We start from the raw sequence: 72,089 nt of genomic DNA on the forward strand, positions 1-72,089 counted from the left end.
CGTTAAAAAAATCACCGTCAATTGCTGAAGTTTTATTTAATATTGTATAGTTTATAGTTATACGATGCCGTCCAAAGAGCCCGAGAGTAACATGAAAAACCTATAAGAGTAGCGCTAACATAATAACTGTATTGCATATAACCAATGGTTTATGCGTCAATGTACTTTATAGACGAGCGCTGGATCCAGTACCACACAATCTGTTAATGTGAGTGTGTTTAATTTGGCACGTGTCTGCTGTAGTGATTTGTTATAACTGCAACCAATCACGGCCTGAAGTAGAGGTCACTGATAATTAATGCAGATTCAAAGCAACTGTCAGAAAGTTCAAGTACAATGTAAATGTCTAAGCGTATCCAAAGGTGAAGTGTGACAATTTGAGTGTTTACAAACATAATACGTTAATAAAAAGCGAATCAGATAAAAGAAACAGTCAAAGTAAACATGTATCATTTTATTCGAATACCAAAATGATCCATTTCATGGCGTTTGCTACTTTGATCAGGGTCAGATAAGGAGAAGCCAAATTAACCATGGACTACTTATTTGTTTTTCAAGATTTATATATTTTGTTTTAGTCTACTTTTTCTATTTGGCGAGTGTCAAAACAAGTTTTAAATTACATATTGCATCTACATGTTCTTATTATATGACTTTTTTTCTGTCACCACCACCATCCATTTTTTTAATTTATTGGATTTGCGGCAAAATTTAAACTTCGATATGCCGTTGATACAGGTGAATGAGCTCGAGAAAAGATGTAATAAAAAGGCCATGCTATGCTTACCTGGTACCCTGGCTTTGTATACGTCACAATTGAATGTGGTCTCTCGCTTCTTTCCAGTTCGGGAACGGAGCTTGAAATTACACGTTGGAGGTCACATATATATATATATATGTTCTTCAAGGTCAGTGTGATAGAACTATGCACCAGCGCATTTGAGCAGTTTCTCGAATCTGATTGGTTGGAAAAAGATATAAAAATACTTTATCTTTTTATTTCATTAAATATAGAATTGTATTGCAGTTAATTCGAAATATATTTCAAAAGGTGATGTGTTTCAGGAAGATTAGATCGAATTGTGGGTACAATCCGGTGGTAACAATTATAATACTAATTATAGATATGGCATTTTTCAAGAAAAGTGGTCAGGCAACAATTGCTGGTTACTGGTAAAACACACTTTAATGCACATAACGTTGTTTTGCTTGACTTTTTCAAATGCTCCCTGGTGATTGTTTGTTTTTCTCTCTAATCGGCGTTCATTCAAATAACGTCTTGAAATCGATTGCGTTTTTATCAGAATTGAAGTTACTTGATGCCTTGTCTTTTTTACAGCATGTATGAAGATGCTGTACTGCATTCACTTGAACAACTTTGTACGGCGTTTGGGTGACCATGCCTGTATTCAATAAACAGTGACTGTACCTGGTGCGTGTGGGTCATCTCGCCGTCCCAGGCAATGATGGCTCTGTAACCGACACGAATGATGGTATCCTTTCGCCTATCAATCCAAAAAAGAGGCACACTAACACAAACATTTAATGCTAAGGTGGAAATGGCATAGCAAAGACAATGCTCGATAAAACAGCATTTCGCGTAATGTGTACCGATAAATTTGTGTCTCTCTTTAACCCTTTGAACCCGGCTCGGACAACAATGTCCACATGATGTCATAGGGTACCAGGGGGTCAGGGTGCAAAGGGTTAAAGCATCGCATTCGGCCATTAGTTCACTATTTGTGGAATGATCACGCCAATGTTTAGTAAAGTGTAACTCATACATTATGGAAAAGGGATAGAACACAGCAATAGTGACCACACTTTCAGGTCGGAAATATCAGAGATTGGAAATGGGAACAGAGCGAACCCATTTGCCAGGTTCCTCCCTACTGCCCCTGTAAGTTAATTTTTGCTGGTATGTACATCGACCTATAAATGGACGAAACATAATTGCCTTTCTGAATGTTCCAAACTTTGGTGTATTACCAGTGCTATATCATAGGATTGTGCAAAAGCACATTGTAGATCATTCTTAATTTCAAAATGTATGTGTATTGTGTGACCACAGCAAGGACTGTACGGTTTTGCTCTACCACGTTCAAGACATTCGATCCCTCCGTGTAAACATTTTAAAGAATGTGTGATTAAGATCAAGTTAGATATAACTGAACAAAAGTGGTAAAAAAAGGGGAACAAGTAAACCGAATAAACAAGTACACAAAAGTTATTATAAATTTTATGCTAAAGCGTGGTACGGGATGTTTTGCACGGTAAAATATTTTTAAAATTCTTCACACGTTTTCAATAAAAAGTAAAATTTAATAACTGTATATTTCAACCACTGTTCGTCATATTTCAAGATTTGCTTTCAACAAATTATTTAGTGTGACAATTGCTGTCATCTTTAGTAATATATTCATTTCTGCCATGCAAACAATCACACCTTTTTCGTTTTACTTTTCAATTATAAAGCACAGTAGAATATGAGAGTTCGGGCATATGCCACAAAAGGGAATTATAGCTGAATTCTTGATATCGAGAAAATGATTCAAATCGCCCAACATCACATTGCAAAACCGATATGTAGGTATCATCTTGGTTCCATTCCTCATTGCCCAACTTTACCTTGGCTTTTCCAATAGCCTTTTCGTCCTGATGTTTCACACATTTGCACTTTATGTGCATTAATAGTTGGAAAAGTGACGTGACCAGTCTTATAAATTTACTCTGTACACTAAGATAGCTGCTAGTGTATACACCTTTTGCAAGGTCATTTGGGATATAGTGCCTGTTTATAACCTTGACGGGACGTGCGTTACAAGAAAAACGTTACTATTCTGTAAGGCCGTTGGCCGAGGGGTATAGCGATGTGTTTTGTAACGCACGACCACAAATGAAAGCCAGGTCATAGTAATTTCAGGTGCAGCCAACGGAGCTATTCATCGAAAAAGCTATTCCGGAAGCATTGTTGAGGGCAGAGGAAATTTTAATCTTACTAGGGCAGGGGACATATTTTTAGGTGGCAGGGGAGCAAATTTTAGGGTTTTTTGTCGGCAGGACACATATTGGTTTATTGTCCTGGGGACAGCACTTGGCGAAAAATGAGGAGAAAGGAAGCTACTTTTAAAACGGGGACAGGAGAATTTCAGCAATGGTTTTTTTGGGATGGGGACACAGGGCAAGTACTTTTTAAAGGTTACCCAGACTGCTTAGCCTATCGATTGCCCCAAATCTCACTCTTTGTACTACGAGATGGAAACCAAATAGAAGGCAACTGCAGTGTGTTTCTGTATGGGAATGTTAATTTTCAGGGGAATTTTTTTTCTCATGGCAGGGAAAAATCGACAGTTTTTTTTTCATCACAGGGTAGGGTAGCTTCATGTCTGCAGGGGAAATGGAAAGACAAAATTTCGAGGGGAACTTTCTCTAGGGCAGGGGAACCGGCAAGTTTGTTTTTTTATTTCGCAACAGGGCACTCAGGGGAGCTTCAAACATTCACAGTGTGGAGGGGAAACAGGCAAAAATATGAGGGGAGCGGTAGAAATGAAGTTTGAGTGCGGCAGGTTAAGTCGAAAAATTTCCAGTGGGAGGGCAAATTATGAACAGCTAATTAATTACCATCTTGACTTAAAATTAGTCAGTTCACATATATCTTATCATAGTAAGGACCCCTTTAAAAGTGCATTGTTCATTGGCTGCACCTGTAGTTTAGGGTAACAGGACTACCACATTTTTAATCTCTACAACAATATTCCAAACACAGCTAGCTACGTCCAAAGTTGCACTTGAATCTTTATCGTCGATGACCTCTTCCAATATCTTCGCTATTTCAATGTTAAATCTTAAGCTTGCGGTTTTATTCACAAGCTCATCGCTCACCAGGGCGCACCTCAAGTTTTGGTCAACCGCAGCTCTCTCAAAACTGCAGACGGCACTACGTGTATCATCACATGACAGCGCGCTTGTTTTCAAAGAGTATTTCCCATGGAATATTCTTTCAAAAATAATCTCTTACGTCACTTGTGTTGATTCAGACGTATCTGTTTTCTCGTCATTTGACGAGTTATAGAAGATTCCATCATGGAAAGACCACGTTGCGTATTATACGTCTAACTAAGTCGTAGGCCATAGCATTGATATTAATAAAAGTACGAAGATTGATTTGAATTGTCATATACATTTGAATTGCGATTATTTACTTTTCTAGATTCGATTTTTTAAACTTCCCCTTTGCGGGATATGAATCTTAACAGTACATTTTTTGACGTTTGCGTGACAGTGATACGTCTCGTTGTTGAACACGGCGCCAGTATTTGATCGAAGTTTGATTTAGACATCCAAAGAGTAAAATAATATAAGGTTATTCACAAAATACAGAGATTTATGTCCGAGTACATCGTGCAGCGGAGGTATTGTCCGAGACGCGACAATACCGAAGCGTACGATGTATGAGGACATAAATCCTGGTATTTTGTGAAAAAACCTTATTATTATTTACCTTTTTGGTCCAATTTTACTGCGAAAAAGTCAAAATTAAAGCGTTTTGGGGATGCCCGTGCTGCACTGCACTGAGCGATCGCGAGCAAACTGAGAACGCGTTCAGTGCGTCCGCTAAGCGCACAGAACGAAATTTCAAACCCGCGCAGCGCAGTGTACGTGATAGACATTGTTGGTCGGCAGCATAATTTCAACCGAATTCACAGGTTTTTGATTGACCACTACTAACGTTGTGAAGTGCTGAATGTTTAGAAGTATATTTTTTGTTAAAAACGTGAAACCATCTGTCCTATTTCCTGGCGCTTACACAAAGTTTTTTTAGGTCAAAGGTCAAAAAGCGTCCAATAACACCAAAAGTTATTGTACTCCGCGTCAAAGTTATTGGACTCCATGTCCTGTGATATTGAAATTTACTGTACGACAAAACTCCATAGGTTACAGACGCAGGTGTATAATAATCAGTATCATTCAAGGTAAAAATGTTGATTACCAGACCTAAGAAACAAAATAAAAGATTGATAGTCCGAATATTTGCCGCCAGTTCTATCTTCATTGGATATAGACACAATTTTGTGCCTATGACCAGAATAATGATGTTCTTTCAGTTTTGTTGTACAGTCTAGAGTAAGAGTGTTTATCTTAACAATCTGTGAATCTACATGAGTGTATTTCCAAGAGCACGGATGCTCCCGCACATTTGTATTTAGGAAGACCACTTTCTATTTATAAATATTTTCGATGAATATGTAATGAAGGGTGGACAAACCGATATTTGAAACAAATTTAGTAAAAGTTTGATACAAAGCACACAATTGCAGTAACAAATTAAACGTGAAAGTTTCAAAAATGGTGGATGCCAATAATAGTAATGCAATTAGCCACGTTTACACGACATTCGAGAATGATGGAACAATTGTTGGTGTCAAGTAAATGCGTGGTGGTTATCCTTGACTTGAAACGCCACAAGGGCCATTCTAGATGTTAAAATGTTGGTAAAATCTCCTAGCTAAAGATTAAAACAGACAACTACTGTAAAATTTGGTAATCAGTAATGTATTCCATGACAAACGTATGGGTGTTTTTTGGTAAAACATAGTATACTTTAAACATATCTCTCTCTGCGAATAAATGCAATGTCCGTATTTACAAGTTACTGCTTGTCAGGAATAAATTCGTTCATGGACAATTATAACGATGGACCTTACTGCCGTAAAGACTATTTGAATTACAGTGGAAGACAACGAATTGTCGTGTTTTTGCATGACAACTTTGCCGATGCGAACATTTACACTAATTAACGCCTGTTCAACTGAATCATTTGCGAAAAGCGCCACATGTATGCATGGCGAAGTGTAAAGGAAATCGGCTTGCCCTCAGTATCTTGTAATGAGGGCATTATGAATTTTTCTAGCCATCATTATGGCAATGCAGTCCATGATATCTTCACCCTCAATCCCTCACTACACGGACTGTGGTTGACCCGTACATCCATAGGTTGACCATAGTCTCTTGCTGGGCGGACGGACTGTCATAGTGAAAAGAGCAATACCAGTTTTGGCCCTGCTATGCAAGAACATTTGCACTTGGCATGTGATTGCGATTGCGACAAGATTGCGATTGTATTTTTGACTGATTGAACTAACGATTCTCGTCATCAAACAGTAGTACATGAGAAAATTGAAAGGGCATATTTCCATGAGCTTTTCAAATTTTTTGAAATCATATTGCACTGCACTTATATCAGGAGTGCATATTTTCTCACCTTGAAATAACAGCAATACCAAACCGAGTTTTCATCTCAGTGACGTGTGCATGGGCGCAATTTTTACTGTTGATGAACAGTGCTGATGGCCTTGTTCTGCTTTCAATGCTAAAACACTTCCTTGAGAGTTGCATCAATGACTTGAAAAGGGAGAAGTAACATCCACAGAAAATTGCTTTCTGACATCGGGATGCTGCATACCCTGTGCTTTTAAAGACTTTACCATCTGTCTGCTATCAATGGTCAATGCCTACAGTATATCATAGTTTTGACTTCTGCGTAGGTTACAGTTATTGCACGATTCGGTGCACGATGTCGCTTACGCAATGACAGATTTTTGCAACATGTTTCGAGTGTGTGCAAGTGATGAGGCAAAGCTTGTTCTGCTGTCCACCATATCTCTGCCCACTAAACAACTGATAGATAGATAGATAGATAGATAGATAGATAGATAGATAGATAGATAGATAGATAGATAGATAGTTTTTACCAACATTTTACTATTGGGAATCTCCTTCGCGGCGCGTCCGGTTTTTTTAAGTCATGGATAACCACCACACATTTACTTGAAACCGCAATTATTCCATGGTTCTCCAAAGTCATGTAAACGTGGCTAATTGCATTACTATTGTTGGCATCTACCAGTTTTGCAACTGTCGCCTTTGAATTATTACTGCGAATTGTGTGCTTTCTATAGAAAGTTTACTCAATTAGATTCAAATTACTTTTTTTCACCCTTCATTACGTATTCATAGAAAGTGGTGTTCATGCGGTCCTGAGCATTTTGACTCTGGGAACAACACTAACGTTAATGTAGGAAGTGTAAAAATAAATTATAAATAAAATCTTCTGCCCTCAGAATCTACAACAAGGGGTCTCACAATAGACTCTCTCCTCAATGTCAACGAAAGTTTCCTTGCGCATGCGTAATTATATGGGCGTCGCCGGTTTGACCTATTCCGCTGCAGTCAAAGTCAACCCCATGGAACGTTTGTCGATTCTTTCTGTAGAGTTAGTGTGTGGAAACTCTGCTCTTCTATTTACGGGTGATTTTTGCCGTTTCATAGAAAAATCCCTCTGCGGCGTGAAAGTCATCACACTAATTATGTAATTTGTCTGTGGTATTAACTTGCAAAAATGTTGTCGATCCCGATGTCATATCCACCATAGTTGTCAATGCCAGTCCAGCTTACTCAAAGGCCGAATGGAGTGCAAAGTTTGCTTGAGTCCATTACGGGCTGGGAGGGGGTGCATTATTGCTATATATTTTATAGCTTTTTGCAATGCCAGTAATTTTTAGTTGTGGAAAACACTTAGGAAATTTAATCTGAGTTTGAAGCAGTGAGCGTCGTCCGACATGATCGGCCCTGACTCTGTATACTGTATACATTTACATGCACTCCACACTGCGCCGCACCTAACACGGACGCGTTCAACACAAAAATATGAGCAGCACTTTCACGGTTCAATTTGGAATTAAAAACTGATGTATTTTGAAGGAAATGAAAGGAACTGCAGGCCTACCGTCTATGTCGAACTTGAAAAGTCATCTTTAAATATCATGCCATTCAAAAAGCCGACACGGTGAAATGCCAGATATGAAGAAAACGGAATGTTCATGCATCGACATCAGCATGCATGATAAGCGAGCTGCATGGTATCAGCTGATCAATACGATCATTATTATGTCGCTAGTAGTACAGCATTCATTGCAAACGATATCAACAGAGTTCAACATTGTTATTCAAATGTTTACATTTCGTTAATGATTGTGTCTATAAATTTTATTTTCGATGTCTTCTTGAGAAGAGTTATTTTATTTCGGCGAACGAGAAAACTTGACGTAAACGGGTGCTTGAAAGGTACAGATGAAAAACATACCGGAGGGTTTCCGTCGCGATATCGAAAACAAGGCAAGGAGGAAAAACGATGAATTAAAGTTGTCTCCGATTGCAATCAGTGCATCAGAATTAGGAGGCCGAGGTGTTAGATCTACGGAGAGTCCACGCACGGTCGTCATCTTGGACCGAGACTTTCCGTCGTAATTTCCGTACACGTCCAATCAAGGTTGATGACAGCTAGCAGCTATAGCTGCCGTTGTTGGCCCGTTTACGGCTGGTTCGAGTAGCCTTTCACGCTTGCATCGTTTACATGGCCACTGACATACATAATATGCCATGTGTCAAACCCAGTATCGTCTAGGAGTTTGCAAACGTACTGAGCGGCAATGAAGCGAACCATCTTGTAAACAAACGTAGGTAGCCTACAACCAGCGTATCGGACGTGGACTGCATGCTTAGTTCGAGCAAGACAGACGACAAGTGCATGCGGGTGGACTCAAAAATGTGACAAATCGTAGAGTAAGACATTATTATCAATATTGTGCACCATTGTCAAGATTTATCGTTTTGTGTATTACATGGTTTATCCGATACCTTCCCTCCTTTTAAATGCGCAGCCCTTTTTTCGTTTTCTAAAAATACTTGTATTGTTATGCTCGCTGTGGGGCCGCAATGCTGAATAAAGGAAAACATTACCAGTAATAATGTGTGGATATGACGTCAAAAAATTCACTGGTATTGACAAAGCTATAATATAATTCAGGATACTGCTGGATTCTCTAATTTATAAAAAATCAAGGGACAAGTACTTTTCCCTTGTTTGATTACACAATAATGAGAAGGACAGTTGCCGATTATATTCATACTTATGCTTAACCAATTTTTGCATATCGAACACTGGCTTCCAGGGCATTCGGGGTCCTCATATGGCAGTATTGTTTTGTAGCTTTTGTGTCATGTATTAATGCTAATCCACAAATCAAATAAACAATATATATATATATATATATATATATATATATATATATATATATATATATATATATATATAATATATATATTGTTGACCATAGGCAATATATAGTGAGGCTTTCTGTGGTCAATTATGCGTTATAACACGATACGCCACAGCACCGTTATATTCACAGCTAGGTCGCACCCGTTGAGCTACAATGTCGAAGTCTATCGCCGCGCCAGTAGTCAAGTACACACAGGTAAGCCAAGAGAGAACAAAATATTATTTTCCGGATATATGGGCAAAGCAAAGGCAGCGACCGAAACCAGCAAAATCTCGCCCTCTCATTCCATTGTTATTGATGACTTGGCGTGTACATTTTACAAACTGTCAAAAATTATAGAGGCATTGCATAAACAGTCAGTGTTAACAGAAAAAATCTGATCATTCCACATGCTCTAAGAAGAATACTCAAAACAATGTGAATAAAAGCACAGACAAATATAGTCGGACTGGCTTGCCTTTTGTTCCATGGTCGTCTCGGTAGACTATTGCCTTTTCATATTAAAATGAGCTTCGAAGGTGTTAAACGTTTTGGAGATTTTGTTTGTGGTTGATAATTGCTCGAGATTATGCGAAAAATACGACGAGATGGCATCGTGCTGCCAGTCGAGTAGCAACCATAGTTACTTTGTGAGCTCTCAGGGCAGAAACACTGCTTCACGCCAATCAAAACATAACACGCCAGCAGTTTCATAAACATGTCCTTCCTTGACGAACGTGTAAAAGACGGTATGACTGACCGTAAACCATATTGTATAACTAGACAGTATCAATAAAAGACTTTCAAATTTGGTTCAGACGCACTCATTATATATTCAAAAAGTATGAGAGGAATTTAAAATGGTAAAACTCACTTTCCTGAAGCTCAAAACACTCCCGTTTTCGTCAGCACGCCAATTCCGCTAAGCACCACACGACAACAACAGCACAAACTTTGCCGAACAAACTTTCGCTTAACCATTGGCGAAAGTCCGCAAATTACCGAAGGATGCATGGTCGGCACTCTTCGGAAAAGAGAGGCGAGAGCAACCTAAGGCGAGGCGAACATGGATGGGGTACGTAACCGCTTCACGCCTTGAACAATACCCGTTACAAGTCTGTCTATATTTGTCTGTGATAAAAGGCAAGAAAAAGTTTTTATTAAGTTAAACAATCGCACTATAGACTTTTTAATGTCTTCTAGGTGTTCGCTCTTTTATTTTTCGTTCACCCTATCGTTGAATACCTTCATACGCTGAGGTAATTATTGTACCTTTTTTTGGCAACAGAAAATCGAGTTGTATTACTTCCGCTGTGCCTTTTGTTTTAAAGCGCCAAAATTGTAATGAACGTACGTGAAAAGTGACTTGCGGATATTTCCGCCGTTTTCTTTTAATAGAGTAATATGGTTGGTATACCGAATTTATTGACCGATTAAGGACTGAACAAGTGAATAACACTGTCATAAGTGCTGAAAGTGGCAAGTAAATTCAAACATTTTAAAATCAATGTAGATTTCCCGCCGTTTTCAAAACTAATCATGAGAAAGAAAAAATAAGATTACATTGTGCCAAGAAAATGTTGGCCATCGTGTGTTGTGCATTCAAGTATATGGCATTATTATACATGTACCGTCGAAAACGCTATGATTTTGCATGAGTTAAAAAGCCGTATGGAACGTCCGTTCCGTAACACGTACTGTTTCAAGGCACCCCATCCCCTGCGGCTGTATCTGTGCTTTCGCTGTTGAACGGTTTCAAGGGACTCGTTGGACGAGTGCCAGAACATGTCTCGCGCTGACTCTGTACGTACGTGTGTAGTGCACACACACTATCTTGAATTTGCAGATGCGCGTCCAAGATAGCGTTCCCCACTTACGCTATAAATCGAAGGAAAAATTTTTGACATTGCAAGAAAACGGTCATTGCACGAAAACGGACAATTTGATGCCCCAGTCACGAATATAAGGTGTATGATAATAAAGTTATTACGAAAACACCGCAAAGGATGGACTCGGATATTGGCGCCGCATTGCCCTCCGCTTCGCGTTGGACGATGCGCTGCGCCAATGTCCTCGTGCAGCCTTTTTGGTATTTTCGTAATAACCTCATAGTATGCATGTTTCTTGAATAATCATGACGTGTATGTGCAAGAAATACTGCATTTTTTGTACTTTTTTCTAGTGTGCTAACGTATGAGTCCGACACCCTTTTATTATTATACCTGTTAAAACGCGTAGCAAATCAGCGAGCACTGATACTTCTATACATGTCCCTCAGTTAAAACATTTACACGAACCAACTTTGGTTTGACAATAAAATCATGAAAATAATGTATAAAATTCGCAGCTATTGTGGCTTAACTTGAATAAATTGGTAAAATGGCCTGCAAATTTGCAACATTATATACCAACATTACGGAAAACGTTAAAATATTGTAATTTAAGGAGTTAAATCACACGCAAATCACATGCATAACGTCAACTTGGATGTTACTTGATGTTTATCCATATCAAGCTGTGTCACAGAGAAACCAGTGGCGTTTCCGGATGGAGAGAGTATGGTAAGACAATAATCCGCTCAACCTTTGGAGGGACCGTGTTTGATATAACGCTGAACCTGACAACTGAGAGAATTACTAAATCAATTAAAGTCTTTATCGATTATTTAGAATATTTCTTGTGTTGTAACTCTAGTCACAAGGAAAAGTACGAGTTTCAGACGATCCTTTGATGATATCTCAGGTATGTTGGAGGTTCTGTATCGGTACTCTGTGGATCGAACGTACCTAGGTCGATACAGAACCTCTCACATAACTCGATATCTGTGACATTTCCAATGAAGACATGTTGACCAACTCATATAATCCGCTGATAAGACCCATAGCTTGAGGTAGACTATTAGGCAATGTTAATCGACTAACTGCTGTGACGTTGATGTCAAGTGTAAATCTAGGAAATATAGCTTATTGTATTCATTAGTGGTAACGGTTGTCAAGGCTTTTAGTCATCTACCTTACTTGCTTTGGTTCTAAAGCTATGAAAGAAAGACATTTGTCCGAAAAGACCGTATACCTAAAATGAGCAGTGTGCATATCATTGATATTACTGATTAACATCCATGATTAAACTTTAAAAATCCTAAATTAATGTTCGACCATTGATGAATGTAGTTAAAAGTTTTGGACTTGAAGAATATTTTTTTTGACATTTGCGAGCCCAAACTGCAAAAATGAATCGTAAATGTGTTTCATTACATTAACAACCATGACCAAGCAGTAACTAAAAAAGAGATTCGTTCATTTCACGTACATGTCGCATTTTTGTTTTGATTACTAACATTAAGGGATACGTACTAATAAAGGAAGAGGATATTGCCCCTGCGAACGTCTACCGTAAAAAAGGAAAAGGCGAAAACGGCTGTCAATGCAATCATCGTAGCCGAAAAAAATATCGAAACATTCTCGCCACGACACCTTTGTTTCTAAAAGTTTCTGCGTTTTACATATTCTGTACTTAAAGCACGATGCTTCGAGGATTTCCAGGCTTTTAGAATTTAAGTATCAGAATCGCAGACCATCGTGAAGAAGAGGTCAACTCGAAACAACGCCATTCGTCAATGAAACATGTTCTTCAAGTAGAAGACAATACTCATTACTGTAAAAATTGTACTTATATTTTTCCCTTGAAATTTTGCAAATATTCCCGAATCATTTGCTTGGTTTATAACCGATATTGGTGAGCTCAGTACGTTCGTGATTGGGATTCGCAATCAACCAAACGACAATCGTTTTCTACTTACATATCGTCGAACCGCGTAGGTATGTATCACCTCCACGGTCAATCCATGTAGCTGAAAAATATATTCTTTCTTCAGTTCCGTGGTAAAACACTGTCCTTTACACGAGGCAGGATTCTACGTTGTGTAACTTGTGGCAAAGACTAGCCGAAAACGTAGTAAGAATTCTAGAACTCGGGGCTACAAGATCAGTTCTACACTTGGTTCAAGTCTTTGTGAATGTTTGAGTGGGGTGAACAGAATGATTTGTGTTCTGTTTTCTGTTGAGTGGGGTAAACGCTGTACAGGGGAGTTTCTCATTCAACTTGCAGCCTTGCTCCTTCAGTAGAGAAATATGCGGAGATTTTAATCAGTACAATTTTGTCCGAAGCGATGAAAATCAGAACAATGTGGGGTGACTTCGCACGTCAGTGATTGCTTGGTACGCAGACGAATACATGTTTTCACTGAATATAACTCTCGACAACTTTTTTCTGGTAATGTCCCATGATTTACGATGGTCAACCGATCAGTTTTAAAACGCGGTCGATGTGCAAACTTAATGCCATATTTTCTATGCGTGTAACGTACTCGTACTCGATATGCGTTTTCTTTTCAGCCAGAATAATCGGGGGAGGGCTGTCAATCAGTTTGTATTGGCTTTACGCACGGTCCCCTTCTGTAGAGGGACTGTGCTTTACGTCACTGTGTACACGGTCCGTCTAGCAAGTACTGTGCAAGAAGTCCAAATCGGTGAATCCGACAGACACTAACTCATTACTGCGCAGACTCAAAGGTCACGCGTTTTATCACTGGGAACACCTGGCCTGGGCTGCCAAATTGCAAATAGGTGAATAAGAAATAGGAGGGACACAAGAGAAACTATTACAAATGGTTTTATTCTTTAAAAATTCACCGACTTGAACCCAGTCTAATTTCAGGGGCGCTCTTAGCCAAATCTGTTAGGAGCTCAAGACATCCTCAGAGCCTCCGATCATAGCGCCATGCTCTGATATAAACTCCAAGTTATCGGCATGGCGAAATATAAGTACCACTCAAATCAAAATTATATTTTCGCTAGAAAGGGAGATGTACTGTATATTTTGGTCTTTTGAGTCACCTGTGAAAGTTTTACTGTATTGGCCAACAAAATGCTGAGGATTGGGCAACAGCCAGCGGTATATCCGATCGAGAAAACCTTATTCTTGCAAATAACAAATAAATTGTAGCATTACGTAAAGTCCATCCGGACCACAATCAACTTTGATATATGCAATTCAATGCTTACAATGTGAAGGAATTTCCCCAGTCGCCTTTGTTTTGACACAATTAGCCGTAAACATTTACCCGTTGTCCAATGACTAAAAATTGTAAAGGACTATTTTTGTCTGTCTTTGTTTTCACACGATCAGCCACAAAATTGAAAACTGTAGAAATTCATGAATATATCAATGGCTTTGTTGACCATAGGCAATATATAGTTAGGCTTTCTGTGGTCAATTATGCGTTATAACACGATACGCCACAGCACCGTTATATTCACAGCTAGGTCGCACCCGTTGAGCTACAATGTCAAAGTCTATCGCCGCGCCAGTAGTCAAGTACACACAGGTAAGCCAAGAGAGAACAAAATATTATTGTCCGGATATTTGGGCAAAGCAAAGGCAGCGACCGAAACTTTTATTTATTTTACCAACCAGCAATATCTCGCCCTCTCATTCCATTGTTATTGATGACTTGGCGAAAATTATAGAGACATTTCATATACAGTCAGTGTTAACAGAACAAATTTGAGCATTCCACATGCTCTAGGAAAAAAAAAATCAAAACAATATTCAATAAAAGGCCAAAAATTTTTTTATGAAGTTAAACAATCGCACTTTTGGCTTTTTAATGTCTTCTAGGTGTTCGCTCTTTTTATTTTTCGTTCACCTTATCGTTGAATACCTTCATACCATCGAGGTAATTATATATTTTACCTACAAGTTCACACACAGCCGGAGAAAACAAATTGCACATGACAAAGTCAATGAATAATTCCTGTAGAAGGACAACTCAAACCGAGCTTTTACGGAACCATGCGTAATATTCAACGTGATACCATTTCTTGTGAAACCGACGAACTTTTAAGCAGCAGAAAATATAATGTACTGTACATACTGGTCTTGTGAGTCATCTGTGAAATTTTTACTGTGTACACTGGGTGAAAACCCTATAATACAGGACAATACAGGCACATATTTTAGACTGTATTTAGGGTAAATACATGTAAATAAACGGCAATACAGAGTAATACAGGAAACACAAATGCAGGCCCTGTATTTTTGCCTGTATCAGATGATGCCTATACTGACAACAACTTTATTCCGATGTTGACTGGCCTCTAGCCGATGTCCGCCCCTCTAGCAATCAATCAATCAATCAGCAAAAGTTTGTATAGCGCCAAAGTCCAAAACAGAAGTTTTGCTCTGTGACGCTCAATGGTTAAGCCAGACTGTATGCTCTGGTGAACATGTGAGTTTTCAGCTTTCTTTTGAAAGTTTCTAAGTTTTTAGACTCTCTGATGTCAAGTGGTAGTGCATTCCATAGTTTAGGGCCAGCGTGAGAGAAGGCACGGCCACCATAGGTTATGTTTATGTAGGTTGTGCAAGTTAAAAGTTTCTTGGTAGATGAGCGCAGTGTGCGTGTGGGAATATAAGGCAGGGGTAGATCACTGATGTATGCAGGCGTTTGGTTGTAGGTAGCTTTGAACGTTAACAACAAAATCTTGAAGTCAATCCTGAGACAAACTAACCAATTGGAGTGATTGGTGTGAATTTCCTGGTACGTGTGATTATCCTGGCTGCAACATTTTGTGCTCTTTGTAGTAAAGAAATAGTGTTGCAGTAGTCGAATTTGGCTGATAAAGTTGCATGTATGATAATTTGACATGTCTCGTTACTGAGATAGCGTCGTATAGAACCAATCCGGCGGAGGTGACTGTAGATTGATTTGCAAGTTTGCCTGGTGTGCTGACTGAACATGTGTTTATTGTCGAAGATCATACCAATGTTGCGCGCAGATGAGACAGCTGTAATGGAAATACAACCAATGTTCACAGTGTTAACAGGATCACGTGAGCAGTTGAACTTTGAACGAATCAGCAGGGCCTCGGTTTTACTACACTCTAGGCGTAATAAGAGAGAGAGAGAGAGAGAGAGAGAGAGAGAGAGAGAGAGAGAGAGAGAGAGAGAGAGATTTTACGCTTCCACGAACCGATCATGTTCTTTCGGAAATCGCCGTCGGGTTGCACGATAACGCCGTACGAATACGAAAATGTACGGATACTTTCCTGAAATTTGACTGACATATAGAAGTATACTTACAATTTTCTTGAAAACAATAATGCTTTCTCTGATAATATATGAATAATATCTCTGACACATTGAAATTGGTGGGATTCAAGATTTATGACCTTGCCATTTGGCACAGAGTATAAATGTGATAACACAGCAAAAGAGTTGAAGTCTTCTGATCTAGGTTTCGCAAGTCTACAAACTTAGAATACTCACAGGAAAATGGTCGCCATGGTCTTTTCAGATTGTTAAAATATTCTTCAACATCTCGTTTCTTACGATAAATGATGCCAATTATAATTATTTGATCGACGTAGATAATGCACTACACGTCTCGATCATATAACCTGCCTGCCACAAGTTACCATTTATTTTCTATTTACTATTTATTTTCAAAGGCCGAGACAACTTACGTGACGTCCACCGATTGGCCGGTCGCGATGTGTCTTGAAACAGCGGCCACTTTGATTTTGACATGCCCCTACATCCAATTTGTTTTTGTTTGTGACGTAGAGCATAGAACTACTGAATGACGACCATTTGTCGATGTCGGGGTACCAAAAAATCCACCCATTCTTGAAGCAATCTCGATATAAAAACATGTTTCATGTGAAATTTCACAATCGTCTCGTTATTAATTCGACCATTTATCTCGGCAGTGTTAGTTTATTCTTAAATTTGATCCGACGATTTAAAATCATGATCATTTTTGTGCTCGAATTACATGGGTTTTTACGGTGATATTAAGATCCCGTACACATTGACAACGCTGGGTTTTTACCCGCAATTTGGCAATTAAGTGAACAACTGAATTGCAGCCAGCACATGCCGAATTTTCAGTCTTGAGACAGGAAGCTGAACAAGCGTACGGTCCGACAAACAAAACTGGCATGAAATGGCTATGCATGTCGCTTCGAAACCTGCCTTTATCATGACTCGACACTCCCTGCGGACTAACCGCCGTGTGCTAACAAAATCGAAACCACAATATGTATACTGCGTTGATTTGGGTCACCTTTGCCTATACAGAGGACGGTGTGAGGGTGAAAGCACCAAACTCATGACATGTGACATTTTTGCCAGGGCGTTATTAAAAGTTGGGTTGGTCACTGTTGTCTATGCTGTGGGGTTGGTGTTGACCTGGTTGGTTAGGCAAAAACATGAATTCTGCTATTCCGTTGACATGGTTTTGAAAAATAGGGTATCTAGGTCGGCAGGAATTTTTTTCCAAAACATTTTTAATTTTCAATATGCATTTTTCAGGGGTTCAGGGCGGTCAAACACTGGCCACACATCCAGAAAAATGTATCATACATACATGGAGGTAGTTTCTGCTACCTCCATGATACATATAAAAGGAAAAACGAAACATAAAATCATCTTTGTTCAAGCAAGAATCAAATGTAAAGTTACGAATGCGTGATTTTATGGATTTTTTCCTTCTTTTTTTTACTTCCGTATTTACGTAGCTTTAAAAAGTTTCGGGTCGGCAGTTAAAATAGGGTAGGTTGGGCTATCGGAGCAGCACAATTTTTTTTATTCGGCCTCACCCACTGACAAATTTTGTTAGTCCCAGGGCCTATACGGAGGCTGCGAGCTTGTCAAACACTTACTAGTGTCAACAGATTAGTCAATTAGCCAGCGTTATCTTTTAACAGATACCTGTTGAATAAAAACAATACATTGATTATTATAGGAAGAATGGTAAATTTGGTGGCAAGGTGGTTTTCCCACAGAGCACAGATCCGTGATGGAGGGACTCTACACACAGTGCAGACTACATTTCCAGAGGTACATCAAAATACGGTCTGACACAGTGTAAAACACATTACAGGAATAGAATATAAATCTGTGTTTAGAAATGTGTATTTTCTCTCCAATACAGTCTTAAAACATTTCTGGTCAGCGTGTTTACTTTTTTACCTCCATACACACGGGACCGTGACGTACACTCAGTGTATCGTGCCTGGTTGAACAATTTCCCAAAGCTGCCAGTGAATCCCTGTCCTGCCAAACAAATTCTCTTCGGTTTCTTAATGAAAAATTCTTCCAGTACATGTCCGTGCGTCCGTAGGTGGAGAGACTGTGGCTTGGTACATTGGTATGGGACAAGGTGACAAAGTCAAAGTCATCTCGACCACAAGTATCTCTTTTTTTTACATCCATTATCAAGTCAACCCTCATTTTACGTCTATGATCAGATCTCCAATTACTGAACAGATTTTCTTCTACTCCTTCCATGTGTAAATATACCTCATTCTGCCGATCTATGCCCCAAATTCCAAGACGGATTGGCTCAAAAATATAATGTGATGAACAATGCAAGCTATGAGTCTCCGTTGTGAAAATGACGGCTGGCATGCATCCGGTCGTGAACAATACAAGCTATGAGTCTCCATTGTGAAAAATGACGGCTGGCATGCATCCAGACGTGAACAATACAAGCTATGAGTCTCCGTTGTGAAAAAAATGACGGCTGGCATGCATCTGGACGTGAACAATTCAAGCTGTGAGTCTCCATTGTGAAAAATGACGACTGGCATGTATCTGGACGTACCCCCAAACAGTGCTAACGAGTGAAGCCAATTTACGGCTTATGTATTGCAGTTGAGCTACACCATGGAGGTCTGCCCATACTTTGATGGCTACATCAAGCCTGAGAAAAGTGAATAAAAATTTTACATTTTACAAAAACGACAACGTTCAAATAACATATAAAACATATTGTACAATTACTGTACATGAAACAATCACTGCCTTGCATAACACAGATCGATCTGCATACCAGCAGCACACTAGCATGGTTGCCGCTGCTGTTTAAAATGTGATAATATTCAGGCAAAGATCACTGATAACAACATTTTGATAGTTTACTGACGACTGTAACTAAGGAACGATTAGTATAAAAAAATCAAAGTCATTACTCCCGTGACAGAACACAATAATCGATGGTTACCATGGCAGAAAACACAAACCGTCAACTTCCGATCTATTGTGATCTATTAAAATCAAACTAAATAAAATGCTATATATCTAAAACAAACTTTATTGTTCTCGACAAATTTCAAAGATTAAATCACTCAATACAATCGTACTTAAGCTTATTATAATTTCTTTTGGCAACCCTCCGTCCACGAGAGCAGTTCATTTTTCTTCCAGCTATTTTCATATTACAACCTGGCAGTTATCTGAAATTAACTCCATTTATCTGAAACCAGTTCCATTCCTAAAATGACAGATTGTGTTTCGCTTTCAGTAGTTTGACAATTTTTTATTATAATTACTATTAGTTCTTTAATTGGGGGAATGTTTTTTGTCATTTACTCGCCTTGGCCTGCCGAGAGGTACTAGGAGATCTTCAGTGTATTGATCAACGTTATCTTTAAGGCGTGGCTTTGATCATACGACAGACATGAATTAAAAATAAAATGATACATCCAATCATAACATCAGTGTCACAATTAATATTCAAACTTCACTGTGACACGTTGCAAAACCCATCACGTGAAATTATCATATTCTTTTATTATTCTTAATATAATTCAAATATATTCCAGTTTTCATCCAGACTTCCGTGGACATCCTCGTCAAACGTAATAAGCGTTATTGTGCGTTTGTCTCAAATATGCATATCGACTTATTATTGAGATCTTGTTGTTTAATTAACTATTTTAATGGTGTCGATGACCGCTAGATTCATTAACCTTTGTCTGAGATAAAATATCTCAGTAACACTCTCCGTCTTTCAAGTTATTCGTCCCGCATTGTTATCCATAAACTAGTTACATTTTAAAGTGTAAAGAAAGTTAGAAGTCGTACATTTACAATAAGTTGTAAAGTCTTTAAAAAAAGCGAAAAATTACATATTAAATTCCTTCTTTACATCGAGTTTTAAACGGCATAAAGATGGACATCCTCGCAATTCTGAAGAAAATAAGTGCACTATTGTTTCATTTCCCGTAATGTGGGAAGTCGGGAGAAAATGAACTATACATTCATGATTTATGCAATCTCCATCATCGGGGCACAGCCTCGCCTTCACATACAGAACTAAGCCAGGAATTCTTGACCACTTGACGTAGGATTCAATAGAGAAACTAGAAAATGAAATTTCTTGCGCCGCTGTTGGACTCAGTCGCGATGTCTTTAAGTTTTTGAATGAACAATTTTACGTAGCACCCCTAAGTTTATATTTTTGATTCGATGTATGACTCTACGGTACACTGTCGGATGAACCGATATATCAGACGTATTATATGTTCTCAAAACAAATATAAATTCAAAACACTTTTGAGAAAAAAATATTTTGTTTAAGGTAAAGTTAAGTTTATATTTTAAAAGTTAATTTTTTTTGTTCAAAGTTTTTAAAACATTTTATTACAATATAAAAATTCTCTTACAAAATCGAAAGTTCGGGGTGGAGGAATAAAATCTTTAACAAATATTAAAGATGTTGTCGAGAAAAATAAGAGTTTAAATTCAAAAGTGATAAAGTTCCGTGGCATGCAGGGGCCACCGTAGGAGCCAGTACCTCCATGCTATACGGCAAGCATTGAGGAATATCTTGGTCATTGCATGCTCACTGTGTTTCGAATGTCATTACAAACAGCTTTGGTAGGTCTGCATAGATTTCCCTGTTTGATGAAAGTTAGTGTTGTAATTGTAGGGAAATTCGTGAAACAAACAAATTTGTCTCGCTTTATTCGGAATTGCAACTGTCTTAGAATGAGCATGGTGCTAAATCCATGCAAAGAGTAATCTCAATTCGCTGCCCACTTGTGGGGGTTGTAAACCTGATGTAATAGCTATTCCCAAGATTTCTATCGATAAAGTGTGTGTGTAAACAAGAAAAGTAAACTCATGAATTTTAATAGACGTGGTGGGTATGGCCGATTTGGGCCAAGTAGGCCATAGCCACTACGTCTAAATCTGTGTGGGGAAAAGCTGCAATGTAAATTAAACGGAAATTCGGCTTTTATAGAGGAACTTATCACTTGCTTTAGTTCAAAAGCTACGAAACGAGACATCTGTCTGAAAATACCGTAGACCTAAAATGTGCAGTTTGCATATTGTTGACACTTCTGATTAACACCCATAATCAAACTTTAAAAATCCTCAGTTAAACCCTCGGCTCGAAAAGGCCCAGGATCGGGATCAACGAGGCGTTGGGAAGATTATATGGCGTTATTTCTGTCTTTTACCCTAAGGTTCTTTTAAAATTTCAATCATTATAGAAATATGTTACTTATTTTTTGGATTAAGTCCGGATGGGGTTTAATGTTCGATTATTGATGAATATAGTTAAATGTTTCGATGTGAGCAAATGTTTTAGACATTTGTGGGCCCAAAATGAAAAAAATAAGCCCTTAATGTGTTTATTGTACAACAACCGTAACCCAGCAAAAACAAGAAAAGCGAATCGTTCATTTCACGTTTATGTAGCAGCAAATAAAATTGTTTGTTTTATAAGACTCTCTTCGATACAAAAATATCTTGCAACTTTGCATAAATAACACGGAATTGCTTTTAATCGGTAGAATAAAATATTTCTGAGGACAGTCACACCTTATCTTCTAATATTAAACATATTTTGTTTATAACACCAAAGACTTGAAATTGTGAAAATGTTCCCAAATGATCTGTATAAATTAGTGATTTTTAACTGTCTTTCTCACGGGCATGTTCGTGATTTGGATTCGCAACAAGCCTAAGGCTAATAGTTTGTAACCTGAATTTCGTCGAACTGCGTAGGTATGTATCACCTGCCCGATCATACCATGTAGGTGAAAAAGATATTCTCTCTCCAGTGCTGTAGTCAATCACTGACTCAACGATGAAGGGGTTTATGTTCTGAAACGTGTATCAAAGACTGGCGTTTACGACTGCAAAATAAGCATGAATTCAGCAAGTCGAGGCTACAAGATCAGTTCATGCACTAAACTGCTTGGACTCTTCTATTTTCTGAAGTTTGTGTGAACAAAATCAACATACCTTGTCATATGTGGCCATTAATATCCTTTGAGTTCATTTGCACTTTTTCTTATGTCTCTCATTGTAAATGTATTATGAATGCCTTTCAGTTTAAAATGGATATTTTAAAAAACGAAATATCTAATCAAATTGTTGTTAACATTCCGCCTCTACACATGAAAATATCACAAACTTACTTTATTAGTGTCTGGCATCGGTCAACAAGAAGTTTGTGCTTACACAAATGTACCTACTCATAATACATGTATTAATATTATTTTGTATGAAATATGGTTTGTATGAAACATATTCATTTCTTTTCATGTATGTTATTACAGCTCTTCATCAACAATGAGTTTGTTAACTCAACAAGTGGTAAAACATTTCCAACCATCAACCCATCAACTGAAGAGAAGATCTGTGATGTTCAAGAAGCGGATAAGGTCATTTGCACTATTACATAAAAAATCTTCAACCACCATGGATAATGAGATTTCCTCCGAGTTGATAGCTCCGCTGTCAGTGACACGGGGCCTATTTTGTCGGGCATTCAGCTCCTATTGTCCGTCGTCGTCCGTCAATTAACACTAAGAGCGGTTCCCCTGGTCTAAAAATGTTCATACTCGGACAACAAGTCTTTAAGAATGACCTTACTAAGATACTGATATGAGAATTAAATGCTAAATTGGAGTTTATTCCTCTTTTTTGATGAACAAGTCTTTTCTAATACTCTCTGGTGTCACAGTTGTCAAATTGGATGAGTTATCTTCACATTTGTTAAAATTGATTTTTTTCTCATGTTTTTGTCCACATTTTCAAAAGTCAACTTCTCTAAAACTACTTGCATAAAAATCTGATAACTTTATTCAGCGTGTTCAAATAACTAAACTTGCATATGCCACTTTTCGTGTCATTTCCTGTTTTTAGATATCTCTAATATAACTACTGTGTGACAACTGTAAAATTTAATATAGTATAAACCTTTCGAGTAATGTCCTCATTAAGATGGGTTAAAATTTTCAGGAGATTGCATAATGCAATTTTGAATTTTTGCATACACTTTGTTAAGGTTTTCATGAAAACGATCATTTGTCTCAAAACCACCCGCGCAAAATTTCGGGTATAAATTTTCCCAGGGATGACCTGATTCAGTTTTGTTCAAAGTCTGATGAAATCTGCATGTTGAAAGTCTTGGCATAAAATATTAACACCTAGAATAATTTATTTTTCCTCAGTAAAGCCAAACTGTAACTTCAACGTAAAATGTTAACTTAGAAGAAATATTTAAATCGCAACAGTGGCTGGTAAATTATTCTTTTAGAATTGTGCATGAGCAGCCGTACAATAATGCATTATTTGTATAAGTTTGATGATATATTTCGAATATTTCATTACCATTGCACAGTTTGTGTTACAGCAGTCTTCTTGAAATGTCATCAGATTCATACGTTCTGGTTCAATGAGATGTACGGCTGTTAACTGTGCAATATTAAAATACTCAATGCAAGTTTACTCTTTGATATTCATTGGATATACACGCTGAGTACATACATTGTTTTCATAATGCCATCAGTAATATAACGTATTATGTGTTAGCTTAACTGGAAGATCGGACAACTGCTGAGTATGATCACTGTCAAATGTCATAATGACATCGATAATATATTTTTATTTGTTTAAAACCGTAATTTAGCGATTAGACGATTGACTTTGAGTACATCTACAATGACGTCGGTAATATATTTTATTCTGTGTTAGGCCGATGTTGATATTGCAGTGAGGGCTGCCAGAAAAGCATTTCAGCTTGGCTCGCCGTGGAGAAACATGGATCCTTCTGCAAGGGGAAAACTTCTGTACAAACTTGCAGATTTGATTGAACGGGAAAAAGAATACTTGGCTGTAAGTTATAAATAATCATTTTCCTCGACACCTTTTCAAACATCGGTGCTAAGCATTTTTATTTACTTAGTTGTTACGTGCAGAGAAAACGAACAAAAGGGTGAACTCAGCAGTTAACGTTTAAACAAAATTTATTACAAAAATAAAACTAATTGCTAAGTCAGGGATAGAGTACAAGCTTTAAAAGTGTACAGACTACTTATCTCAGCTGGGACGGCAAAGCTCCAGTCTCAGAGTTGTAACAGTCAGTCGGATGAATGAACAGTCCTTTGGCTTGCAGGCTTGAAGCTGCACAAAGTCCACAGTATAAATCCAGCGTTGACAGTGAAGGTCTTGAAAGTCTTGAGAATGACTACTGCTGGAGTTTAGTAACACACAAGAGACACGATCCCAAAAGTCTGACTGGAAGCTGAGCACGTCCCTTTTATAAAGGCATATAAGAACAATCTAGAACTTTTATTGACATGCTAATTACTGTTCTAAAACCATCTCCCTTACACAACTAATCAACTTTCCAGAACATTCCAAACATGACTAATTGAATTCAAGGTTGTTAGGTCATCAAGGGCAGTGACCTTGAGAATGTTCTAGACTAATTGAACTCAGGTCATGATGAGTGTGGGGGGAAATGACCTACATAACACACCCCCTCTTCAAAAAAAGAAAATTTTTCAAAGAAAAATCTTTCTTTTACAAATGTAATCTTGAAAAAGATTTAAGTACTCAAATTTTTTTTTTCTCTAAAGTAAAACTTCTTGAAAGTGAACAACAATAAACTCTAAATACGAGAGAGACAGTCTGCAATTAAATTGTCTCTGCCTTTGATATGTCTAATGTCAAGATTAAACTCCTGTAACATTAAACTCCATCTTAGCAATCTCTGATTTTTGCCTTTAAATTTCTGCAGAAAAACAAGAGGGTTGTGATCAATATAAACCACTATTGGCTGATTTGAAGAAGTAACATAAACTTCAAAATGCTGTAAAGCTAATATCAAAGATAAACACTCTTTTTCAAATGTAGAGTAGTTTCTCTGGGATTTGTTAAATTTGCGTGAAAAATAGCAAACAGGATGATCTACACCATGACTATCCTCTTGCAATAAAACAGCACCAGCAGCCGTATCACTAGCATCCACAGCTAATTTGAATGGCAAAGTGAAATCTGGTGCAGACAACACTGGGGCACTTTGCAGTATGGCTTTAAGTGTATCAAATGCCTGTTGGCATTGCTCTGACCAAACAAACTTTACTTTCTTTTTAAGTAAGTTAGTCAAAGGCTCAGTAATTGTGGAGAAATTTGGACAGAATTTTCTGTAGTAACCAGCCATACCGAGAAAGCGCATCAGTTGTCGTTTGCAGTTTGGTATGGGAAAACTTGAAATGGCACTGATTTTGGCATCAACAGGTTTTACCTCACCCTGTCCTACAGTATGTCCGAGGTAAGTTACCCTCGCCCAACCAAACTCAGATTTGGCAAGGTTGACAGTCAACATTGCTTTACTCAGTCTCTCAAAGAACTTCCGCATGAGCTTGATGTGTTCCTCCCAGGTGTCACTATACAGGACGACGTCGTCAACGTAAGCTGCACATCCGTCTAGCCCGGATATGACGTCGTTGATCATCCGTTGGAACGTTGCCGGAGAGTTCTTCATTCCGAATGGCATCACCTTGTACTGGAACAATCCGTCTGGTGTAACAAAGGCGGATATTTCACGAGCACGATCCGTCAAAGGGACTTGCCAAAATCCCTTCAGTAGGTCAAATTTCGTCACATACTTGGCTTTTCCCACTCGGTCGATGCAGTCATCAATCCTCGGGATTGGAAAGTGTCTGTCTTTGTTAAAGTGTTGACCTTCCTAAAGTCCGTGCACACACGATAACTGTGATCTGATTTGGGAACAAGTATGCACGGCGAACTCCAGTTACTTTTACTGGGTTCAATAAAGTCATTGTCCAGCAGGTATTTGACTTCTTCCTGGAGATATTTCGCTTTTGTTGGATTCAGTCTGTATGGATGTTGTTTTACAGGCTTACTGTCCCCAACATCAACGTCGTGATAGATGACGTTTGTCCTCGTTGGAACATCTTGAAACAGGTGTTTATATTCATGGAGCAGTTCTTTCACCTGTTGTTGTTGTTCTGGCTGGAGGTGTGCCAACTTTGTAGACTCCAGCTTCTCCAGGATTTCTGAGTTCTGAAGCCTTGACCGAGCCCAGCTTTGAGTTTAGAGTATTTTCACTCAAGTCAGTTTCAGTATCACTATCTTCATAATGGCCAGAACTGACTGTACTGACAGGCTTTGTTTTAGTAGGATTATCCCTATCCAAATATGGCTTAAGCATATTTATGTGACATAGCTGTTTTTGTTTTCGCCTGTCAGGTGTTATTATGATGTAATTTAAATCACTCAATTTCTTATCGATTAGATATGGCCCAAAGTAACGAGCATGGAGTGGTTTGCCAGGAATTGGAAGTAGAACAAGAACTTTTTGACCTGGTTCAAACTTCCGTTTTGAGGTGCTTTTATCATATTTGATTTTCATTGACTGCTGAGATGACTCAAGATTTTCTCTGGCTAATTCACATGCTTTAGAGAGTTTCGTACGAAAATCTGACACATATTGCAAAATATTCAGACAATCATCATCGTCTGATAGGAATTTCTCTTTAACGAGCTTAAGTGGGCCACGGACTGTATGTCCAAAGACAAGCTCAAATGGGCTAAAGCCAAGAGACTCCTGAATTGACTCTCTAACAGCAAAGAGCAGAAAATGAATTCCTTCATCCCACTGCTTCTCTGTGTCAAAACAGTAGGTCCTAATCATGTTATTCAAAGTTTGATGAAATCGCTCAAGAGCACCCTGACTTTCTGGATGATAGGCGGATGACCTAGTGGTCTAGTGGTATGATTCTCGCTTGGGGTGCGAGAGGTCCCGGGTTCGACCCCGGACAAGCCCCCAATTTGTTACGTGCAGAGAAAACGAACAAAAGGGTGAACTCAGCAGTTAACGTTTAAACAAAATTTATTACAAAAATAAAACTAATTGCTAAGTCAGGGATAGAGTACAAGCTTTAAAAGTGTACAGACTACTTATCTCAGCTGGGACGGCAAAGCTCCAGTCTCAGAGTTGTAACAGTCAGTCGGATGAATGAACAGTCCTTTGGCTTGCAGGCTTGAAGCTGCACAAAGTCCACAGTATAAATCCAGCGTTGACAGTGAAGGTCTTGAAAAGTCTTGAGAATGACTACTGCTGGAGTTTAGTAACACACAAGAGACACGATCCCAAAAGTCTGACTGGAAGCTGAGCACGTCCCTTTTATAAAGGCATATAAGAACAATCTAGAACTTTTATTGACATGCTAATTACTGTTCTAAAACCATCTCCCTTACACAACTAATCAACTTTCCAGAACATTCCAAACATGACTAATTGAATTCAAGGTTGTTAGGTCATCAAAGGGCAGTGACCTTGAGAATGTTCTAGACTAATTGAACTCAGGTCATGATGAGTGTGGGGGGAAATGACCTACATAACATAGTATAATTTGTATTCTTTTTTGCCGTACATATGTTATGTTAAGTCTCATCCAACTTTGGTTCTTACATTTATTTATTGAATCGTCATATCAGCATTTTTTATCACTCGGTGATTTGGATGTAGTGGTACGATACTTGTTTTTTGTGTTTAATTTGATTTATTTGGGAAATTATTTATGAAAACAAAAACAGAGGATATACACAAAGAAAACAATGAAACCAACATTTAAAAAAAATGAAAATAACTTGCCGATTATTACACAAAATAGTTAAAACCTAATTTCCATTGAGGTACGCAAGTTAAAGTAGACGAAAATAATACTAAAATAATGCAAGCCAATACAACAATCGATGCAGGACTAGCAAAAAATCCACATAAATCAAAAAGTACAGCAAACAGAATATAAAGTACCCTTAGCCGTCGAAATTTGAGTACAGGTAAATTTAACCTTTTTTGAAAGCCCGTAAGCATTGGCTTGTGTACTAAATAGTAAATGGAATATAATTCCAAGATTAAGCTCCTGAAATCAGGAATGAATGTTGTATATGAGAACCAAAGGCCAGAGAACGAAAAGAATATGAACTTGATTCTGGTGTGGTATCTAAATACTATTCCGTGGTATTTTTCTTTGTTCGGCTCGGAAAATACTCGTTACGTAATGACCGTGTCACCACGCGTCAAAGACAAGTGGTGACACGGTCATCACGTCATGAGTATTTTCCGATCCGAACGAAGAAATAGGGAATAATATACTTATCACATGCACAAGCCAAGAATTTATTACTTTTTGCAAAATAAAAGGGGTTTTCAACAACAGTTCGGCTTTTAAACTTCTGAACTACTTGTAGAATAAAATTAATATGCCGTGGCGAGTTGTCAATCATCTAGTCGTCGGTTGCGTAGGTGAGGAACACGGCGCTTAAGTTTGTGTTCGGAGCAAATCCCAGATGGCCTCGCACAACGCGTGCCTTTTGCGAAGTTCTACACGATTTCAAAGAAAGCAAAGTTATCATTTCTCGAGAACAAAAATCTACTGAATCTCAACAGCGCCAACACTGTGTAACGTAGCGCCGGACAGTACTCTGGTTGCTACACTTACGGAACCCACTGTAATTAATGTGACAAGCTTTTAGAGGCTTAGCGTGCGGCCTTGCTGTGGAAACTGCATATGATCGCATGAAAGTACTCTGTGCTTCGAAAATTCTAGCAGAGGTGGGGTCTGTACGGATACGATTCCCCATATTGGTAACAAAACTAACACATAAGGACTCAGAATTTGCTAAGTGGATGTATTATGACTGACTTTTACAAATTTTCACGTCTGACAATATTTTTATCGCGGGAGGACTACGGGCCGCCATGTTGTTTGTTTACGTTGACGAGCACATCGAAGATCGAAGAAAAAATGTTGCGGTGGACCAAAATCGATGATATAGACGCGGTTGTCGTGACGTAGAACGACCAGAGTATAAATATCGGTATTTTCTGCTCGAAGGCGACAAACTTGCTTTGACTTTGGTATGTGATAATAATCATGACACTTTACTGTTAATTTTAAACTATTCAGAGAAATTCCTGTAGAAGTGATTTATCTTAAACTGGTCAATTCTTTGTTACCCAGGCCGCTACTCTAGTGTGTTTTATCGGTAAGTTGAGAACAAATGTAACTAAATTGTTTTGGGCTCTGCTCTTAAGGTAAAGGGCGACGAATTCGGACGCGCACACGCTTTAGAACGTTTCTGCGCAGATTTGACTCCAGCCTGTCGTAAATGGGTTACTTTGTAGCGCATGTATTTAACATCGCCTGTCATTGTTGAAATTGCGCTTTTACCTAATTTTTTGACTCAGTCTCTTAGAAATACATGTGACCTATAACCTTGTCATATTTTGACCCCCTAGGAAGCTGGTTTTTATTCAATATGAGCGAAAAATTAACATTTCTCTCCCATTTACATGGCGCATATTACCCATTCACCTGGAGATATTGTAAAAAGTAGCGTGGTGACACCCTTTTATTAAAAGTGTAAACTAAATGGTATTATGTCAGGATTTTATTCGCCAAGTTTGGTCAAAATGACACCATTCAAAGCGACAGGAAGAAAGTTCGAAAATTATATAGTGATATAATTTCGATATCGTCATTTTGTAATCGATACTTATGTTAAAATTTCTTTACAAACATCATGAAAACTATAAATTCGATAGATATGGATCTTAAGTCTTGGTATTTATTAAAATTAACTCATTTGCTAAGCGTTTTATAATTGCTTTCTTTAGTTTAAGTGAATTATACCATTTTTATTTATTTCTAACGACGCCATTTTAACGTCCGTTTCCATGGAAACGAGCGTGGTGACCCCCATGTTTTATTTTATTTCTGCACTTGCACAACTTCCAAGAATATTTGTGCAAAGTTTCAAGAAAATGACACCACAACTTAATTTTGACGTAATTCGTAGTACTTCACCTTAATAAGCTATTTTTAAGTCGGAAATGTATAATGACAAAGTTCGAAAAAAATATTTTTGGACGGAATACTTTTCTGGGTGATATTTGTTACTCGATCATTTTATATAATATTTACTTTGAGAGAAGAGTTAACAGTAAATTTGTATACGATAATGATAAGTATATCAGAATCATTTGGCACGCCGGAGCTCTACAGTCACTTGAATCGGATTTATCAGAAGATTCAGAACCTTCACTAGCCAAGCGATGTTTCTTCGGGCAAGGGATCCGGATCCCCGATGACCGTGTGATTGATAAGCGGCTTAACATGGTTGTAAAATGATAGACGAATCATAAAATTCATGATGAAAATGCCTATGAGATTCAAAAACCTCGGCTTACAATACATTACCTCGCATTTGTTTTGTTTTCCGAAAAAGGTTATGTTTGACGGACAATAAAGGGATGGCAACACATTTTGACTTTAAATGGCAATTATACTTTTTTACGTGCAAAAGTAAGAGTATCATTTCCTCAGCGATGCCGAAACCAGTGTTTACCGTAGAATGGTAGTTATCTTGAGAACATAATTTTGCGATAATACGAGCAGTATTACGGTAACGTGTGATTTTATGGCAAAAAAGGAAGTAGATCGATATTATAGGTAACACGATCATTGAGATGATTGGATTTCCAAATTATCCAATAAGGATTTTTGTTGACTTAACATTCCAACTGTTCCTCATACAGAAACTGGCCTTGTTAGGATTTTACCTGGTCCACTAATACTACTGTTCTCGATGTTTATCTACAAATGTAAGATCAGCTCAATATTTTGACACTTTCACGAAACGCATACGTGGATGGATAAAATGGCTGCCTTCAGCATTTGTAATGAACCCTATGTACTGGTCAGATGTTAATGTTAAACATGCCCGTAATTAAGTTCTAAGTTATAAAGAGCTGGTATACTATTACAAAGTGCCGTTTGACACGTCATAACAAGTTCCTTCTCAGTGTTCTACAGTAGAGGTGGCTTCAGATCAGACGCTACAAGACAGCGAACGATACAGAAAGTATGTGACATAGAGTAGAAGTAAACGTTCATGTACACTGAAACTATATATTGTATAGTAAAGCCGTCGAAAAATCCGAACTTCGATCATTTGTTCTCGTCGTGGTACGAAGCAAAAATGACTCAATCGTTAATCGCGACGCAACAACCCGGATGCTCCGCGGCGAGAATAGAGGGAAATCGTCGGGATTGGGGGTTACAGAACTGCAGCAAATCGCTGCCAAACTGTTCAAGTTGGATAGTGTCATATCAGTTCAAGGAAGTGCTTCAGATCAGGTGTCAGTTTGTGTTCTCTAACAGCTTGCCAAAAGCTTAGACTTGCTCCAAGTATATAGGCACATAAGTATCAAAAGATATAGGAAATTGAAGGACAAATCATCAGCAGACCGTCGCGCTTATGGTAGGCTGTTGCCTAGATCGTGGGGGTGTACGCGTTGGTTACTCAGCTACCTAGAAAAGCCAGGCGACTTGGGCCAGTCTACCACAAGCTTTAAACGTTGAGCTAGGTCCGTTTCTAGCTTCATGCTCTAACTAGATGCTAATTGTGTGCATTCAACTCCTCTTTACAGAAAAATAATTGTCATGGTTTTCTCTACCTCTCTTACAGTGCAGTGTAGATCTTGACCTGGTTCAAATCGGTGATACACATTTGTTTGAAGTCATTGTGTTAGTTAGTTAGTTAGTTAGTTAGTTAGTTAGTTTGTTTGTTTATTTGTTTGTCAGTCTGTTTATTTGTTTGTTTACGTTTATTTGTTCATGAACTTGTTTGTTTGTTGTGGCTCTGATGTTCGGACTACATATATTATAGTTCAGGCTGTATTCAATCATCAATAACAACAACATCTGACGATTAGACACACACAGGCTGTAGATATTTAGACATAATTTTTGGTAGCCACGAGATGGCGTACTCTTGAGTAAGGATAAAAATACGTAATAACATCTGGTATTATAACCGTACCTGTGCTAGCATTAGGATACTTAAACCTCTCCTTTTGCATTTTAAACGGTAACACTGGAAAAATTGTGACTTATTTTTTAGGCACTTGAAAGCCTTGACAACGGCATGCGATATTGTGAAGCATTGGAAGGGGCAGAGGACGGAAGCAACCTTTTTCGTTATTTTGCTGGATTTGCCGATAAAATCGATGGACGAACCATTCCTGTCGGTGAGATGCTATTTTGTGTTTGGTGGTGGTGGTACAATAGGAAACATGTTAGACTGGGTAGGTCGACTATAGATTAGCCCAAACACCTGTGGCTGCGAACTAAAACATATTTTCTTAGGGCTCTAAGTAATGAGTAATGTATGAATGGACTCCCTAACTCACTTAATTTTCAAACGTAAATCCTCTGTGTCCACTTATCTTCAGTTTTGCCGACTAAATACAAGATAAAGAAAGCCCTGTCCTAATCAACTGAGGCCGATGTTCATTAGTAAGATAGAAGGAAATGCCAAGACGTTGGTATAAACTTATCAAGTCTCGCTCGGTTTAATCTTCTGTACCCGGTATACAGCACAAATTACCACAGCTCGTCTTTTCAATGACGCAGACGTTCATGTTTACATGAAATTTCAGCTATTTTCACTATTGTCAACTGACTTGGCTCACAATGTCAGGCACCATAAAATTACGCTGATTCAGAGCAGGAAAATCTAGGGAAAAAAAGATAGGAAAGCTTCGTTGTATTTATAGCAAATTTACACATTGCAATGTCTTGTTCTGTGCTGTAAATTACGACTCTGCGATGTTCCTTTCGTAATAATATAATTGTATCGTAAACACACACATATTTACGCATATTTAATTATCGTATAATATATATATATATATATATATATATATATATATATATATATATATATATATATATATTCATATATGATTTAATGGTAAATATGTACGATTATGGTAAATATGTACGAATCAATAAATTTTATACTTTGCAAATTTTACATTGCACAATTCAATCTTGATCACAGATGGTCCGTATTTGAGTTACACTCGTACTGAACCAATTGGTGTTTGTGGCGCGCTCTTACCGTGGAACTTCCCCTTGGGAATTACGATTTGGAAGATTAGTCAAGCTTTAGCATGTGGCAATACAGTCATATTGAAGCCATCAGAGGAAACACCACTCACTGCATTATATGTTGCATCTTTAGTTTTAGAGGTACTGTACTTTCAGATTTCATCATAATATACTTTGCCTGAATAGAGCCACTTGATTTGCTGAAGCTGAGAGAATCCTGTCGTACGCGACAATTAAACATCGAATGAAATGGTTTCCTTTGGCATGATGAAATTCGTAATCTGTAGAAAATCATTTTACGTATGCTGCTTTGGAGATGACATGAAGATTAATTACACTTCTTAGTTTCTTTTTTTCTCAAGCCGTAGGACAAATAAACCAACAATATCATTTTCTTGTGAAACATAGTCACTGCACACATACAAAACAGAGCATTTGCTGACTAATTCATCAGTTTCTTCTGTGGTTTCTGTCACAAGGCTGGATTCCCTCCTGGTGTTGTCAACGTTTTACCAGGATATGGCTCGACAGCTGGTGCCGCCATTGCAGAACACATGGATGTGGATAAACTGTTCTTCACTGGAACTATTGAGGTATCTCTTCATCATATTTCTCGATCACGGTAAACAATGTGGAACCCATTCTGTGGTATCAATAGAGACGTAGTATATGATTCATCTGGTGCAAACAACCTCAGAACAAATAATGTTCAAGTAATTTTTCAGTGCTGTTTTCGTTTCCCAACTAGTCATCCTTTCAATTAAGATGGTTGCTTGAATATTAGCCAAGAATTGGATATTTCGTAAAAATATTATTTTGTTATGAGGTGCAATAATGCCTATGTGGGACAAAAGGAAAAGTAAACAACTATGCCCAATTTATTTCTATTGTAAATTGCAATGTTCAACAAGAATCACTATGCAGATATAAGTCGGTGTTTTTTTCTCGGAGACTCGTTCATTCAATGGAAGGCCGTAGTGTGCCCGTGGCCACAACTCAGCTAGCTGCCTAATATGCGTCTCAATTATATTAAGGCCCAATTAGATGTAACTTTTGGGTTTTTTTGTAGATCAGATGTTTTGAAATAAAATGGAACTTATGTAAAAATGTAAAAATTTGCGACAAACGCACAACATAGATTTTAACGATCGAAAAATTTTAGAGTTGCACGTCAACAATAAGCGCGACAAAAATCCCATAAGCGCCCTTATTTTATAGAGGGAATCCACCACTATTGATTGAAATATTAGTATTATCAAAGTCTGCTAAATAATGGAACATCACATCTCTCCGAAGATAGGATGGTGACTTTTGGTAAGCAAAATGCAAAAAAGATACAGCTAATTGGGAAAGAACATAATTTGCGTTGAGGTGCAATTCACATCAGTCAGGTTGTCCTTAATTTGTCTGTATTCCCTAAGTCATTACTGAGGTATTTAGTTATTATTTAAAACTAGCAGGACGAAAATCTATGCCACTATAATACCGTCAAATATTGTCGTCAAGAATCCTTTTCGTAGAATCTCTTGAGTGAAAGTGCTACTATTCATACTGTACACTTTGTGAGATCCCTTTCCGCACTGGAAGGTCGGTAGTCACACTCGGTCACTTTTAATAGGACACAAATGGAATACTTTACACACTCTGACTGGCCTTTCAGTAACAACTCAGATTTATGGGTGAGAATGGGCCATTGACATAACCCAAGAGTGACATTACTCTATTACTGTAACTTTCGGTTAAGTTTTTGTGGTTTTGTTCTGTGCATCTACTGCAGTTTCTTGTTCTACTCCCCAAAGCGTGATGAAAAGTTCAGTTTTTAGCTCATCAATATGCCATATGTGTAGAGCCAGCATTGTTATTATTTAAAATTGAACTCAAGACCAGACTGGAATTCATTTGTAATCTATTATAATGTTTACCGTCTTTATACATATTCAGAGTATTTTGCAAAACAGAACATTGTTTTATTCTAGTGATGTGAGGGGTAGAATAAGAAACACCAGTTAATAAACAGAACAAAACATACTGAAAAGTTGTCCAAAGTTAATGTCCACAGTTACTGTTCTTTTTTACAATTATGTTAATTATGTTCGGTTGTCCTGATGTGTGAGGGAAGTCATCCTGTTCCCATGCCTTGTTAATGTGATCGTTGTTTTTCTGAGTGTTTTACTAGTTTCCTGTAACAGAAAATATGTCAAAACAACGCTTTCCTTCCGACCGAAAAATCGTTCATTCCCCAATCAGGCCTATTCTATTTTTAAGGGGAGATTTCAAAAGATTTCAAGTCGTAAGGCGGGCATTTGATGCGTTTTCAGTTTGTTTGTTGGACATTTGGAAAAAATCGAGGAATGTTGGGGGATTATCTTGCCCCATTCAGAAGTGTTTGTGAATTCAGCCTAAGGGCATACCCTTCTTGAAACCAATTTCAACACCGAACACACTGGCGGCTATACCTCAAAAATGATCATTTGATGTAGACAAGGTCTTGACCTTAGACCAGGTTTTGTTGAAATTTTATACTCCTTCTATAAGCTATTTCTTTTTCAGTATTATTATGAGCTCTTCACTGTAGGTTCTTCATTTTGATCATCTTACTGTCGTTACTTAAGCCTCTAAAACTCAATCAACTCATTAGGTTGGCAAGAAAGTGAAGATCGCTTCTGCAATGAGTAATCTCAAACGTGTGGCATTACAACTAGGCGGCAAATCTCCAATTATCATATTTGCGGACACCAGAGACCGTACGTATGACGTATTTCTATCTCCTAGATCTTGTTTTTACGTTGATTTAAATTATAATTATACTCTTAAGTACTGCCTAAAGGGCCTATAGCTCCACCTTTGACTACGTTTTTTTTCACTATAATTTTGGTATTGTATGCCAATCGCAAGACACATGTTGAAACACCTACTGCCCACAGGGACGCGTTATATTCCCAGCTGTGTCATGCGCACGCTGCAACCTCTTGCGAATTTGGGTACTATGAATAGTTGTACACACACTCCTACTCATAAGAAATCCAAGGGTGGACACAGAACAAGACCGTTTGGGAAAATCTACATTGTAACGGGTTATATGCCAACAAAACCAATAGTTATGGCCATTTCTTACGTCAAATAAATAATTTTTCCGGTAACATTACCAAATAGTGCGTTTGTCATTTGAAACGGAGTGTAATTTCGCTGCTTGAACGAAGGGAAAACTGCTCTGTATGCAAATTACAGGTCGCGATGTCACAATAGATTTCTCGAGTGCTGATTGGCTATGAAGTGCCGGCTTTCCTATGACGTAAGTATGTGCAAATACAAACATTGCAAACGACGTCTCAGTGTTTCAACCCGGAAGTGTGGATCTCGCACAGTTTTCGACTGTTTCATGGCATTAAAGTAAGACATATGCGTACAACTAATTAAACCTAGTGCCTGTCTAACAATATGCGAAGTGTGGAATATCTTTTGGGTCATTGTTTCATATTTCAGTGAATTTTACTAAGGTTCGAGCGCGAGTCGTACACGTGGTAACGTACAGACCGTACGCGTTCCGATGAACCACGCGCCACCTGTCCAATGACAGTTTCCGTTTGAAATGATTGACGTACAGAGCAGTTTTCTTTCAGGTGTCCGGTTTGTGTCCACCCTTGGTGTTTTATATAAGAACAGTGGCAAAGCACTTAATCTTGAAAATACTATCTTTACAATCAGACGGAAATATAAATATTCATTAATAATTGATATGTTATTGTGAACAAGCAAACACGGAAAAGAAATGTTGTAAAAGATCGAGTCATAATGTTCGAAAATGGGTACTCAAAGTACCAACATTCGTCATTCGAAAGATAACGCGTCCCTGTGCTACTGCCTAGCTTGCCAGCATAGCTCAATAACTGGACAATACAATGCTATGTTCACATTTGAATTAGAGTCCGGGCAATATTTAACTTATCAACAATAGCAATGCAGTTCGAGACACGGTTCGAGACCCGGTAGGTCCAGATTAAAAGACTAACTATCAGAGGACGCTGAGTTCGAGACTCTAGCACGGTGTAGTACCCCTGAGCAAGGCTCTCTACTCCCCCATTGCTCCATTGGGTTGTGAGTAAATTGTGGGTACCTCATCCTGTAACTGGGTTCGCCTGTCGGAGGATGAATATAAAAAAAGTATATACATGTGTAGACTGAATAGACAAGCTAAATACTGTGTATCTCAACATGCTTTGGGGAGTAGAACAAGTAACTATTTTTGGCATAGAATGAAAAATAGCATTCCTCAGAAATTACCGATGAACAGCTACTGGTCCTTTAGATGAATCGACGATTTTGAAGGTTGAGGTGATAGTAAAACGTTTCCAAACTTACTCAAGACCTATAAGCGGTTATGTTACGATTGATTTTGTTCATCACCACGGTTTCCCCCCTTAGTGGCAACAAATTGGCCTCGAACTCTGGACCGGTGCGTAGACCATCTTTTTGGCACTTGCATTACAAAACAATTTTAGTAACCCTTACTGAGTAAGTGCGTCGTTTCTTTTATACTGAGGTACTCGAAGAAAGTGTTATGATGTTATTTTCTTCAAAGAGAGAGTTTACGGCTGTCCATAATAGTAAACTTCACTTGACTTTTGTTTTTTTTTTTATCTCAGCGGACGAGGCTGTGTTAATGGGTCATGATGCGCTGTTCTTCAACACGGGCAGGATTTGCTGTGCTGCTTCTCGCACATTTGTTCAAGAGGAAATCTATGATGAATTTGTGAAACGCAGTATAGAAAAAGCCAAAGCCAGATCAATAGGAAATCCTTTGGTGAATACCGATGCTGAATCGGGTCCTCAGGTGAGATGTTTATATCCTTGTCATTTGACCAAAGCAAGTACCGTATGTCCTTAGAAATCCCTGTGCATATTAATTTTGCTGAGTTTACAGCAGATCAGAGCTACTTAACTATCAACTTTCAGAAGTGTCCTGCCGCAAAGAAAGAGAAAAAGTATCATGTCACGTGAATTTTCAGAAAGAGAGTGTGATATTGTTTAAATCACATGTACATTTTATACAATATCCTTTCGGAATAAATATAGAGTTCTTAGTTAAGGTTGAGCTGCATGATGCCAACACAGTTTTTTTTCAAAGCAATATTTCTCATTAAAGATGACATGAAAACCCCCTCATATTATATATGTTCAAAACGCAGAGACTCTAAAGCACAGACAACTTTCCCCATAGAGCCCTATGGCCGTATAACTTTTCGCCGAGGCTGCTGGGTAAATTTGGAGCTCATGCGCTCATGGCTTACGACCTGACTTGACCCCGCAATATCCAGCGAATTTCAAAATCAATAAACGTAAACAATGGCTAGCGACGGCAAATATTTCGCGTTGTCCCATTGATAAAGGCAATAGAGAACAAACGAAAAACCTCAACAAAAAGACTGCAGCAATCGGATAACTACTTCCCAGCAGAAGGTCATCGAATTGTGCAGCGTGAAACTGTTTTCAGAGGTAATTTTGTGGTGGTATGCCGACGATATGCCGTACGCGTACCTACGTACTGCCATGGGGGGGGGGGTCGGGGTGTCGGTAAGGCCTGGACGGGCGTGATCAACATTGTGGTGGCACGGCACACCTTCATGAGTTCATTGGCATATAAGTTGATATTTGCAGGTTTTTTAGGTCTTGAGTGCCACACACACGGCATTGACGTGTCAGCATGGAGGTATGCTTCTCCTCAGTGGGTCTGTCACCGCTCACCTCCTCCATTTTCTAGGACAAATAAGCCAATCCTATGTGTCAAAAGACGGAAAATAGGCTATGCATAAAATCCCGTTCCCTCATTTATAGTCGCGTTCCCGACTTGGTTGTGGGTGGAAATGTTAGGTGATGTATTTAGGTATCTGGGAAAATTAGCGGTTTCAACATGGAAAATCTCATTCAATTTCTCCATGTCCTCTAAAAAGGACAGAAGAAATGCCCAGAAAACTTCGGAAAATCACAAATTTTTGAGAGCGATTTTCAAAAATATGTAATTTACGAACGAAATGACAGAATTTCACCGGGTTTTTACTGTTTACAAGGTTGTCTTTCTGTCTTGCGATTTGCGCATGTGAAAAATGTTTTCAGCCAGTTGTTGATTCAGAATCGGACGTGATTCCAAGTCAAGCAAAAACCTGTCCGCATGAGCCGATGGCGGCGCTCTTCAAAAAATGACGTCCTTTCTCATTAACCTCCCCTATAGAAAGTTATACGGCTATGGGAAAGTTGTTTTTGTAAAGTTGAGTATTGTAGCGGTAGTTAACTCGAAGGGTGAAGTGGGTGTATATTGGGGTAAAAAAACCCTCAATTTTGGTATTAATGTTTAACATTAATTTAAGTCAAAAACTTGACTCTATTTTCTGAAATTTAATATTTCACTTAAAAGAAGAGTATATGAAGAAAACAACGACTATTTTATTTGGCATTATCTTTTCTCATTCCAAAATGGCAAGGGTTTAAAGATTGACACTCAAAAAATTGGTTACTTACTATTTTTATTTGCAACTGGGCTTGTTTGAAAAGTTGTATCGGTTTTTCCTGCTAACCATTACAATATGGGCCTAATGGGTTAAATCTGCGATATGCGTGTTTTGAGCCGTGTTAATTGCCTTGAAAAACGGCTGCAAAGACGTGTCATGTAAAATCAAGCTCGTCGTAATCCAACTGAAGCTACTCGTACGCAGATATGACATTATGTTTGAAAGGAAAAAGTGGTCGCAAGATACACTAATAACAGCCAGGTTTTGCAAAATCTCTAGTTGAATGCTCATTAATTGGTACGTTTGTTTCCGAATTCCCCAAAATTAAGCCAAGTTGATCGGCGGGAGCGATTGAGACGATCTGATGATCTAGCAGCGCAGCCTTGCGGCGTAGATTGAAATGCGCCGGCGCAATGTTGGTGCAGATTTATTCTGAGAGTTAACATGCCTCAGTGAATATACCTGAGAAGCAAAGTGAAATCAGTCACATTTTGAGGACACTGTCTTTCTACAGATTAACAAAAGGCAGTTTGACAAAGTTATGGAGCTAATAGAGAGCGGAAAAAAAGAAGGTGCAAAACTTGGATGTGGGGGTTGTCGTCATGGTGAAACCGGTTATTTTGTTCAGCCAACTGTCTTCTATGATGTTACAGATGACATGAGAATCGCACAAGAGGAGGTAAGGAACAATGGAAGAATTTGAAAAGCCTTCCAACTACATATAAGGATTTAAGAATGCAAACTGACTAAGGCCAAGAAAAATAAAAGTTTGTTTCTCATGCTCACGCGCTTCAATTCAGACCCACAGCATCAACCTTTTTTCTGCTCATGAAGAAATAAAATAAAAATAAACACAAAAATACGCGACGATAGTGCATAACACAATGCTGTATGAAACAGAACCGCGAACAAAATAGTTTACACTAACATTCCACTCAGAACTGTACACATATCACTGTTATATTACGCTGTCAAAACTGTGCATTGCTGCATTTAAAGTCAAACCGCAGAACTGTTGCTATACAAAATCGATAACACCGCTGGCTGTGCATTATATCTCTGCGTGCATTCCCATGTTGTTTTCATGTTTTTCCCGCGTTTTTGTTGATTGAAGAATGAAAAAAAAATGAGAGTAAAAAACCGCGTCGCCGCATCATTTTTTAAATATGTCTAGGATGAGAAACAAATTTTTATTTTTCTTGGCCTAATCAACTTGATTTTACACGATATTTGAAAGAATGAATCAGGGTTTGTTTAACAAGAAATTATCAACCATTTCTATTTAGTTGTCGATACCGAACATTTTGCTTTTAATGTGTTTTGCTCTCATTTTCCAAAATATCATTTCCCTCGCAAAAAATCTTCTGTAGTTTCGTGGAAATTGTTCATCTTTCTTGTTCACATTATTACATGACATATCTATGACCCATTTACTTTACTTTACTATTGCTAGGGTCCCAGCCATAGCTCACGCGATTGTATTTGAAATCGATTCGTTTGAGGTCAAAGCTACCTGATGAAATATGGTCAATATATGTACATGTAGTATATGTGTAGTGAACATGACGGCGTTATCGTTAATCGTTGTTTTTAATTATGTGTATCTGTACCAATGAAAGTTAAACAGATTCAGTTACTTCAAATAAAGAAAAGTGTGTCCTGCGAAGGGCAATCAGGAGACGTTATTGGCTTATCTCCTTTTTGAATATTGCTCACTGAAATTTGAAAAATAAAATTATCGTAATTTTGATATTTCTTAAAACACTGTGACACAAACAATGAGAGCTTTATCGTTGTTTTATGTTGATCTCGTACAGATATTTGGTCCAGTTCAGTGCATTTTAAAATTTAAAAGCATAGACGAGGTGATTGAGAGAGCCAACAATACAAAGTATGGCCTTGCTGCAGCAGTCTTCACAAAGGATATTGATAAGTTATCAAAGTCTCAAATTCCATTGATGCAGGAACTGTATGGTAAGTTTGGATCAAACACCATATCACATTACACATTCTTTATATTTTCCCCATCTTGCAAACAAGCGCACATCTTGCACTCCGGCTCTTATGCTCTATTGTTTGGTGTATAGTGAGTGAGACTACCCACCATTCCCCATGATCTGTACACACGGAGATCACTCACAGAACGGAAGCAAATTTCTTCTGTACACTGAACAACTCGGTCCATATTTCAAAATCCTGGCAACATAGTTCTGATAATCATAATTTTCTGTTTTCTCACTGGGAATTATGAGAAGATCAACCACTTTTCAGCGGAAGAGATAGCAATTTTGTAATTTTTTCGACATAGATTTTTGACAGCACTACACAATATTTTCAAGGAAACAAAGGGAATAAGTTGCACCTGTGTTGGCAAAAGAAAGGGTATTGACTTTTTTTAATGTTCGTAACAAAGGAAATTTGCATGTCTGACAGATGGTGTGATGAGACCATCTTAGTTGCTGATAACTTTATCTTGAAAAGTGTGCAATTTTTAGCACCTGCAAACATCGACTTCTTATTCAATTCACTCTATTGAATTTTAAACATAATCAATAATTTTGGAACATAGTTTTAACAAACAATCCTGAATTTAAATTGTAAGTTAAAAATTGTTAAGAAACTGATAAAATTGAAAAGGCCTCTAGCAAAAAATGTCTGAGTGATCACAAATCAAGGGAATTGTGGGTAGTCTCACTTACTGTGCGTCCGTGTTTCTTGGAGCTGTCTCACACAATAATGAATACCCTGACTCGTTAACCCTGGGTAGTCGACAAAGATCCCAGCCCTGACCAAATTACGTAGTGTTCTAGAATTACTGGTATTAAAGATAATATAAGTGTATTACTTTTGTTACCAAATATGATCCAATTAAATATTCAACAAGCAAACAAATCTGATGTCTGGTGATATTGCAAGTATAGTAATTTTTCCCAGGAGAGCAATCAGGCTAGGGCCGTGTTTTAATTTCCTTATAGTCAATAATCATACTTGCAGTCTATGAAGTACTACACGTTAACATGTTAATATTACATGTTTGTCTTCCACGTCGTGTGTGTCTGTGAGAAGTTTTGGATTACTAGATAGAATAATGCATCGCAATGAGAGGATGTAACTGCTCACCGCCTTTCTTCGGGGAATACCTAGGGAGTGTACGTCGAGACATGGAAACAGAGTATTGGCTCAAAGTCTTCAAAGATAGAAACACCGTTATTTCTTATAAATAGATGTTACATACTACCCCATGTCGTCCCTTCTTCCTTTTCCCCTCTGCTTCCCCTGTCTTCGTAAACATATCTCTCAAGTACATGATCATTTACATGCAAGTAAAATATAAACTAATATCATAGCCTGTATGTGTTGACGTCATGCATGATCAGAGCCTCTAACACTGCTACGTCAATATCATTATCATTTAATGGTTTTGTTTGTGATGTCTTGCCTTGTTGGTCATTCGATAAAGGTTATAAGTGTAGATATGACTTGATAATATCAAAGTGAATGTCCTTTGTAACAAGGGGATCAGTCTTTTTATCAGTAAGGAACATTAATCAGATGAGAAATATCAAAATATTAGAGTAGATCTTACATCTACAGTGCATACTAAAATCATTCAAAAACAAGCTGATAAATTCAGAATAATTTTCAATATAGTGGGATTTTTTATCTCATAAAAACTTCATCGCGTTTCTTCATAGCCTTTCATGGACCTGGACTTGCTAAGTGGCGCGAACAAAAAAATTCAAACATGAGTCTTCGCCCATTAGAGCGTGCAATAACTTCACAATTGATAGCCCATCAGGTGGAGACTCAAACTTTGCCACAAAAAGCCCATGGCAACTGTACCGTAGTGTAAAATGCTGGTCAAAGATTTCCAAAAATCCTTTGAAATGACTACATTAGTTTTAGTGCATGACAACTGACGCTTTTAATGTCATTAGACATTATCCAACATTTCTGTAAAGATAGATTTAGAAGCATTAAAACATTCATTCTTGAGTGAGTGTACGGCATGATGTTACACTGACCAATGCTTTGCTTAATTATTGGGTTTTATTTGTTCCAGGGTGAACACATACAGCATTTTTCAACTCGGGGCACCTTTTGGCGGCAATAAAATGTCGGGTGATAGTAGAGACCGGTAAGTATCATTTGGAAAAAAGGGTCTTCAATGTGTATTCAACCCCTTTCATATGCTGTATACTATGACGATCAGATTCACAAGAGAGTTGCCATGGCGAGTATTTTCTCTGACACTCTGCTCTCACCGGAGTGGTACACACACGAATCAGCATTTAAATAAAGTTGACAGAATAAGAGGAGTTTCTCTATCCTTCGCATGCCACATTAGCCTTCAATGCCTCTGCTCTCTTTTCAAAATGACAGAACATGAAAGGTCGCTACTAAAGAGAGAATTATGGGAAAACGCTAATATCAACAACCTATTGTCTATGAATATGTTCATCTTGCACCGTGGAACCATATCCAGAAAGCGTACTATGTGTGTCTGAAAAACAGACAGATTACTCTAAAATTTCCATTTGTAATATTTTTGCTAGAGTTCAGATCAAACATCTGGGACCATAAGCAAACAATGATTTTGTAAAATCGAGCGCGGCTTTCAAAAGCAGAAGGGTGGGTCAGCCGGTTCACTATAGATAGAGTAAGCTTACAGACACATATTTTCATGTCTTATCAAGCTGCAGTGTTGACATCATCCCATTGCAATGGGAGTTATGATCTTGGCAAACTCTCACTGGCACTACCATACATTAATTGAGCAGCGCCTCTGCATACGACAATTTTGTTTGCATCAATTTTCATAATGATACGATCCTTTTTTTCAATCGGCAGAACACTCCAGAACTCGATGGTTTTTTTTGTTAACATGACTTGTTCACCAGGAATTTGGGTGTCCTCGGGATAACTTGGTCACAATTTACAACCATCGAATGGCCCTAACATTTATTTATATTTGTAAAATGTAAAATCACCGAAATATTCACCTTCGTAAGCATTGTGTTTTAAGCAAGTGAATCGTCTACAATTCTGTTCTACTCTATGAACCACCTAGGTACCGAAGGTTCTCTATAAGGCAGACAGCAGCACTGTCAATTGTCGAAAACTATACAAAACAATGCTCCTGCAATTGTAGCAATTAAAACATGGTTATTTTTTCAATTTTGCAGCGGCGAATGTGGTCTACGGGAATATACCAAAACCAAGACAGTAAGTGACTTGAATAATTGATATGTTATACTACAAGTTATATCATACCAGTATATCGATGGCGCAAGTACAGCCATCTGATTGGTCGAGAAGCGAAAAGAACCGTGGTATATTGGCGATATACCATGGTTGGCATACGCGTGAGCTCACAGCTTGAGTAACCAGATATGAACTGAAAATGCTCACGTGTTCCATTATATATTGCAGTCATGTGTAAATTTGAACCTTTGCCACATGTTTGCAACTTCATTGAAACTATTATGATCAACATAATGAACAATGTTCACCGCCGCTTAATTCTAAAAGGTCATGAAGTACAAATATGTAATTAGCTGAAATAAAAATATTTGACTGCTGTCGTTGTATCACTACTTTATATAGCAAGTGTAATTACCTTTGGCCAAATCCTTCAAGTAATATATGCCGAACTGTGAAAGCTCATTAGATATGCAAATTATAAATTACCTGAAATGAAAATGTGAAATGACTTTCGATATTGTTTTAACCCGATATAATCATCAATGTACATAGCATGTTTTGCCAACTTTGATCAAGTAAATCCCAGTATATATCCATAATTAGAAAAGATCATTGAAAATGCAAATTAGGAATTGGCCGGAGAAAAAATGCTTAATGACTTTCAATAATATTGCATCATAGTATCTTTAATATATGTTTCATCAACTTTGGTCCAGTCCATTCAGATATATATCCCTAATTAGCAAAGTTTATTAGATATGTAACTTATGAATTGGCTGAAGTAAAAATGCTTAATGATTTTCAATAATGTTGTATCATAGTGTCTTCAATATACGTAGCAAGTTTTGTCAACTTTGGTCAAGTCAATTTAAATAAATATCGCTAATTAGATACGTTCATTAAATATGCAAATTAAGGATAAGGATATTTTATTTTCCAAATAGAACAGAAAAGAAAGAGAAAAAATACCCACACATTAAGGATTAGTAAATTGGGTTGGGACTAGAAAATAGTATCATACTAATCGAGTCCAGCCCTCTACCATTCACAATCGCTGAATCTATCATTTTGCCACAGGGCGTCATGTTGAACATTGTGACCTATCCTCGATATTTGAAATAAATTCTATGTCAATATAAGTACATAAATTATAAAACTTTGTCGTAGAAAATATACATGAGAGACAAGATAAACAAGATAAACAAGAGATGACGTTTCAGGTCTCTTTTAACTTTTGACTTAGATCTCAACGATCTTATACCTTATGGGATTTGGTTCCAGAGTATAACACCAGAGTATTTCATTGAACACTGTCCTATATTAGTGGTATATTTAGGAATGAGAAGATTTCCCTTGTCTTTCGACCGAGTAGGATACAGATGTTGAATGCTTGGAAAGTAACAAGGAATTTCTAAAGGAAAATTTACACTTATATTATCATAAACAAAAAGTACAGTTTGATAAGTATATTGCTTAAAAACATCAAGAATTTCCAACTCATGAAACTATGGTTGTGTGTGCTAAAATCTGTTGGAGTTTGTAAGAATACGTACTATTCGTTTTTGGGTAAGATGTATAGGTTTAAGGTAAATTGCGTAAGTGTTCCCCCAAACTTCTAACGAATAAGAGATATGTGATAAAATGAAACAATTATAAAGTAGTAACAATATTGGTTCAGGGACAATGTGCTTAATTTTATATGATATACCTATATATATATATATATATATATATATATATATATATATATATATATATATATATATATATATATATATATATATATATATATATATATATATATATATATATATTATATAATATAAATTAGGAATCGGGTGAAGTCAAAATGCTTAGTGACTTTCAATGATTTAAATCATAGTATCTTCAATATAGATACCAAATTTGGTCTATTTTGATCAAGTCAAATCAGATATATATCCCTAATTTGGAAAGTTCATTAAATATGCGAAGTCGGAATCGGATGAAGTAAAAATGCTTAATGACTTTCAAAAATGTTGTATCATAGTATCTTCAATACATGTAGCAAGTTTCATCAACTTTGGTCCAGTCAATTCAAATATATATCCCTATTTAGAAAAGTTCATTAAATATGCAAATTAGGAATCGGGTGAAGTTAAAATGCTCAATGACTTTCAATAATGTTAAATCATAGTATCTTCAATATACATACCACATTTGGTCAATTTTGATCAAGTAAATCAAATATTTATCCCTAATTAGGAAAGTTCATTAAATATGCAAATTAGCAACTATCTTTCATGTCATCCCTGAATGGTTGCCACTGCTGATACAACTTGGTGTGATCAACATTTGTAGTAAATCTCATCAAATTGTATGCAGTCATTTTTAATGTACATCAGTTTTTTCTAAAATCATCAATTAAATGAGCAAAAAGTATGCATGCCACACCCACCAAAAACTAATCAGTTCTTGCCATTTGCCAATTGAATCTATGTACCATATTTGATTTTGATTTGATCAGCTGTTTTTGAGATAACGGACCAACACACAGACTGACAGACAGACAGACATACATCGCTGCGACATATGCTCACGTGTGTTAACACGTGAGCAAAAAATCCATTATTTGATGTTCCACGCCAGAATTTTAATATACCGTTATAATATAATATCAATAAATCTCACCAAGCGACGGTATACCACTCGATTTTGACTAGTACACTTCATATATGAACTCGCTATCGCTCGTGCACATATGTCTTCGGAACTGGTCAAAATCTCGTGGTATACCGTCACTTGGTGTGCTTTATTGCGTAATCAATACATGTGGATGCTATATGTACTTGCTGATCTCAGATCATCTCACACGCTGTCGAAAAGAATTATTTGCTTAAAAGATGTGCTGGAGTTTTATCTATCAAGGTGATTTCAGCTTAGATCTATGAAAGGGCAGGAGTAATTATTGACACGTCAAAATCATGTACATCAATTACGATTATGAAATGTAATTTTCAATAGCAATTATAAGGGTCAATAAATATAGTCAAGGAATAGAATGTATCTTTATGCGCGAGGGGAGACAAAACAGGGCAAGCTCCTGTAGTGTACACCGACCAAAGCATATTTCATGAATTTGCATTCATTCCAAATAGAATAATGCTTGTTCTTTCTTCAGTTGCCGTTCGCATTCATAAACAGAAGCCTACCAGAAAAGTTCGTTTAAATGACTCCCTCGTTCCTGATTGCTCTGTACAATATATAAGATAGTCATTGAAAAATGATCAAAATGGTTTGGTAGTGTTTTACAAATAAAGAGTATTTTGAGAAACGTTATACAATGAGAGCTACTCCTTAATTCCTTGAAAATGAATACAGACTGTCATCTCTTCAGTTTCTTCCTAATATCCCGGTCTCGGAACCAAAAAACAATGTGTGGGATTGTTTACGAAACAGGATCTTTTGAGTGATGGAGACAGATGCGTCGGCTGTATTTCTTCAAACTTTATTACTACAGCTACGATGAACTACTGCTACAATAACATAATGTATCAGTGGATGGATAAGTGACGACCAGATCCAGTGGTGAGCGATTTGCTCTGAGTATACGCATACGCATACACTAAACTGTATATAAACATATACTAAAGTAAAGTGGCTAATTCAGGCTGTGATATAGCCGATTTTGGCGGGAAAGTAAGAAGTGTCTTCGACTTTGATTGGTTAGAGATGAGTCACAGAAAGAATTAGAACTATGTGTCCTCGAAGATGATTTCGGACAACGCCTCTACTTATTTATCCGCCGCGGATGAAATACGGAAATTATTCCACGCGCCAGATGTGAAACGCTATTTAGCTAATCGACGCGTACACTGGTCCTTCATACCTAAACGCGCCCCACGGTTCGGAGGTTTCCGGGAACGCATGATCGGACTGACTAAAAACGCGATATAGAAAGTACTCGGTGGTGCCTTCGTTACATTCGACGAATTGAACACTATTGTTACAGAGATTGAAACCACGTTGAACGACCGACCTCTTACCTACTTGTTAAAGGATTCTGAAGACACGACGCCCCTATCACCGTCTCACCTTCTGCAAGGACTGCCACTTACAGGCGTGCCACACCAACAGTACGACGACGAACTTTCGGACCCAACCTATGGAAATCGCAGTAACTTGAACAAACGGTACGTACCCATTGCTCAATTACAAGAACAATTCTGGCGTCGATGGATTTCAGAATATCTACCTGCTTTGCGTGAACATCACAAATTAAACGGAACTACCGACAACGGAATCAGGTCGGAGATGTTGCTCTAATACACAGTGACACTGAACGACGAATGTGATGGCCATTAGCCATCGTGGAGAAATTAAACTACGGAAAAGATGGAATGATACGATCTGCGGAAATCAAGACTACGACCGGACTCACCAATCGTCCTATTGTGAAACTTTATCCCCTTGAACTGAAGGCAGACACTTCTACATTGTTACCAAGCAGCAACAATGACACGGACACAATTCTGTCTGATCCTAGTAAAGGTCAACGACGTTTTACACTTACAGCAGCAGCCATTGCCTGTTTGTAGGATACAAGACCTGAACACTATGTGAACTCTATATATCGGACAAGATATATTGGACACTATTTAATGGACCCTACATACTCATATATACTCACTATATGATATCTAGTCATTTTACTCCATATTTCAATTACTTTCATTTTCTGCATTTTTTCTCGAGTTTTAGTTTTACGATGATTTTTTTTAATTTTAGACTTGATACCTTTTCTGTCGGGCGGGAGAATGTTGAGAAACGTTATACAAAGATAGCTACTTTTTTAATTCTTTGACAATGAAGACAGATTGTCATCTCTTCTGTTCCTTCCTAATATCCTGTGTTTACAGATAGTTTTAATTCTTTCTGACTTGTGACTCATCTCTAACCAATCAAAGTCGAAGACACTTCTTACTTTCCCGCCAAAATCAGCTATATCACAGCCTGAAGTAGCCACTTTACTTTAGTATATGTTTATGTACAGTTTAGTGTATGCGTATGCGTATACTCAGAGCAAATCGCTCATCACTGGATCTGGTCGTCACTTATCCACCCACTGATACATTATATTATTGTAGCAGTAGTTCATCGTAGCTGTAGTAATAAAGTTTGAAGAAATACAGCCGACGCCTCTGTCTCCATCACTTGAACTCAAAAGATCCTGCTTCGTAAACAATCCCACACAGAGTACACAACTTTGAAAGGTATCATATGATTTCCATCCATTTCAGCATTTCAATACAAAGGTCTGCTTTCCACAAGTAAGCTTACATGATGTTTTTTCATCTTGCAGGTGACCGTAAAATTGTCCCAGGATTGCTAGATGTGCAGAGGGAACAACCAAACAAAATTTGTACCAATCTAGCGATGCACATGTACCATAATTATGTTTAACATACTTGTTTTAAGGCATACATATTGTAAAATTTAAAAACAACTAAGTTGTAAATCTTTCCGAAATCTATCCTTTACTGCACTTTACGTAATGAAGAATAATGTTTAATCGTGATTTTTTAAGACGTTTGAAAGTTTTGTGATTACACTATATCATATCAGTCTGAAAATCAACCCCTATGAGTCTTAAGACTGTCAAGGTGGTGGTTTAGTTTTAATGTTAAAGAAGAGATGTTAGTGCTTTCACTGTCAAGACATCACAATCTACAATTAATTGGTTCGCATAGGTTTATTATCCTGGTGTGTTTTTAGTATATTGATTGATGAAAACCCCTCTCTTAAGGAAAACAAAATTTTTGTAGTCCGTTTCGTATCTTGAAATGTTATAAACACGCTTCACGTTTAATATACTGATACTTGTCAGACTATGTATTTTACGGTAACACTGATGTTTGAAATTTGTCGACATTATGTAACAGACATTACGGCTACTAACTTTTAAAAGTTGTCATTCCTTCTAGTCTTGATTAAAGTCGGTGAATGGAAAAAAAATCATTTTCAAACATTTCTCTTGAGTCTCTTATATGTCGTACTAACCTAATTGGAAATTGGCTTCCCAGGTCAGGTTTTCCTTGCGATCGGACGCGGTCCCTTTGAGTGTGCGAAGTTATGATTTAGTTTAGTTTCTACCGGATTAACCGACTTGACATCCTTGCACAGTACCAGAGGCTAGGCGGACTGTGTATACAGTCACGTAGAGCAAATACAAAATGATTGACAGCCCCGGGTGAAACTCCCTTGTGTCGCATTCATTCAAATCATCGCGGCCACACTTTTATATACATACATACATACATACATACATACATACATACATACATACATACATACATACATACATACATAGTTTATTAAATACATGTTCATACGGATAGAAAGGCAAGTCTCCTTCTGTTTCTCTGGCAGACATTCTGTAAAATAATCAGTCCCTTTGAAATGTTAAATGGTTTTTAGTCGTCTACCATGTATTATGATGACACCAATATTGTTTTATCGCTACAATTCTGTCATCCAAAATTATAACGGGGTCAATACCTGCATAGGTTTTGAACCCTGAACTTCGTACAATGCACCCTGGAGGTAGCTGGTTACCATGGTTTATGACAGATATCGCAGTACTGGAAGAGACTAAGAGGATTGTAATGCAAACGGAACATTGTGAAACAAAACTGAACACAAATTAAGTGACAGTGACCGAACACACAATTACCTGACGTCAGTAGGGTGTTTGTAATGGTTACTTGAACGTTTTCAGAGATCCAACGAAATATAACTGAATCATTTTTTTAGATTATCGCGAAAAGTAAAATTTTGCAAAACCACTCTCACTTTGAAAAGATATCAGTTAAGAATAGTGACCTGTTAAACATTTTGTACTTAATTATTCATTTCCTTTATGCGTGGAAGAGCACAAACGCCCTGTAAATGTAAAGGTCTACTCGTAAACAAACGTGTTGTTGTCCACTATGACAGGAGTCATTTGTCACGTGATATGAAATTATTGAATGATAATATGACGAGGTCATCTTAATACTACTGATTGAATGTATTCAAATGAGAGAGAGAGAGAGAGAGAGAGAGAGAGAGAGAGAGAGAGAGAGAGAGAGAGTACTGATGGACTGCGCTGAGAGTAATTCTCGGTGCCTGAGAGCAAGTTCTTAGTATATTGATTTTGACTTTCAGTGATATTGCAAGAAATTTGCATTTGAAGACTGCAACATCGTCTCCAGCCCTCTGCTTCTTTGTTCGTTAGGACAAGTGAACACTCAGCTGAAACCTAAACGTTTTTCAAGTTCACATGTGTTATGATCCTTGTGAACGATTTCAGCAATTTAAGTTATGGGGGGATCAAGGAAGTTTCATCACTGTATGAGAGAATCCCATCCCTGTGACTCCCAAATAAAACTGAAGAGGACATTGGTACGGTTTTAGATAAACAACCCAATCAAAAATATCCTTGTTTGTCGGTCAACAACCATTCACCTGGTTACCCTAAGAGGCGCGAACAGCTAAACCGTGACGTCATACCCGCAACTGTAACTATGAACCGCACACTCTCGGAACAACCGTCTCGGAAACAACCATAGGCGGTATCAATGAATATGTAAATGTGCGAAACTTTGATAAAGTCAGGGTAGAGCGTGGCCGTGTACAATATTAATGCTTTACGGAGATAACGGCGGGGCATCTATTTATGTTAGACCCTGATTGCGAGGTCGTGTGAAATTCTGAATAACAGTACCATCACGCTTGTGTTCATAATCCGACTTTTGACCAATTTTACACGTTTTTTCCCCGAAGCGTACGCGATACAGTCACGTAAATATAAGATAAAATGGAAAGTGCCGCTGAAAGAGCTAAGTTTTTAATATTATTGGCATAAATGTAGGAAGGTCATTAAGAAAATTGCATGAAAGGGATAAAATGAGAATGACGGGAAAATTTCTATAAATTATTCAGTATGATGATTAATTATGATCCTTTAAGCGTCATGCATTAATTTCATTGAGTCTGTGGCTTTGTGGGTGTGTTTTTATTCTCGTTGGTTGTAAGCGCCACGAGGGCTTTTGTATGAGGTATGACTTTACAACCGCCTCCTAGTCGGATTATTGCATGGAGTTTAGCGACTTTTGTGCACCTAAAGAGGTAACCGACCGTGAAAGCACAGCAACGCTGTCGTTTGTCACAGCTCTCACTAGTAAGTATCACTGTGGGCTTCGACTACAAACAGGCACGTGTCATGATCTTCGAAATGGGCGCAAAGAAAATTAACATTTCATGCTCTCGATACATTAGCGTCCAGGGACGCGTGACATCCCGCCAATGTATAGAGAGCGTGTAATGTTGATTTTCTTTGCGTCAATTTGGAAGATCTTGACACACGGGTCACTTCAGATAGGATGGAATTCCTGTTTGCTGAAGTTGACGTTGAACGATATGTACACGTCGAACACAGCTGCGTCACACTTCCTCGTCTTGCCAAACGCGATGAATCTTACGAACGGTGATCTTTTCTCTGCTTCTCAGTTCGCCGACGAACGACTGGACGTATCATTCTCGCACGCCTGTGGAGTCACCTATATGAACATTAACATTCTCAAGTGTTTAATATTTTAACGGAATATTATACAAGCTGTAGTTTAGAAACTTGAGTCAAGGCTTATTTCTTTTATTTTTTGTTGTTTGTGTTGTTTTTTCTGTTGTCATCTAGATGAAACTCACTGCAACGTGAAAACAATTTATGCTACTTTCATTCAAATGTCGTCCATTGTCTCAAGTCGATCCAAAATGTTTGAATCCGAAGAACCGCGTGGTATTTTTTTTAAAAGAAGCGGTGTCGGGTAAAACTTTCGGGTTGACATTTTATGTTATCCCCCATTCTGTCCTACGTTGTGAAATCCGGGCAGTCACATTGTATACGTATGGTTAGTTTTAATATCAATTATATAAAGAAAGGTATTGTGCACTTGGTTTGAATCTCTCTCTCTCTCTCTCTCTCTCTCTCTCTCTCTCTCTCTCTCTCATTTCTATCTGTAGTTCCATGTCTGACTATCAGTTCTCTTACACCATCGTCACAGCATAGCACAGTCACAATACGGACAGCATGGACAACGAAGTGTCCGTATCAGCTATTTCACTCCACAACGAGATCGCACCAATGGCGGGGAACGCTCACAGGAGTGGTCGGCATTCGTTGAGCAAAGACGCCGGCGATAGGGGAAGCACTGCCGCTGGACCGGACAGTGGCAATCGCACGTGGAAATCTCAAGTTCAAGGCTTCGGTAATAGGACTACAACGCACGGCATCTCCTACATAGTTAACGCCAGTTCCCATTTTAGCCGCACAATCTGGTTAGTGATTTTTCTGGCTGCCATGGCGGCACTCGTCGCTCAAGTCGGACTCTTGATCAAGCAATACTTTGATCGTGACGTCATCGTTGAGGTGAGGCATAAAACAAATTTGACATTCTAAGATAATCCGTGCAAGAAATAGAAGTAAATAAACTAGTTAGTAAAGAAGTAAATAAATAAATAAATAAATAAATAAACAAAAACAACAAAAATATATAAATAAATTTAAAAATCCTGAAGTCAGACGACACTGAAAACAAACGACTTTCAACGCATCGCCGGAGATACAGCTGCAAACATGTATATCTCTGCTGATAGGTGAAATGCTTTTGGCACATTTTGAATTACGTAAGGGACGGGACAATTATCGGGTGCTACTTCCACACATTGACTTCTCTGACAACAGACTGAGTTCGTAACTCCATAAAGTACATATTTTCTAAAATGCAAGACGGTGGAAAATACTGTGGTCTCTATTTTATAATCGTAACACTGGACAAAAAGCTTGATATACGTTCAGTATACTTACGTATATTAACGTATACGGAACACAATATCTTTGTATGTAGAACATTCCAATACGTTGATATGCGTAGCGTATTTCTATGCAGATAAAGAGTATACGTAACGCAAATCTTTGCACACTAAGCGTACACTGTAGTTTTGCATTTTATTAGTATACGAACGTGTATACTTACATGTATAGAATCAGTATATGTGTATATATTGTTGTACATCAAGCATTTTGCCCAGTGTAAGGATTACGTGACTGTCAATTTGAATTACCTCCAAAAAATCTGGATATTCCCTCGTACTACAAGGGCTATGGTGCTCCAGGTTACAGTAATAGCACAGACGACTGATTTATTTTGTCTGCTCTATTTTCTTTGTGACTCCTAAGGTTCTTAGACAATGGCTCAATCGCCAGCCAAAAGAATTGTTGCGTATAAATGTATGATATAAGCCTTAAGCAAAAATGACACACACATTTTGTGTCGATTATTTGAAGACTTCACGTTATTAATCGATACCTCGTTAGATCAAATTGGTAACCGACGAGCAGCTGCCCTTCCCGACCGTCACGGTCTGTAACACGAACATGATCCGACGCTCGGCCGTCAAGGACACCGTCCACAGGGAGTTGCTGGTGTTCGACAGCGACCTCGTTCGTCCGTACTACGGTGAGTCATGTTTCACGCATTTGACCAGTGTGAAGTGCTGTTCGCTCAGTTGACCAAATAGATGTGCTTTCAACGGTTACAGAAATAAAAGTACGTTGACTTGATATGTCTACCGAGTTCCACAAACTAGCAAAATTCAGCTTGAAGGGAAAACTTAATCCCAAATTGACACGGCCACGGCTGCAAACAATGTGTAAAAGGCTTTTAAGCTAACACTATGTTATATGTACGTTTGGTGACAGAATATAAAACGGGCGCCTATTTTATTTTTCCCACACACAATGATATAAGAGTCGCCAATTTGCGTTGTGAGGGTATATGTTTAACCAATGTGTTTACACTAAAATAATTCATTTTAGTTCATAAAGGTATTATTTTTTTCTAATTTCTGTCATTTTCTCATGGCGCTTATAATATACACAAAAATGAAACACATTTTTACAGTGCCCTGTTACGATGGTGATTTTCAATGTGCTGGCGGTCAACACTGTATAAAACCGTTCAACCAATGTGATGGTACCATTCATTGTCCGGATAACAGCGACGAGCAAAACTGTACTTACGGTAAGCTCTCAGCCAAACAGCTACAGCCACAATTAAGGTTGTATGCGCCTCTATAGTCCAAGACTTAAACTTTTGCTCAAACTTTCCTCAATTAATCTTTCAACCAGTCTGTTTCAAAATAAAAAAAATAAAAAATCGGGGTCATCGTACAATTTATGATATGATAGAAACAAATTAACCAAATTTTACTGATATTTGAAATTCAAAATGGCCGCCATTCCTGTGTCAACTCTATACAGAAAATAAAATTTCCGATTTAAAAAGGAAATTTAAGACGGTAAAAGTTTTTCTTCCTGCAAGGGCTTCAAAATGAGCCCCAACAAGTCGTATATCAGAAGAGAATAGAAAAAGTTTGAGAGTCCGAATATCTGTCCCGGAGGCACATTCTACCTTAATACATGTATCTTGCACACGATACAGAGAGTGTTTCAAGGGAATATATGTGTCAGCTGTCTACTGAGAACACACAATGGTAGATTGATCGAATTCAACGACAATTCTTAGGGAACTTTACCGTGTGCGATGCATAGCGCTACTAAGATTACCACTTTTACAATATCGACATTGTTCAACCATTATTATATTAACGCGATTAGAACTAATTTTGGATAATTGGATAGTGATGTAAAGCCGGTTAAGTGTACAAGTGTAAGTTCATCTACTTTTCTTTTTAAATTATACACTTTAGTATTGTTTTCATAAGTAATTTGTAATATTGCAACATTAATTTGAAAAATATGGAGATCCAATTATCCCAAATTAGTTCCAATCGTGTTTATTACATGTTTGCCAATACAAGTTAAGTTTGTGACGTCATCCAATCAGCTTGTTACTGATAATGTATCGGGTTACCCGGCATTGTTTTCTCTGACGTTTTCTACATTACAAATTCCATGTCATTACCAAAGCTATAAAATAATAGCAACTATGGACCCTTTAATGGACTACATATAACTTTGCAATCCGTAATGTGCTCGGCTTCGCCTCATACATTATATGTTAAGAAAAGTTCATTTTCGTCCATACGCGCCGATAGAGGGGGATATAATTTACTCCATGGTTTTCGTTCTACATAATTAAACGGCTTAAAAAATCGAGCATCCTTTCACTAAACTATTAGAACATGCTCCTCTCTCACGTGTCATTTCTAAAGTCAAAGGCCGCCGTCGATGAAACAAAGAATTTACTATAAATAACTCGTTTTGTAGGATTCTGCGGAGAGGAACAGTTCCGATGCAGGAGTGGCAGCGAGTGTCACTGTCAAATTTCCCTACGGGACTCAACGCGTATACTACTGAGGAAAACAACACCTCTTTTGAGGCGAGCAGACTCGCGCGGGCAAAGTTTTAAGAAATCAATCGGAGACAATGCACTTTAAAGGTTTACTATCACCAGTTCATATTGTACCACAGTTACCATGGAACCAGAAAATCTAACCAATCACATATTTCAAGCGAGAGGGCGCTTTTTTAAAAAGAGCGCCCTCGTATGGGCATTTTGAATACCAAAGAACGCCCCTTTGACCATATATGGGCATTTTTAGATTACAGGTGACTGCATAACTTTACGGTAGAATGCGCTTTGAGGACAGCTCTTCAGATTCTCCAAAGTTTACAATACAATGTTTGGTCTGCGACCTGTTGAGTCGCATTTAAAAGCTCATGAAATAAATACAATATTCACCGACTGTATACCCGTGTTACTAATGGAGGCACCATGGGGTAGTGGTTAGGGTGCCCGACTCACTGTAGGAGGATGGTGAGTTCGAGACTCTGGGTGTTGTGCCCCCTAAGCAAGGCTGTTGACTCATAATTCCAGTGGGCAGTGGGTTATGAGTACCTCATCCTGTAATTTGCTTCGCCTGGTGGATGAGGCCCCCCAAAAATATGCTGTTCCGATTACCCGATATTTTAATAAATTGGTATTCAATTTGAGTGCGTATCATGAGGAAATTGTTCACTGGAAGTTTGTTTGAACGCGTAAAATGTACATTGAGAAATAAAAAAAAACAGAAAAAAATCCTACCTACCTACTTTATTTTTGAAAACCATGTAATCGGAACATCACATTTTTGGGGGGCATGAGCAATAAAATACAAATGACAATGAAATAAAAAATTCCAATAGAGTTAAGATAGGGATGTCGGCCATCATTTTGAATTTGGAGTGTCGGTAAACATCGATAAATTCGTTTCTCCGTTACCAAGTTTTGCACAGTGACCTCTGATTTTCTTTCTGGATTGGAAAAGACGACGGTTTAAAGTCACGAAGGGACAGCTAACTCTCACATTTCTAATTTTTTATCGGATCTGCCATTTGTGGAGTCTCAAGTTCTTGGAGAAAGAAAAAACTTTCACCTTCTTAGCTTTCGAAAATCTGAAATTTAATCCCTCCTTTAGAGTAAATACATGACTTGCGGCCATTTTGAATTTCAAATATCACAAAACGTTGGGTAATTTGTTTCGCTAATTCCAAACTTTGCACTTTGACCCCTGACTTCTGTTGTTGATTTGGTAAAAGAATGGATGAAAGTTTTCATTCAGGAAAGTTTGAACAAAAGTTTAAGTCTCTCAGTTTCGCGGTGCGTCCTACCTTAACAGACACATGTCCTACGATGCAATTGGCCATTCCTCTCAATTGGATACATTGGATTGATGTTTGCAAATTCAAAGTTAATAATAGGTTTGACTATATTCCGTGCATTTTTCTGATTATTACCGTAACGCCTTCCTCAACCCCTCCCAAGTAACGCATTCCCCATTCCTTCCCGAGGTGGAGAACTGAGGGGACAACTGAAAATATTATGGGTATGTTTGGGCCTTTTGAAAAAACTCTGGGGCGTACAGGGGGACTCGAGACGAACGTATCTCTGATTAATATGCAATACGTGTTCGGTTGTCCCGTAAGGTAGAACGCACCTCGGGGACAGACATTCGGACTCTCAAACTTTTACAATTCTCTTCTGATATACCACATGTGGGGATTCATTTTAAAGCTCTTGGTGAAAGACAACTTTTTACCGGCTTAGTTTTTCGAAATTCGAAAATTTTCATTTTTTTCAGAGTTAACAAAAGGATGGCGGCCATTTTGAATTTCTAATATCGGTAAATCTTGGGTAATTTGTTTCTCCTGCACCAAAATTTGCACGGTGACCCCCTACTTTTATTTTCGATTTTGAAAGAGAATGATTAAAAGATTCCTTGAGGAAAGTTATAGCAAAAGTTTAAGTCTATCACTTTCGAGGTGCATACTACCTTAAAGAAAAAGTCACCAAAAATAAATTGTATTCTATGTCTATGTTTCTCTATTGTTAAGAACATGTAATTAACACAATGGTACTATCTGACATCTTTAGGCATTAACCAAGATCACACGAAACAGCTCCAGCTTCTTTGTTCTGTGTGTCAACAGAAAAAAATGTACTTTTGCTTTTAAGAAACAGTACAAAGATTACAGTCAGCCGCTTGTTCAAATGCACAATATTAAGGATGTATGTAGCAGCCCATCTACAGCGTTTGTGGCATACTCTAAGAGAGACAGGAAACCAAACTTTCAATCTTAAAGCTGTAATGATCAGTGGCAGTTGTTGTTAGCCGTACTGAAATCAACTTGTGGGAGACCCCTTTGAGCACCCTTTTTTTTTTAAAAGTGGAAATCACAGTGCGTCACTTTTTATAAAACACATATGGAACAGAATACACACTCTGACTGGGCTGTCAGTAAACAACTCTGATTTATGGGTGAGAATTGGTCATTCGCATGACCCAAGAGTGACCTAACTTCCTTGCATTTTGTCAGTATGGTATCATACAACAATAAACTTTTCTCCCTTGTTAACAAAGAAAACTGATTCATGTTCAAGAACCTGCTAAAAATTAATAGTATGGTTGACTATTGCAGAGTTTGAATTAAAAATGGCAAATCCATACCAACAACAGTGCCAGGATGTAAAGGTCACAAGGGGATCATGAAAGTGTATTACATACAAATTATACCACAATATATCGTCATACACAACTTGCTTTTCAATAAATGTACAGGTCTTCCAGCTTTTGCACAAGAGACAAACATCAGGTTCTGTGAAAACAAAACAATTTCTCAACACAGCTTTTGACTTTCAGTCATAGTACTGTTACCTGAGTCACGTAGCATCTTCAAATAGAAAAAAAGGGTGAAACTTGATATAAATGTAAACACGAACATATTTTTGAACTTCATATATTCAATCTGTAAACATACCTTCAACTTATTTGAAATTTGCTGAAGATCTATTTTGAAACTTACTGATACAAATATAAGAACAAAGCTTTCAAAACTGTAAAAAATGAAAATACCCCGACATATAAACATATTCCCTTTTCTCATCATCTATTATACAATCATCACAAGACACATATTAAAAGCTACTGAACTGTATGACTTATGGCTATTTTTCTAATGATATCGTTTTGTGAATCTACTGAAGTTTCTTGTTCTACTCCTGAAGTGTGATGAAAAGTGGAGACTGCTTTTAGCTTTTCAACACAGCCGTATTTGTACAGTCAGCATTGTTATTATTTAAAATTGAATTCAGGTCCGGACTAGAATTCACTTGTCATCAATGATTATGGTCTTTACACATAAACATATTTTGTTGCCAAAAGAAAATTTGATATTCTAGCGTGCTGCGGCCCGGGGGAGTAGAACGAAACAAGTGCAGTTGATACACGAACCAAACAATCTGAAGGTACAGCTGATGCCAATTTTAAAAAATTGTGTTAATTATGTTAAATTTTCACAACAGATGAGGGAATTCAACCTCCTTTGAAACTTTTTTATGTGATCGCTATTCTCATCTTTACAAGATGAAGTTATCCTGTAGAAGATAAAATGTCAAAACAGCGCTTTTCTTCCTTTAAAATAAACTTCCGCATACATACAAACCGAACTTTCGTCGTTCTGTAGGTTGATACATTTCATGTTTATGACTAATACATTTTGACGTGAGCAAACCCTATGAATTCGGACACGTATATGTTAATTGGGAACAGCGACAAACAACACAAAGTTGATGGTAAATTAGCAACCAAGTGAAACACCCCACATTAGCTTCCTACCGCCTCAATATTTGAAGTGTTGATACATCACTGGCTGGACTTGTGACTTTGTTCAAACAAACATGTTTGTATCAAAAACATCCAAATGAGGTAAAAAGGGCCGACTCTGTCAAAATACTACAACCAAAACCTCAAGCCAGATTGCCTTGATATTTGTACCTCGCAAAACCTTTATGGAAGTTTATTGTCCAACTACATTTTGTTTAGCTTAGCTGTCAGCAACACCGAACTTATGTTTTCTTTGTGTATTGACAACAAGCTATCAGACGCTGTTTGTCCTGTGGGCATAATTTTAAAAAATGACTTTCGTACATGATTGCATGTGGCACATTGAAATACCCAATTCCACTGAGATACTTAGTTTCGTAGGGCTGTCACTGCCATTACTATTGCTATTTGCCATCAACACTGTCTTCAGATGTCACCTGATCAATTCCACAGTTGAACCACACCTGTAGGACAAACTGATACGCACATGTATCTCAATTAATGAACAGGACTCTGTCATCTTCAACGACTTGTAGTCAAAGTACCCATTAACAAGTGGGGACAGTGTCATCGACGATGACTTGTTGTTTCTAGATTTCTTTGTATACTTAAGCTTTACCATGAGTTGCTATAACGGGTCGGATCGAATATGCAATCATAATTAATCTAAGAGAGCATAAATTTTGGTAGTAGTCTTGGACTAGCAGCCTTTTATCATCAGCGGGCTGTGCTGTAAACATCTTTGTCGATATGTAACTTCTACACGTAAGAATAAACCGGAGTTAACTTTGAAGACCGAGGTTCCTGCTCTGTTTATGCATGCATGCCGACGACCTCTCGCATGCCCCTGTCCCGATGACAGACTATTAGCTAATTAAAATATTATGCGCGATTTTTTTTTTAGTCATTCAATACTTCATTTCTCTGCCAGCCAATACTCATGTCTGCGATTAATTTACACAGCAAGGCAATTCTCACATTTCATTGCGATTTTCGTCTCGAGCGGTAATCTCTTTGTCTCAATTTACATATTGTCACCACACACCGTGATCGGAGTGCCTTCTCTCCCGGATGGATGAATAAATAAAGCGTGCAAGTGCCAAGCAGACTTATTAAATAATTTGGTATTTCCGAGAAGGTTAATATATAAGATGTAAATAACTATTTTGCATTTTGTCAGGTGTCTTCCAACTTATCATAAACATGTTACATAGCATCAAATAATCGAGACAGAATATCTTTGGCTGTTGTTGTAAATTGAGACAAATAGATTATCGCTCGAGACGAAACTTCTTTGAAACGTGAGAATTGCCTCGCTGTGTCAATGTATCGTTATTTACAGTGCGACTATATAAGAACAATACTTCACCGCTCCATCAGCAAATCATTCGACCGAAGTCACCTCCAATCAACTTCATTTGAACAATTCCCCATCTTCGTGTACCAAGTTAGACCGTCACAAACTTTCAATGCCAAATGTTAAGCGGTTGTCAGTTTAAAATGGTTTACGGACACTAAATGTCAACATCCATCCATCCAGACAGCCTAATCTACGGAATTCGACACCACAAATATAGCTCTGCTGACTACGTCAGCGTGCTAAAAAGGGGCGCCCTCAATCAAACGAGGTTTTCTTTGTTTAATTACACGCGTATTTCGAAGTCGTGCAAACTACGCAAGATTTTACTAGAGGAGTGGCGGTATACAAGGCACACGGTTCTGTAATAACTCAAACAAATAACTGCCGGCGACAATACAGAAAAGATACAGGCGATCGACGACATGATAGACCCTCTCCTCAATGTCACCGGAAGTTTCCTTGGGCCTGCGTTATTATATGCACGGCCCCGTTTTACCTATTTCCGCTGCAGTCAAACCCAATACTCTAAAACGTCCGTCGACTCTCTCCGTAGGGTTAGTGTGTGCAAACCCTGCTTCTGTTTTTCCGGGAGATTTTACCATTTCACACAAAAAACCTCTGTGTGAAAGTCATTAGAATAATTTTGCATTTCTGACAAAGTGGAAGTGGTCGACCGTGTGATCTGCATTGTGTCTGTCCTTAGTTCGGTAACCGCATGGCGGCCCTGATGTTATATTTAGCGTACTTTGGCAAGACCAAATGCTTTAAAGTATGTAAAAAGCTCAGATATACATTTACATAGTACATGTTTCAATTTGATTGAACTTTTGTAATAAGTTAGGCTACCAAACAGCACAACAGCCGTTGGTCTGGCTAGTTACTGGTAACACAATGACTCATTGACAGTTCCCAATGATATTTAACAGTTGTTTTCTTTCCTTGTCATCAGTTAGTCTTTAATAAAAAATGTCCAACGTACAGAAGTTTTTGCTTAACCTTAACTCTCTGAACATGATTTCTTTCTCGGGGGTTTGCAAATTATACATTGAGTCACAAGCCTCTGCGTAGCAAAAAACAATTTCTAAAAGCCGAGCCACAGTATCCATTAGCCAGTCCGACAGTGACTCGTTAACTATGTGACGTTCATTTCTTCTGCCTGCTCTCAAACTGCATAATGTGAAGAAAAAACTTCTATTTGGCATGAGGATTTTTGCCTAAGTTAACGAAACTCCGAAAAGGTCTATTCACTAGCAAATGCATGATATACAACAATATAAACACACACATACAGACTCTGTACATTTGTCAAATATGGTACGTATACGTGTATGAGAAAAGATCTTTTAAACTGCACAGTCGGGTAGCAGTTGCAATGAAATCAGACATTTTAAGTACGATTTGGTACAGGACATTCGGTTCAAGTGAATCGAGACGACAGGGAAGACCAAACTCAATTGATTAGATTTAAAAGCCAGATGTAGGAGGGTACTCACTGAGAACACTTTGCAGCATCCGGAAGTACAACTGACTGATCAAAGCAAAACGATTGTGTCACTGAGACAAGAACTAAACATAATAAATACACAGTCGTGTTCGAATACCCTGTGCACCTATGAGGGGAGCGATTTGTGGGGCAGAGGCGCAGTGCTTGCGATGAAGGCGAGGCAGTTTTATGTCAGCAGAATTGCAGAAATAGCGATAGGATTGGTGTCGTTGCAATCAGTATTGAGATTTGTGGCTAAAGGGGTGTTTTTTGTGGCCTGCTTTTGAAAAGTGATGAATGATGAAGGGATGTCTTAGTCTCCGCAACGTATTGTTTTGAGCCAGGTTTGCGTGTGATGAGGTATATGAGTTTCTTACTCTGACAGCTGATGTTGTATCTGATTCCATATGTGGTATTAGTGGCGGTGAGAAGAAATGGCCTATGCCAGATGAACATTCGTGGCTTTTGTAGCCGAATTAATTGTTAAGAAACCACGTTTGAGTGGGACGGACATACTGAATTTCTGAACAAATGCGGCAAGATAGATAGATCTAGATAGATAGATAGATAGATAGATAGATAGATAGATAGATAGATAGATAGATAGATAGATAGATAGATAGGCAGACAGATAGATAGATAGATAGATAGATAGATAGATAGATAGATAGATAGATAGATAGATAGAGAGATAGAGAGATAGAGAGATAAGTAGGTAGATATCAGGCATTGGGAACACAATAATAATGTTACATATGTTACCTACGGCATACTTGTAGGAATGTTGAAATACATTATCCCAGAATAACTTAATAATTTCACAAATGTCCCAAGAGAGGGGACAAGTAGTAAAGTAGTGTCTCCATAAAAAGATACATTATGACAATATTATTTTGCTACGATGTATATTTTAATGCTACCTCCTAGCAATTACAGGTCGATTGATTTCATGCTAAAAGTTACAACAAATACGAGCAAACGTTTTTGGCTTCTGGTACACATCTCTCGTTCAATGACATTCTCCGAGTACCAGGTAAATAGGATGTGACAATTTCTTACAAGTTGTGTTTTATGAATAAAACACTAACAAACAGTAAATAACTACATAAATACCTTACATTTAATAGAATGAATAGAAATTATTTGAGAAAACTTTGACTGACATAGTCGAATGCCATAACAGTATGGTATCTTTTTATGCTTCTGTTATCTGCGAGAAGAAAACAAGAGATTGTTGAAATATTACATAAAGATATCATTGTTTTCTTGACTCTCTCTCTCTCTCTCTCTCTCTCTCTCTCTCTCTCTCTCTCTCTCTCTCTCTCTCTCTCTCTCTCTCATTTGCCGAATGTAACTCTTGCAAATTTTCGTTCGACTCACTATGGTGTTTATAAAGCTATAAATATAAAGCAGGTATATATATATATATATATATATATATATATATATATATATATATATATATATATATATATATATATATATATATATATATATATATATATATATATATATTTATCCGATGTACTCACCAGTTTTCTTTTTCACACACTGATTTCTTCTCATGACTACATGCCCGGTCATTCCATGGATAATCTTTCGTCCAGATTTCGACTCAGTTTTCAGTACCTCCACTGTTATTTGGTTCGTCTGGACTCCAGTTGGTGAATGGCACCTAGCAAACACATGATTTTTTACATTTTACCATTAAACATACTCTATCACTAACAATTGACGATACAAAGCGGTAAAAAATAAAGCAGTTCTCCATTGTAACGTCTTGAGTTTATAATTGATATAACGTTTCAACTTTTTGTACTTAAATATTCAAAACTCGATCAGTCTTAAGGTCAAAATTGGATAGTTAGGCCAAGACGTTTATTCTGATAACGATCCAACAGAAGGTATCATCTATAATACTGGCATGCAGATGAGTAACAGTATTAGGAGAGGTAACAATGTTATTTTGTCCTAGCCATCACATGTTATTAATAATATTACAAAAACACGTCTGGGTTAAAACTTCTATATAGAGAACGGTTAGGTCATAATCCAGAGTCGTCACTGAAATCTATCTATTTCCCAATTGCCAATCAACTCAAGGAGAAAATGACTTTGGTGTTTTGCTACGCATTTTACCATTTTACTGAATGATTCTTCGATTAAGAGGGATTTGTTTTACTCTCCTTTTTAACCTACGGCGATACAAAAGCATACCAAAATTTGGTCAGAACAACTTGTTAGCGCGTAAGAGCTTCTTATTGGACGCGTCCGTAATATCGGCATATTGAGCTGGGAAAGGTCCCGTCAACCAAGTTACATCACTTGTTTGTTCTTGCCCATGATACCATGTTTCCTCAAATCGTTAAGGATACAACATGAGGTTTGACTATTTGACGTAGAGCAGCAGGTAATTCTGTTTGCACGACACATCATGCCTGGGTGCAGCACAATACAGCCTTATACATTATCAGCATTACGAAAACTGAATGACAAATGCCAAAATGAATGCATATCAATTAATCTTACCACGGTCAGGTCAGGTATCATAAACCATTTGTCACAACCGCAGTCAACTAGCGCTCGCCTTGTGCCAATCCAAGTATTTTCACTAATAATGCCTACAAAACAATAAGAGTTGCGATGATTTTGAATCTACCGTGCGAACTGTGTAAAATAAATAAAGGGGATTCAGGAAATTGAACAGATGAGTAGTGCTTGATGGATTCAAAATTTGAACTCCCAATGTGAAAATTGTTTAAATCGTTTGCTTTCGTAAAAACTTACACACAAAAATACATAAATGGCACACATAAATACCAGACATAAATACATATTACATACATTCAAACATACATACATACATACATACATACATACATACATACATACATACATACATACATACATACATACATACATACATACATACATACATACATACATACATGTAAAATAAATAAAGGGGATTCAGGAAATTGAACAGATGAGTAGTGCTTGATGGATTCAAAATTTGAACTCTCAATGTGAAAATTGTTTAAATCGTTTGCTTTCGTAAAAACTTACACACAAAAATACATAAATGGCACACATAAATACCAGACATAAATACATATTACATACATTCAAACATACATACATACATACATACATACATACATACATACATACATACATACATACATACATACATACATGCATGCATGCATGCATGCATGCATGCATGCATGCATGCATACATACATACATACATACATACATACATACATACATACATACATACATACATACATACATACATACGATGAATGGATGGTTTGGTAAATATAATGTCAGTTGGTCACAGTTTTGTTTGTGCGTTCTACCTGTCACAAAATCAGATTCCGCCTGATCGTCAAATTTCACAAGATAAGCTTCATTCGCTTTGCATGCACACTGCGCATCAACAAAGTTCATCTCTTCCTCTTCATAATAATAACAGTGTCCATTGTACTCAGACCAACCATCATCGCAACATAAACACTACAAAAATACAGAGAGAAACTACATTTAAATAATTTGGTATATTAAATTGGCTTTGGATATCTTATGGGTTCAACGATTCTTGGACTGATGAAACCAATGGCCGGAATTACCTACGTATGCGCTAGATAAAAGGAAACGCATTCTTCAGGGTATGTGATCTTTGCTAGTAGGCATTGAGCTGAATGCACTTAGATTATATACATACGTGCAGAGCATTGGTTTTCACGTATTTTAAGAAATCAAAACATTTTTACTGGGAAGAAGAAAGTAGCACCTTTAAAACAAATTTCTTTTTGGAAGCTTACTTTCTTGAAGTGATTAATTTAAGATCCATAAGCAAAATGTATATTTTCAAATTTGAATAGTTTTAACTCATATTTCGGTCAGTCTAACAAGCTTATTTTACCTACCACGAGTAGATGAGCACTCAGGACAAGCAGGGTAACGATCATGGCATTGGTGATCTTCATCATTCTTGCGTTAGATGCTAGAATACAAGCGATGGGAGATAGTATACGTTGTAAGGAATGTAAAATACCATTATTATTAATCTTCAACGAGACACAATAGCGATAATTGAGTTAGCCTTTCGATATGACCCGAACGTTAAAAAAATCACCGTCAATTGCTGAAGTTTTATTTAATATTGTATAGTATATAGTTATACGATGCCGTCCAAAGAACCCGAGAGTAACATGAAAAACCTATAAGAGTAGTGCTAACATAATAACTGTATTGCATATCACCAATGGTTCATGCGTCAATGTACTTTATAGACGAGCGCTGGATCCAGTACCACACAATCTGTTAATGTAAGTGTGTTTAATTTGGCACGTGTCTGCTGTAGTGATTTTTTATAACTGCAACCAATCACGGCCTAAGTAGAGGTCACTGATAATTAATGCAGATTCAAAGCAACTGTCAGAAAGTTCAAGTACAATGTAAATGTCTAAGCGTATCCAAAGGTGAAGTGTGACAATTTCAGTGTTTACAAAGATAATACGTTAATAAAAAGCGAATCAGATAAAAGAAACAGTCAAAGTAAACATGTATCATTTTTATTCGAATACCAAAATGATATATTTCATGGCGTTTGCTACTTTGATCAGGGTCAGATAAGGAGAAGCCAAAATTAACCATGGACTACTTATTTGTTTTTCAAGATTTATATATTTTGTTTTAGTCTACTTTTTCTATTTGGCGAGTGTCAAAACAAGTTTTAAATTACATATTGCATCTACATGTTCTTATTATATGACTTTTTTTTTGTCACCACCACCATCCGTTTTTTAATGTATTGGATTTGCGGCAATAATTTTAACTTCGATATGCCGTTGATACAGGTGAATGAGCTCGAGAAAAGATCTAATAAAAAGGCCATGCTACGCTTACCTGGTACCCTGGCTTTGTATACGTCACAATTGAATGTGGTCTGTCGCTTCTTTCCAGCTCGGGAACGGAGCTTGAAATTACACGTTGGAGGTCACATATATATATGTTCTTCAAGGTCAGTGTGATAGAACTATGCACCAGCGCATTTGAGCAGTTTCTCGAATCTGATTGGTTGGAAAAAGATATAAAAATACTTTATCTTTTTATTTCATTAAATATAGAATTGTATTGCAGTTAATTCGAAATATATTTCAAAAGGTGATGTGTTTCAGGAAGATTAGATCGAATTGTGGGTACAATCCGGTGGTAACAATTATAATACTAATTATAGATATGGCATTTTTCAAGAAAAGTGGTCAGGCAACAATTGCTGGTTACTGGTAAAACACACTTTAATGCACATAACGTTGTTTTGCGCGACTTTTTCAATGCTCCCTGGTGATTGTTGTTTTTCTCTCTAATCGGCGTTCATTCAAATAACGTCTTGAAATCGATTGCGTTTTTATCAGAATTGAAGTTACTTGATGCCTTGTCTTTTTTACAGCATGTATGAAGATGCTGTACTGCATTCACTTGAACAACTTTGTACGGCGTTTGGGTGACCATGCCTGTATTCAATAAACAGTGACTGTACCTGGTGCGTGTGGGTCATCTCGCCGTCCCAGGCAATGATGGCTCGGTAACCGACACGAATGATGGTATCCTTTCGCCTATCAATCCAAAAAAGAGGCACACTAACACAAATATTTAATGCTAAGGTGGAAATGGCATGGCAAAGACAATGCTCGATAAAACAGCATTTCGCGTAATGTGTACCGATAAATATGTGTCGCTCTTTAACCCTTTGAACCCGGCTCGGACAAAAATGTCCACATGATGTCATAGGGTACCAGGGGGTCAGGCTGCAAAGGGTTAAAGCATCGCATTCGGCCATTAGTTCACTGTTTGTGGAATGATCACACCAATTTTTAGTAAAGTGTAACTTATACATTATGGAAAAGGGATAGAACACAGCAATAGTGACCACACTTTCAGGTCGGAAATATCAGAGATTGGAAACGGGAACAGAGCGAACCCATTTGCCAGGTTCCTCCCTACTGCACCTGTAAGTTAATTTTTGCTGGTATGTTCATCGACCTATAAATGGACGAAACATAATTGCCTTTCTGAATGTTCCAAACTTCGGTGTATTACCAGTGCTATATCATAGGATTGTGCAAAAGCACGTTGTAGATCATTCTTAATTTCAAAATGTATGTGTATTGTGTGACCAGAGCACGGACTGCAAGGTTTGACTCTACCACGTTCAAGTCATTCGATCCCTCCGTGTAAACATTTTAAAGAATGTTTAATTAAGATCAAGTTAGATATAACTGAACAAAAGTGGTACAAAAGGGGAACAAGTAAACCGAATGAACGAGTACACAAAAGTTATTATAAATTTTATGCTAAAGCGTGGTACGGGATGTTCTGCACGGTAAAATATTTTTAAAATTCTTCACACGTTTTCAATAAAAAGTAAAATTTAATTACTATATATTTCAACCGCTGTTCGTCATATTTCAAGATTTGCTTTCAACAAATTATTTAGTGTGACAATTGCCGTCACATTTAGTAATATATTTATTTCTGCCATGCAAACAATCACACCTTTTTCGTTTTACTTTTCAATTATAAAGCAAAGTAGAATATGAGAGTTCGGGCATATGCCACAAAAGGGAATTATAGCTGAATTCTTGATATCGAGAAAATGATTCAAATCGCCCAACATCACATTGCAAAACCGATATATAGGTATCATTTTGGTTCCGTTCCTCATTGCCCAACTTTACCTTGGCTTTTCCAATAGCCTTTTCGACCTGATGTTTCACACATTTGCACTTTATGTGCATTAATAGTTGGAAAAGTGACGTGACCAGTCTTATAAATTTACTCTGTACACTAAGATAGCTGCTAGTGTATACACCTTTTGCCTGGTCATGTGGGATATAGTGCCTGTTCATAACCTTGACGGGACGTGCGTTACAAGAAAAACGTTACTATACTCTAAGGCCGTTGGCCGAGGGGTATAGCGATGTTTTTTATAACGCACGACCACAAATAAAAGCCAGGTCATAGTAGTTTCAGGTGCAGCAAACGGAGCTATTCATCGAAAAAGCTATTCCGGAAGCATTTTTGAGGGCAGGGGAAATTTTAATCTTACTAGGGCAGGGGACATATTTTTAGGTGGCATGGGAGCAAATTTTAGGGGTTTTTTGTCGGACAGGACAGATATTGGTTTATTGTCCTGGGGACAGCACTTTTAAAACGGGGACAGGAGAATTTCAGCCATGGTATTTTCGGGGATGGAGACACAGGGCAAGTACTTATACTTTTTAAAGGTTACCCAGACTGCTTAGCCTGCTGACCCCAAATCTCACTCTTTGTACCACGAGATGGAAACCAAATAGAAGGCAACTGCAGTTTGTTTCTGTATGGGAATGTTAATTTTCAGGGGAATTTTTTTTATCAGGGCAGGGAAAAATCGACAGTTTTTTTTTTTTTTCATCACAGGGTAGGGTAGCCTCATGTCTGCAGGGGAAATGGAAAGACAAAATTTCGAGGGGAACTTTCTCTAGGGCAGAGGAACCGGCAAGTTTGTTTTTTATTTCGCAACAGGGCAGGGGAGCTTCAAACATTCACAGTGGGGAGGGGAAACAGGCAAAAATATGAGGGGAGCGGTAAAAATGAAGTTTGAGTGCGGCAGGTTAAGTCGGAAAATTTTCAGTGGGAGGGCAAATTATGAGCAGCTAATTAATTACCCTCTCGACTTAAAATTAGTCAGTTCACATATATCTTATCATAGTAAGGACCCCTTTAAAAGTGCATTGTTCATTGGCTGCACCTGTAGTTTAGGGTAACAGGACTACCACATTTTTAATCTCTACAACAATATTCCAAACACAGCTAGCTACGTCCAAAGTTGCACTTGAATCTTTATCGTCGATGACCTCTTCCAATATCTTCGCTATTTCAATGTTAAATCTTAAGCTTGCGGTTTTATTCACAAGCTCATCGCTCACCAGGGCGCACCTCAAGTTTTGGTCAACCGCAGCTCTCTCAAAACTGCAGACGGCACTACGTGTATCATCACATGACAGCGCGCTTGTTTTCAAAGAGTATTTCCTATGGAATATTCTTTCAAAAATAATCTCTTACGTCACTTGTGTTGATTCAGACGTATCTGTTTTCTCGTCATTTGACGAGTTATAGAAGATTCCA

The 72,089-nt window shown here is 37.7% G+C and overlaps 3 protein-coding genes and 1 pseudogene across 3 annotated transcripts in view; 2 read left to right on the forward strand and 2 right to left on the reverse strand.

Annotated features, from left to right (window-relative positions):
- Window positions 1–858, reverse strand: part of LOC139126087 (perlucin-like protein) — a 3,938-nt gene extending 3,080 nt beyond the window's left edge. Inside the window, exon 1 of the mRNA XM_070692144.1 lies at window positions 788–858. The gene's annotated coding sequence lies outside the window, so the exon portion shown is untranslated. The remainder of the gene's footprint in view (window positions 1–787) is intronic.
- An 8,344-nt stretch (window positions 859–9,202) lies between these two features.
- Window positions 9,203–50,847, forward strand: LOC139126089 (aldehyde dehydrogenase 1A1-like; annotated as a pseudogene).
- A 2,073-nt stretch (window positions 50,848–52,920) lies between these two features.
- Window positions 52,921–57,363, forward strand: LOC139125952 (uncharacterized). The gene is made up of 5 exons (XM_070692027.1): window positions 52,921–53,086; window positions 53,926–54,331; window positions 55,280–55,421; window positions 55,866–55,985; window positions 57,194–57,363. The coding sequence occupies exons 2-5, from the start codon at window positions 53,993–53,995 to the stop codon at window positions 57,361–57,363; spliced, it is 771 nt and encodes a 256-aa protein (XP_070548128.1). The 5' UTR covers window positions 52,921–53,086; window positions 53,926–53,992.
- An 8,086-nt stretch (window positions 57,364–65,449) lies between these two features.
- Window positions 65,450–68,883, reverse strand: LOC139125889 (lectin BRA-3-like). Its single transcript, XM_070691973.1, has 5 exons — window positions 68,829–68,883; window positions 67,847–67,923; window positions 67,277–67,433; window positions 66,441–66,532; window positions 65,450–65,586 (listed from the first exon to the last, which is right to left on the reverse strand). Exons 2-5 carry the CDS (start codon window positions 67,907–67,909, stop codon window positions 65,527–65,529), a joined length of 372 nt encoding a protein of 123 aa, XP_070548074.1. The 5' UTR covers window positions 67,910–67,923; window positions 68,829–68,883; the 3' UTR covers window positions 65,450–65,526.
- Between the last annotated feature and the right edge of the window lie 3,206 nt (window positions 68,884–72,089).

Source organism: Ptychodera flava, assembly GCF_041260155.1.
Source record: "Ptychodera flava strain L36383 chromosome 3 unlocalized genomic scaffold, AS_Pfla_20210202 Scaffold_26__1_contigs__length_13983176_pilon, whole genome shotgun sequence".
NCBI lineage: Eukaryota > Metazoa > Hemichordata > Enteropneusta > Ptychoderidae > Ptychodera > Ptychodera flava.

Coding starts and splice junctions, on each gene's coding strand:
- LOC139125952 (XM_070692027.1), top strand. CDS start 53,993: ATGGACAACGAAGTGTCCGTATCAGCTATTTCACTCCACAACGAGATC. Junction 54,332..55,279: donor ATCGTGACGTCATCGTTGAG/GTGAGGCATAAA, acceptor ATACCTCGTTAG/ATCAAATTGGTAACCGACGA. Junction 55,422..55,865: donor CCTCGTTCGTCCGTACTACG/GTGAGTCATGTT, acceptor ACATTTTTACAG/TGCCCTGTTACGATGGTGAT.
- LOC139125889 (XM_070691973.1), bottom strand. CDS start 67,909: ATGATGAAGATCACCAATGCCATGATCGTTACCCTGCTTGTCCTGAGT. Junction 66,533..67,276: donor GGAATCTGATTTTGTGACAG/GTAGAACGCACA, acceptor ATTGTTTTGTAG/GCATTATTAGTGAAAATACT. Junction 65,587..66,440: donor TGATACCTGACCTGACCGTG/GTAAGATTAATT, acceptor TGTGTTTGCTAG/GTGCCATTCACCAACTGGAG.